This window comes from Malus sylvestris, chromosome 7 (assembly GCF_916048215.2).
Source record: "Malus sylvestris chromosome 7, drMalSylv7.2, whole genome shotgun sequence".
NCBI lineage: Eukaryota > Viridiplantae > Streptophyta > Magnoliopsida > Rosales > Rosaceae > Malus > Malus sylvestris.
Window position 1 is genome coordinate 17,919,551 of NC_062266.1, and position 72,089 is coordinate 17,991,639.

Sequence of the window (72,089 nt, forward strand, 5' to 3'; positions counted from 1 at the left end):
ATCTCATGAAATGAAAATGATTAAGACCGCGTTCGAGTATGGATTCGTTTTGTGCCATATTCTTCCTCTTCCAGGGAAGTAAATTCTACAAATCAAGTGATCCGTCGCACTTTAGGCCAAGGATAGATTGATTGGCTAATCACTAGTGTATTAGGTCATCCAACAAGAGGAGCCAACTTCCTTCAAGGCCTGCATACCCTTTAGGATGTTAAATCAACGACCGTTAGGCACGTCTATCCTTGCAGTTGGTATATGATCTTGTCACTTTAGCTCGGTCAAAGAAATTCGTCTAGAGCATCATTCTAAAAGTTAGACTACATTGCACTTGTTTATCATACTTGTGCAAGAAGAGACAAAGTGGGTATCTTCCATGCTAATTTGCGTCGTTCTTCAGGAATGTTGACGTTCTTATCTCCTCATAACGGTGGGAACATTGTCTCATTCAAGTGACAATCCACAAATAAGCGGTAAAGCTTGTTCGAAGGAGAATCATAATCGACAAAGATTCACATCCTTCTTGAATGACCCATATTGGTAAATTGCAGTGGCGTAACTTGGCACATAAAATGACACAAAAAACACGTAAACATGAAACATCAGGTTCGTGCCTAGTAACCAATTGTAACACCAAGGTCTGGCGACGAGTGTGAAAAGAGAAGTCGATGGCATCTCTGTTCTTATTCGGCCTACGACCATCGCATTTGGACATTAAACTGGCATGGTGAGAAACCATGAGCTTCATCAACAACTGAGATTCGATCACCCAAACTTCCACTAGCATGATTGATGCGGGAAGAAGATTTAGAGAAAACAATTTGAAGCCATTAATATGCTTTGGAATAACAAAGGTTTTGTATTTTAATTACTGAGGAATTTGTTAAGTTATTTTGGGAGTTGTAAGGGTGTCATGGAAACTAAAGTTTATTAATTTGTAAATGCTTATAAATATTGTACTAGAAAGCCTTGAATGGTAGACTTGAATGAATTAAAATATATTTTGCTTTGTGCATTTGAAATGAGTGATTTCTCCTTCCCCAATCAAGCATTTGGCTTGGTCATGTGAGTGAATCCACAATTAGCAACATGAGCGAGCTCCATTGCTCATGGTTGAGTGCTTCCCAGGTTATCATCCCCCGTCTCCCTGAGAACCCTTGGCTTGTCCTGCATCAAGTGGTATACTTAGAAAATAGCTATTCCTGCATTAACGATGTCCACGCCGTTGGTGGTAGTGGTTTTGCCGGTGGGGCTAAGAAGGACTCAAACTCATCCTTGGTGGTCGATCTAAAACTGAACGATCTTCCTCGCAGTGCTGGAGGGTTCGATCTCAACCTTCCTCCATGAGAACTCGCTTGATTTTAGTTATTGAAAAACGTGCAGCAGCAACCTGAGTTAATAAGAAATCTTCAATTTCAATTTTCTTTTTATAATTTTCTAATATTTAAGATAGAAAAAGAAAAAATGTTGAGAACAACCAATTAAAGAGGTTCAATGTGAATACGTAGCTGATTGGATCATCATTCTTTTTTGCAGCAGTGAAACTCCACCATGTTTCAATCTCTTGTTGTGAATTATGAATTTCAGTTGTAATGTCTCGTTTGAGCAGTATGTATTTTTCCACCAAATTGAACCAAACTAATCATTTTTTAATTTCCATCTTTTATATTTTAGTTTAGTTATTGTAATTATTTCTCTTCAGCTATCGCAAGTGGTGTTAGGGAGTTGGACAATTTTTGAGGAAGAAAGAGAAGGACTAAAGGAGTGGGCGAATGGAGAAGAATGTGAGGTGGCCCATTTTATAATAAAAATTTATTTTATTTTTTATTTTTATTCATATACCACAAGTTCAACAACTACATTATTACAAAAGTGGGACAACTGTTGTCCCGTCATCACTTAACGGTTGTTAGGACCCAAAGATGTCACATGTAAACCCAACCAAGCCTTAAGGCCCATACGAAGCTCATGCCAAACCCAAATACATGTGAAGGTACGAGATCGAGAAAGAAATATATTCATAACCATGCCACACTACAATAATTAAACCAAATATTTATATAAATCACGCCATGCCCATGCCTATTCATCATGCTAGCTACTATTCACGCTGAAATAAGCCCAAATCATATGCTCGGGGCTTACCAAGTGAATTGTGATGTGAATGTTTACGAAAGTTTATTGGGCCTATGTGGAGTCTAGATTATGGAAGATTTTAAGCTACTGAGGGCCCAAAGATCCAAGCCCATAATATTTGTAGTCCAAGTATCGAGAGATAATAGACTTAGTTTACCCATTTCCCTAGCAAACTAACCAATCCAATTAGAAATGAACAAAATCCTAGCTCTAAGCTCATGTGAAAGCTCAACAAAACAAGTATCTAATGAAGAGAGAGGTTGACTTTCCCTTCCCAGCTCACGCAGAAGTTCAATGCGCGAAGCCATAGGGCGTGCTACCAGAAGTAGCGTATGTGGAAGGCTAACCTGGGAAGGCAACGCCTTGGGAAAAAGGCATATGATGCAAGTTTCATAGGGTGGCAGCACTTAGCCATCTTGCACAAAAAAATAGGGGTAGCAGAATAATTAGGGAGAAAGGGGAGAAAGAACCAAACCATAATTAGAGATTCCTTAGGAAGGAATCATTCAACTACAAATACAGGTTAAGAGCTTTAGAGAGGGGATCCATGAGAACAAAGAGCCTTAAAAATCCAAAAGGCATCCCTTTGCAACCTTAGTATTATCCATAACTCCCTTTGAGTATTCCAGCCATCAAAACCTTGTTACCACCCTAGGAAACCCAGATGATCCAACCTAGAACACCACACAACCATGCAAACTCTATCTTTCATGCTAAATTGATGAATTACTAGCTTCCACACCACGCTTCTCTTGATCAAGTCATTATTTGCCTAATCATACTATCTTCGAGTCATTGATCTAACTAGAATATTTCTTAAGACATACTAATTCTTTCAAGATATTTCAGAGCTTGGTATGAAACTGAATCAAGGAAGACAATAGAACATTCTCAAAGTCCAAGTCCACCTTAACCTAAAAGTCCCCCAACTACGGTTAACTTAATAGATCTTTTAAAGGATGTATGAAATGCACTACAAAAAATATGGGCATTGCACACAATAAATTATCTATGCCCCTTAAGGCCAAAGAGCACCAACATATGTGCCCATAGACCAATGGCAACAGTGCAGTAACTATATTTGTATATATACCCTCTATGGGCATTACCTTTGATTAGAGGGCATGATATGGCTATTGGTGCTTAAAGGGTTAAGCATAGATAAGGGTTTTTTTGTGCCCTGTTCTGACACCTATGTCAGATGACACTTCAAATTCATGTTAGCACAATTTTTGTAATTGTACCCTATGAGTTAAATACAAAAAATTAAAAAATTAAAAAAAAAAATAAATCATCCCAATTAGGGGTGGGCAAACGGGTAGAGGAACCACGGGTCGGGGCGGGTAATGTAGGTTTGGGGCGGGTACGGGCCGGGTCCTTTTTTTTTTGGAACAAACGGGGCGGGCCGGGCCGGGTCTTTGTTATTTACGGGGCGGGCCGGTTCCTAAACCTTAGAAAAACGGGGCCCCGGACCGACCCGTTTCTAATTATAATCAACGGTTGAGATTGAATGATAACCTATCCTGCAATCTGAACCGTTAATTTCTAACCTAGGGTTTCAGAATTAGTTTCAGACTTTCAGTCTCACTCTCTCACAGTCTCACTCCCACCTCTCCACCATCCCTCGACTCCCTCGACTCGACTCCCTACTCCAACGACATCCCAGAGAACGTCCATCACCACCGCCGCGACCAACACAACGGCACCACCACCACCCATCCAGCCATCCTCCGACCTCGACGACATCTGTTACTTCGCCAGCTACCGTAAGTCTACTTCTCCAAATTTTATTTTTGTTGATGCAGAGGATTTGATGAATGCATGAATAATTGGATTTGATTAAAGCCTAAATCTTTAGGTGGGAGTAATTTGATGAATGCATGAACATTTGGGTGAAGGAATTGTGGATCTGTTTGGATAATTTCTATGTTGGCTTTTCCTTGGAACTAAGGCAAGATCTATGATGATTTCTCAAGTCCGATGAAACTCTTGTTGTTTCTCATTCTCTCTATTTTCGATTTTATTTGTCGTCCTCGAAACATTTGGGTGAAGGACTTGAGAAGCTTGAAATAATCAATGCGTTTTAGTGTTGAGTACCATTTGTGTGTTTCGTAAGACTGGAGGTCATTAGATTATCTTCAATGTCAGTAATATGATATTTGAAAACGTAATAGATTGTCAGTACTATGATATTTGAAAACGTAATAGATCTGATCACTCTTCGCAAGAGAGGGATTTCCTCGGCTTCTTTGTGATGGTTGTATATATGTAAATTATGCTTATTCTAGTTTTCAGATTTGACTATGTGTGTGTGTTGTGTGTGTATGACGCTTGTTGTTTTCTTGTGCACAACACTTGTATCAGGATGGCTTTTGTGTATTACATATGCAGATTCTGTTTTGTGGTCCTTAAATGAGGTTGTGCTTTTCACCTTTCAGTCAATGAGGAAGCAGGTCGGACCAGATTTTAGAACCTCAATAGGCTAAGCTTAATTTGTATATGAATATTGCAGAGGGAGAAGGAAGGATAAGTTGTGGGTTTGGTATGCATTGGTCGGTTTATATAGAGGTCCTGATGTGGTTGGAATTGAACAGGTGTATTACTTAATCATGCAGTAGCTAATTTTGTATATTGAAGTTGAAACTTTTCAACTTGCTCCATTTCCTTTTTTGTTTTGTGGAAATAGAAAGCAAGTTGCTTTCCTTGTCTGCAAACAAGTAGCTCACGATTACCTGCCTACTTCAATACCATTATCGAATAATTCCAGATATTTCTGAGTTTTTTTTTATTTGTTTCATTGAATTTTGGGTACGATTGTTGGAAAATATTTTTTTGAAGAGAGTGTTGGAAAATAATTAAATTAGGACACTGTTTTTTTTTCCTAAGTTAGGAAGTTGGTTTGTTTTTTCGTTGGGGCTTTTCTGCAATCTATGCAGTTTAAAAACTGCAATCTGTAAACTGCAATCTGTCTGTGCAATATGTGCAATCTATGCAGCAAACATTTTTAAACAGAAAAAAAAGGACCCGTGTACCCGAACCGAACCGGCCCGTTTCAACCGGGCCGGGTAAGGTCCGGTTCCTATTTTCAGAATTGTAATGCCCGGCCCGGCCCGCCCCGTCTCCTTTAATTTAGGGTCCGGTCCGGTCCCTTCAAAAATGGGCTTGGCCCGGCCCGTGCCCAGCCCTAATCGCAACACCTTACAACCTAAAACAAACATTTGAAAACACCAGATTGGAATAGGAAAATATTGTTCAGTTTCTCTTCTTGACAGATCAAACTCAACCAAGTAATCAACATTATAAATTAAAGAAAAAAATAAGGCATCGATTTCAAACGTATATTCTTCCCTTCAGCCATTCATCATTCGATGGAGGCATTTGTGCTCCACGCATCATCCCCAGCAGTACCACGCACAGCTCCACATGCGCGATTACGACCGCGGCCTGCAGCTACACCAGGGGTTTTAGAATCCGTTTTGGGTCCAAAACAAAATCATTTTCAGCAATTCAAAAGCCCAAAAAAGCTATGAAGGTAAGGATTTAAAATATACCTTCATCAGGGACATTGGGCGGCCGGTGATAGCCTAAAATCAGCCTGAAACTTGCGGGCTTCACCGGAAATATGGGGAATTTCTCCCGAGTTGAAACTACATCCAACCTTAAACAAATCAGGCATGCAGTGCACGAAAACGTCTATAAACAACCTAAAGAACCTAACTAAGGTGTTTTCGAGACTCACCTATACTAGATTCGACGGAACATCTCGCTGAGAAGTCAGGCTGCAATGGAGCTCGTCACTTCACCGCGTCGATTTTGGTTTCCAGAAAGCAAAAAGTAATGGGAGTCTGTGGTGACGAGAGGAAGAAAGCTGGTGGTTGCCTTGTTAGAGAACGACAGTTCCCTCACGTGTGTCAAGGAAGAAGTCGAGAGGGAAAGAGAGGAGAGAGAATGGCAGTGTGGTGTTTGGGTGGTGGCAAGGTTGGCCGGAGTGGCGAATGAGGTAGAGATGGTGTTGCGGTTTTCTGTGCAGTGAACACAAAGATGGTGAAGGATATGACAGAGAATAGAGTGGAGAAGAAGAGAGAGTTAGTGATAGAAGGATTGAGTGCACGGGGAAGAGTGGAGACTTACGTGGGGGTCCCACGGGACACCAAAAACCCATTAAACCCATTAAAATATTAGTAAAATAACCACCTAATACTCTGGTGCAATGATGATTGTTGATTTTTTATTTATTTTTTAATTTCTTGGCTTAGTTTTAAATAATTAAGAGTGTACATGAGTCAGGAATAGGGAAAGTAAATGTAAGGGACACAAAAACATATTTTTTTTATTTAAACATATTCAATTAGAGGGCACAAATGTCTTTATTGTGTGTGTGTGTGCAAATTAATAAATAAATAAAAAATTCTCTCTCTAACATTTAAAATGACATTTCAAATTTTTGTAGGCACAATTTCATGACACAAACTAATGTGTTTATTTGTTAGAGGGCACATTTGAGATATTTTGGTGCTCAATGGAACTTAAAAAGCACAAATATGTCTTTGTGCTCAATGAAAATGCAGAGGGCACATATTAATTGTGTTCTTAGCCTATTTTTCTTTTAGCGATGGAAATGATATATAAGTAAACGTATGAGATTAAAATGTTTTAAAGATGTTGTATGAGGTTGCAATTGCTATTAAACATAAGGGGTAAAATGTAATTTACCTAAAAATAAAAGTAATTTACGAATTTATGCAGAAAAAAAATTACGAATTTATGTGAAAAAGAAGAAAAAAGCTTTAGTCATGCAAAATATGTGCAGAAAATCGTAGAGAAATTATCTACGAATTCTTTGTTTGTTAGCCACGAGATAGAAAAGCGCAAAATTCCTTGTTTGTTTGCCACGAGATAGAAAAGCACAAAATTCCGGTCCTCAAGATATACATGCATTGAACATTTGAGGAGAGTTAATGCAAAGAGAAAAAGTATAAATAACACGCGGAGATATGAGAGGTTTGACTTGATTTTCCCATAGGAGGTAGTTGGTGTCGATTAGTTTTGACAGAAACAAGAGTGGCAATATTTGGAGTAGGGGAAAGAGAAGAAAAGGAAGAAGCAGTCATGAGACAAAACAGAAGGAAAACCAAGATCGAAACTAGGCAGGAAAAATCTGAAATCATGTAGAAAAGAGAATTTCATTAACAAGCAAATGCACATGAGTACAATTTTTATACAAGAATATTCCTCATAACTGTCCTATACTAATTACAGCATAAATGACAAATGAATTTGTTGACCCTAAAAACTACCAAGCCTACGTGGCGCGCAGGCCGAGTAATCTATAAGCTAACTACGTCCTTCGGTGAATGCGGGGCGTGCCAACTCGTCGGCCGAGGAGTAAATTTGTTGATGTTGGGTGCGCGTCTGACTTCTGCGTCTTGCGATTGCGGCCGAGAAAGGAACACGTCTCGGCCTCTTGGGCTCTCGAACCTGAAGACAAGGTTACTATTCTTATGAAGTTCAATATCAAATTCGGCTTTCAATGTGCCGAATGCAATAACTTGTAACACCTCACTTCGCCGAGAAGGCTGATGAGATGACCTCGACCAATAAGGATTCAGAAATCCTTCTTGACCGAGACTTGGATAGGTAATCAACCGTCCTTGCCGCAGTGCTGTTAATGCCAACGGAAGATGCTGCGAGATCGGCTGATTCTACGGTGATAAAGCTATCTATGCCGACTTAAGATATCACCGGTTGCTTTCACAGTGCTGTTGATGCCAACGGAAGATGTGTCAGCGAAAAGAGAAAATAAAAGTCTCAGTTGTTGAGAGAGTTTGCGCAGGGCAGTTGTGTGTTGAATTGGAGAGAGCTTGAATGATGCACAGCCTCTTCTATTTATAGCAACGGACCCCCCAAGGTCGAGTTAAAACCCTATTCGGACTAGGACTTCTTCTCCTGATCAAACACTGACTCGACCAATCCTACTTTCATTATGACTGTGAACCTAGTCCTTTATTGAACCGGATTCGCTTTCGGGTTATTAATCCTGCCGAGACTCCTTATTGCACCAAAACTCGACTTGTCCTACGTCATGACCTAGCCGACCTAGGTTTGGAGGCCCACGTACTGAACGATCCATAGCACCCTTGTCGCAAGGTCTTCCAGGCCGAGAATGATTCTATACTCGGCCCAAACTATTATTTTGGGCCTAAACAGAATTACATAACTGAAAGTGATTACAAAGGATTTATACAAAATAAAGTACAAATAAATTGCATAACGGAAGTGGTTACTTCATTCAATGGATGAGTAAGATGGTAACTCTCTAACATATATATACTCTAATATAATTTTAATAATTGAATGGAGAATAAAATTTCACTTGTCTAAATGAGTGTGCTAATAGGCAATTATTGTTGAAATTTGAGTGAAAGGTTCATTCAAACAATACATTGTTTTATTAAGGGTGATTTTGGATGCGGTCCCTATTTATCAACGTTCTTTAATTGAAACCTTGTTGGTTTTTTATTTTTGATTGAAGTCTTTGAAAGTAATGCAATAATGCATTTCTATGTAAGTTATTATAATTTTTAAATTAAAATTTGATATTTGTAGTTATTTATATTAGTGAGATTTTAAATAAAATCCATAATTTGTTGAAAATATAAAAAGAAATTATATTAAATAAAACCCATGATTTGTCATTACTTATATTAATGACATTTTACATATAAAAAATTCGTAATTTTTATATGATGCATTTTCACATACAAAAAGTTGGTATATTTTATACAAAAAAAGGTGATACGTTTTATATAATGGGTACATTTCATATAAAAAAACAATGGGTACATTTTACAAAAAGAGATGGTACTTACAAAAAAAAAATAAAAAATCGGTACATTTTACATATAACAAAGTGGTACATTTTTAAAGACAAATGCGTACATTATTAATACATTATGGGTACAAATAAGAGGTCAAAAAAATATGAGTACAAATAAAAGTTTGAAAAATATGGACACAAAAAGAAATTAATATATGGGTACAAACTAGGGGTGGGCACGGGCTGGGCTGGGCCCAAATTGAAGGGACCGAACTAGACTCGCTTAAAAAGGAAATAGGACTGGTTGGATCTGGTATTGCAAATCTAATCATTGGAACCGGACCTAACCAGGCCCGTTTAAAACGGGTCGGTTCGGGACGGGTCCATTGGTCCTTTTTTTTTCCCGGTGTTGATTGCCTCGCCTCTCGGACTTGCTCATCCTCCAGATCTTCGACTCGATCTCCAACTGTCTGACATCAAGACCCTCATCCGCTGATCGTTTCCAACTGATTCAACTCGCTCGTCCCCCACACAAACTCAAATCGCTCCAAGACCTCATCGCCATCCTCAACATCCTCAAATTGTTCCAGGACATCGTCTTGGCCAAGCCTGACCTGATCCAGATTCTTCGCTCATTCCACCGCGTCTGAAACCTCTTGATTGAGCTCCCGTCAGAGCTGCACAGATCAAAGACAAAGGCGTTCAGAGAGAGTGAGATTTAATCGATAAACCCTGAAATTTTAAATAGTGTTTTAGAGAAATTACTTGAAATTATTGGTAGCTCAAGAGCGGGATTGGAGGAAAGAGAGAAGGGCGTGAATGGCGGCTTGTGGCGCAGTTGGTGATGCTTTGTGGACGACGGCTTGTGGCACATATGGTTTACAGCGGGTGAGTTGGGTATATGCCTAGTTATGCTTTGTGAAGTTTGAAGGCAGGTGAGATGGGAGAAAGATAGAGAGAGAGAAAGACTACGGGAACGAGAGATCAGAAGGATGAGATCGAGATGGAGGAGATCGAGAGATAGGAGATTGAGAGGGATGAGATCGAGAGATCGAGGGAGGAGACAATATAGGGTAAGGGTTGAATTAGTCTAAGAATAAGAGAGAGATGGTAATAGACAAAAGAGGGTAATCACAGTAGGCAATGAACGATTCGGGCCAGGGGCCCGTTTTCTCCAATCTTTAGAACCGGCCCGCCCCATTTTGTATTTGTAATTTTTGGACCCTCCCCACACCCGCCCTAAACTGCAAAGATCCGCCCCGACCCGCGGGTCTAGGACCCGTTTGCCCACCCCTAGTACAAACTAAAACTGAATAAAAAATTGGCACAATTAAAAAAAAGGGTTGCAAATTAAAATGGGTACAAATTAAAAATAAAAATATATGATACAAAATTTAGCCATAAATATAAATATATCAAATGTAACATTTCTAACACTAAATGAATAATTTAGAAATAAAATTTAATTATCTTGATATGTAAAATATTTTATTATTGAAATGATTAATGATGTTTATTAAAACCTAGGGACCTTGATTAAATTTTGAAAAGGAATAAGGTTTCAATTAATGGAGTTGAAAAAAGAGGGATGAGAACCTAATTTCTCCTTTTATTAAGGGGGTGTAGTCAATTTAGGATTTGAGAGGATTTTAATAGATTTTGATAAGTGATGGATTTCATAGGGTTATGTGACTTTTACAAAATCCATATGGATTTTGAAAGATATGAGAAGATTCATATAACAGATTTATAAGGATTTTGATAGATTTTGCAATGCTGAATCTTAACCTTCAAATAAATCAAATGGTGATAAATGTACATAGGTAGTAAATATAATCAAATAAAGCTACATTTGATTCATGTTGGAGAGCTGCATCCTTGCTCTACCAAACAATAGCACCTTCAACTGACCAAATTTTGAAAACAAACACAATTTCATTCGATTTTTGACAAAAACAAAATTAGGTATGAAATAAAATGACCACAAGTCTTCGAAAGATAGCTGTTTTTGTATAGATAAACAAAGTTGAGCATGAGATCAAGATAACTAGATTTTTTTTAGCCTCTAAAGCCATTAAATAAAGGGTTCCATAAAGCTTGAAAATTATCCCTCAAGAGAGGACATTAGTTCATACATTTGCATGTATTCTTTTAAATGTCTCTTCTTTTCTTTAAGAGCTAGGTTTTTGCACCAAGAAATCGCAATACCTGGTCCTTGAGCTTCTTGAGACCGTTTTGATACCATATAAGAAGTGATGCAACCCAGCATCATATTTATCCATAAATGAAAAAATTGCAGAGATGAAGCAAAAAGATCAAGCAAACAAAGTGGGTGGTAGGCAGTGAGAGGAAGAGAGAGTCAGACATTCAAAGAGGTCATTGGATTTGAAATCCAAAGATGTGAAGAAGGAATCTATTTGATCTTGGTTATATATACTTATTACTCACAAATCCTACAAAATCCACAATTTAATGAAATCCTACAAAATCTTTAAGTTTTGAATACACCTAGATTTTGATGGATTTTAAAAATCATTTAAAATCATTTAGTTGACTACACTAGGATTTGCATGGATTCTAAAAATCTTTTACAATCTTTTAGGAGGGCGTAGTCAAGTTAGGATTTTAAAGGATTTTAATAGATTTTGATAAGTTATAGATTTCATAGAATTGTGTGACTTTTACAGAAGATTTGAGAAGATTTATATAATAGATGTATGTGGATTTTGATAGATTTTGTAACGCTGAACCTTGACCATCAAATAAATCAATTAAACAAAATTTCAAAAATGATACAACCCAACAACGAAAATTGCAGAAATGAAGGAACCCAGCAACAAAATGATGAAACCCAGCATCATATTTGTACACAAATGAAGGAACCCAGCAACCTATAAATGAAGGAACCCACAAATCAATACCCATTTTTTATGTGTTCTCACGGAAGACGATGGTTCTTTCCCTTATTCACCTTCGTCTCCTCCCTCTGTAACTGTTGTCAAATTTGTTGTATGTTTCAAGCCTTTTCTTTTGTTGTATCAGCAAAAATACATCTTTTGCTTATGATGTTTAAATACCCATTTCCCTTGTATTGTTCTGAACCATCCAAGTGAAGTTTCAGGGTTTTTGCTAATTAGCAAAAATGATACAACAACAACAACAACAACAACAACAAAGCCTTTTCCCACTAAGTGGGGTCGGCTATATGAATCCTAGAACGCCATTGCGCTCGGTTTTGTGTCATGTCCTTCGTTAGATCCAAGTACTCTAAGTCTTTTCTTAGAGTCTTTTCCAAAGTTTTCCTAGGTCTTCCTCTACCCCTTCGGCCCTGAACCTCTGTCCCGTGGTCATATCTTCGAACCGAAGCGTCAGTAGGCCTTCTTTGCACATGTCCAAACCACCGTAACCGATTTTCTCTCCTCTTTCCTTCAATTTCGGCTACTCCTACTTTACCTCGGCTATCCTCATTCCTAATCTTATCCTTTCTCGTGTGCCCACACATCCAACGAAGCATCTTCATCTCTACTACACCTACGTGTTGATGCTTCACCGCCCAACATTCTATGCCATACAGCATTGCCGGCCTTATTGCCGTCCTATAAAATTTTCCCTTGAGCTTCAGTGGCCTACGACGGTCACACAACACGCCGGATGCACTCTTCCACTTCATCCATCCAGCTTGTATTCTATGGGTGAGATCTCCATCAAATTCTCCGTTCTTTTGCAAGATAGATCCTAGGTAGCGAAAACGGTCGCTCTTTGGTATTTCCTGATCTCCGATCCTCACCCCTAACTCATTTTGGCCTCCGTTTGCACTGAACTTGCACTCCATATATTCTGGCTTTGATCGGCTTAGGCGAGGACCTTTAGATTCCAACACTTCTCTCCAAAGGTTAAGCTTCGCGTTTACCCCTTCCTGCGTTTCAACTATCAACACTATATCGTTTGCGAAGAGCATACACCAAAGAATATCATCTTAAATATTAAGTTTGTGATCTTCGCTAGATTGCTCCGGTCATTAGTGTGGATAAGTATGTAAATGGATAGAGACAGGAAGCAAACACAAGATGTACGTGGTTCACCCAGATTGGCTACGTCCACGGAGTAAAGGAGTTCTCATTAATTGTGAAGGGTTTACACAATATATAGGTTCAAGCTCTCCTTTAGTGAGTACAAGTGAATGATTTAGTACAAATGACATTAGGAAATATTGTGGAAGAATGATCTCGTAATCACGAAACTTTTAAGTACTGAAGTGTGGTATCGTCTTCACTTGCTTTATCTGTCTCATAGATAGATGTGGCATCTTCTTTGGAAGTACTCTTCCTCCCTCCAGGGGTGGTATATTTAACTGGTGGAGATGCACAAGGTAATGTATCAATTTCACTTGACGCTTACTTGTAGTTTCAGGATTGGTTAAGCGCGATACAAACCATGTAGTAGGAGTCCCCTAAGTCGCCGAGCTAGGGGATCTGCTGAAAGAGGTGATAGACAAGGTAAGCAATCAGAGCTCCAAGCAATCAGTCCCAGATCAGAAGTTTGATTTCGAGTTCCGGCTGATTGTTATCCTTCTCCTTATCTTGCAGGTAGCATGAAGGATAAAGAGAAGAAAAGGAGAAAAGGTGATATGAGATACTTTTGCTTTTGAAGAAGTAACTTTCCACAGGCTTATTCTTGAACTGGGCTGGAGGGTTTTCTTGTTTCTGCCAGAGTATAAGGCCGACTGAAGAATTTGAGGGTCAAAACAAGTCCATCAAATCTAGAGTACGTTCGACCCTGCTGATATGGGATACTTTTGCTGTTGACAAAGTAGTGGATGTATCGACACGTGTTCTGTTGCGCTTGTCTCCACATGCTTCTTTGTATCCTTCTCACTTGCCCTATTTGTTCCTCAGGCAGATGTGGTATCTTCTCGGGAAGCATAAGATGTTGAAGATGAGTACTCGAGAGCAATGAGGTTCTAGGCAGTCAGTTCCGGACTGGAAGCTTGATTCCAAGTGCTGACTGATTGCTCTCTTTCTTCTTGTCTTGCAGGTAAGAACAAGGCCAAAGGAAAAGACAGGGAAAAAGCATGATATGGGATACTCTTGCTTTTAACCCTGATGATATGAGATATTCTTGCTCTAGTGTAGCTTGTTTGCAGAGGTATTCTCGGGGGGAAAGAAAGCTGAGTATTTCGAGAGGCTTCATTGGGAGTGCCCTCTCAGATATGAGGAAGGGTTGAGCATTTTTGCAGGTCTGCCTGTCCGTTGAGGATGGAGGTCGACATATATAGGAGTCTCCCTAACAAGGAGTAATACTATTCTTTTACCCTGCTTGGTCATAGCACGGTAGTGGGAGCTGCCAGCTTCACGTGTTTTAACTCTGTCAAAGCACTTTGAAAAAGTGGTCTATGGTATCTGGAAAGCTGATGTTACGTGTGAAGATTACAGACAAGCTTTATCCAAGGAGATCGGCTCTCGAAGTTGAGAAAGCGGTGTGAGGATTACAGACAAGCTTTATCTAAGGGGCTCTCGAAGTTGAGAAAGCGGTGCCTCTTCGGTTTTTGAACAAGCAATCCTGTCGAGGATCTGTCTCTCGAGATTTGGAGAACGGTGCCTCTTCGATTTTTGAGAAAGCAATCCTGCTAGGAATCTGGCTCTCGAGATTCGGAGAACGGTGTCTCGTCGCTTTTTGAGAAAGTAATCATGTTGGGAGTCTGGCTTTCGAGATTCGGAGGACGGTGCCTCTTCGATCTTGAAGCAAGCAATCTTGTTGGGAGTGTTTTCTCGAATGTGAATAAAGGTTAGGCCTATTTGCTAGTCTACCTTGCCACGGAGCACAGAGGTTGACCCACAGGGACTTTTCAATTATCCAGCAATGGTCTTGTTCCTTTACCCTTGTGGGAAATAATATGGTAGCTAAGACCTTCAAAATTTATGTGTCTAAACTTTGTTAGTGCTGTTTCTTTGCTATTCTTTTACCCTTCTTGGTCATAGCGATGTAATGGGAACTGCAAGCTTCACGTGTCTAAACTTTGTCAGAGATTTTTGGCAAAGTTATCTGTGGTACCCGTGAGCTGATGTTGCGTGTGGAAAGTGAATGATTGAACAGTAACATTCACGTGCTTTCTACTTCACTAGAAATCTTCGACAGAATGCCCGTAATTTCCGCAAAGTTGAGTGTGCATGTGACAGGTGCTGACAAGGCTGAAAAAGCAGGTGCTTCTTCGATTTCTGAGATCGGCCCTCGTGGTCTCTGAGCAGCCCAGCTTTTGAGAAAGCAAGCGCCTCTTCTATTTTTGCGATTGACCTTCGTGGTCTTTGAGCAGCCCAGCTTTTAAGAAAGCAAACGCCTCTTCGATTCCTGAGATCGGCAGATGTGGTCTCTGAGTAGCCCAGCTTTTGAGAAAGCAAACGCCTTTTCGATTTCTGAGCAGGCGCCTCTTCAATTTCTGAAGCTCCATCGAGTGCGGATTTTTATAGAGGCTGGTATTAAGTTCCACAGCACACTTGAATCTCCACCAGTAGAAGCTCCATTCTTGCATTTCTAAGATCTTGATTTGTCCGACCTCTTTTCTCTTCCACACCTTTGAAAATGTATGGCCCCTCCGACTGTCGTTTTGTCTTGAACCTTGTTGAAGAGGCAGCCACGCCTTCTCCAGACAACATATGGCGCCCATCCTTCTTATCCCCTACTGGTCCTCTTACCGTTAGGGATTCCGTAATGAAGAATGATATGACCGCTGCGGTGGTGGCCAGGAACCTTCTCACTCCCAAAGATAACAGACTACTTTCCAAACGGTCTGATGAGTTGGCTGTTAAGGATTCTCTGGCTCTCAGTGTTCAGTGTGCAGGTTCTGTGTCTAATATGGCCCAACGCCTATTTACTCGAACCCGCCAAGTTGAATCATTGGCTGCTGAAGTGATGAGTCTCAAACAGGAGATTAGAGGGCTCAAGCATGAGAATAAACAGTTGCACCGGCTCGCTCATGACTATGCTACAAACATGAAGAGGAAGCTTGACCAGATGAAGGAATCTGATGGTCAGATTTTACATGATCATCAGAGGTTTGTAGGTTTGTTCCAAAGGCATTTATTGCCTTCGTCTTCTGGGGCTGTACCGCGTAATGAAGCTCCAAATGATCAACCTCCGATGCCTCTTCCTTCCAGGGTGCTGTCCAGTACTGAGGCTCCGAATGATCCCCCTCCGATGCCTTCTCTTTCTGGGGCTCTGCCGACTGTTGAGACTTCTCCTAAGCAACCTTTGTGAAGGCTCCCTCTTGTTTGTTTATTTTGACACGTGTATATGTACATATTTGTAACTTCTTAGAGATATCAATAAATAAGCTTTGTTTCATTTCAACGTATTGTGTTAAATACACCAAAGCCTTCTTCACTAAGTTCTTTGAATTTTTCTTTTGTTGAAGCTTGTATGTTGAAGCTTTGTGAGTGGAGCATGTAGGTTGAGGTAGTGTTCCCTTAATTTCCCGAGTGGGGAAAACTTCTCGATTGGAGACTTGAAAAATCCAAGTCACTGAGTCGGGTCAGCTATATGAATCTTAGAACGCCATTGTGCTCGATCCTGTGTCATGTCCTCCGTTAGATCCAACTACTCTAAGTCTTTTCTTAGAGTCTCTTCCAAAGTTTTCCTAGGTCTTCCTCTACCCATTCGGCCCTGAACCTCTGTCCCGTAGTCGCATCTTCTAACCGGAACGTCAGTAGGCCTTCTTTGCACATGTCCAAACCACCGTAACCGATTTTCTCTCAGTTTTCCTTCAATTTCGGCTACTCCTACTTTACCTCGGATATCCTTATTCCTAATCTTATCATTTCTCGTGTGCCCACACATCCAACGAAGCATCCTCATCTCCGCTACACCCATTTTGTGTACGTGTTGATGCTTCACCGCCCAACATTCTGTGCCATACAGCATCGCTGGCCTTATTGCCGTTCTATAAAATTTTTCCTTAAGCTTCAGTGGCATACGATGATCACACAGCAAAAATGATACAACCCAGCAAAAATCCAAGTCCCCGTAAATGACGCAACTCAGCAATGAAAATGATGCTAGTCACTTTATTGAGATATATATGTCAGACATTCAAAGAGCTATCTGGATTTGAAATCCTATAGAGTGATGTATGATTCTATTTGGTATTGATTATATATATTTCTTGTTCTCAAATCCCACAAAATCCACAACTTAATGAAATCCTACAAAATCTTTAATTTTTCAATACACCTAGATTTGGATAGATTTTAAAAATTACTACTAAAATCTTGATTGACTACACCTAGATTTGCATGAATTCTAAAAATCCTTTAAAATCCATTAGTTGACTACATTACGATTTTAAACTCTTTCAAAATCCTCTCAAATCCGAGTTTGACTACACCCTTCTTAGTTGAGACACTAGGATTTTAAAGTCTTTCAAAATCCCTTCAAATCCAAATTTGACTACACTTTAGTGACATGCCTTTTGCAAAGTTACATCTCTTCATGAAACAAGGCTTTGGGTTCTATATAAGTTCATAGCCATTGCTTGTCCGAAACATAGTTTTTTCCCCTAAACTTTACTGTCTCTCTTATTATTAAATATCTTTCAAATCGTGTCTTGAAGGTACGAAATATATATGGTTCGCCAGAGTCCGAAGATTGTGGTGCTTTGACTGCAGATTATAGATTGTTATCTTGTGAGAGGACGCCTACCAAACCACAAGCATAAGAGCAGGCGCGAAATTCTCTCTTTAGGACATTGCATTTATGCAAGCATTAATCTCCAAGTTTGTCAGTCTTTCTTACTTTCTTTCTAGTTGTTTATTTTAATTTTGTACATATTTATGTTGTGATTTTCTTTATGATTATTATCATTGGAATTCTTTATATAATTTTCATATTTTCTAACATTGCACCAACAATACTTAGTCTACAATCTATAAGTTCTTTTAACATAGTTAGAAGTGTTTTCGGTTGTTACTAAATGCTTTTAGCAAATAATTCTAAAAATACTCGAGCATTGGATAACTTGGGAATGGAGGGTGTTTTTCTTTTTTTGGTACCAGTGATATTGATATATCACAAAAACGAAAAGATAATCTAATGTAATAATACATTATTAACCGCTTGTGTTACAATTTTTTTTGCGGAATTGAAGGATATATATTGTTGAGAAATTGGATAATGAGCTTTGCTCTCCTAAATATTAAAAGACAATAAAACAGTTAAAAATTAATTAAATAGTGTGTGATGATGGGCTTTACTTTTGTATGTCAAAGAGCTTTGGAACAATTAGGATGAGCTACTAAGAACAACTTCACCCCACTAACGCTAAACTCACCCAGGCTATTGAGCTAAGACAATTACTGCCATAGTGAAAAGTAACTGCACGAGTGCATCTTCACCCTTAAAATGAATTGCTCGAGCAATTGATAATAAAAAATTAATAAAAAGATAAATTTATGTTTAATTTCAAATAAGGTTTTTGACCGATCCCGCCACTTGTCATGAGTTATATAGTTTCTAATTTTCTTTATAATGTTTAATATTTATTTCTAACCTAATTAAATGAACCATTTGATTACATTTTTTTGGTAATCCAACAACTCATATTGTGCCACATGGGCAACAACATATAGTAAGATATATATATATATATTTAAATTTTTTTTCCAAATTTTTAAATTTTTTTGTTGAACAAATTTGGATCATAGGCTAGAAATCTTGTTGAAATTGGACAGTTGAGAGGTGAGTGTGCCTGCAGAGCAAGCCCCAACGTAGTAGGGTTGGTCGACCACTTGTGCTCATGCGCATGTGAATCCCACGCAGCATCGCAAAAAATAAAAATAAAAATATAGTAACATGGGTGACATCACCATGACGTCACACTTCCTCAGGCACTGGGTTGAGCAATTTCGCCTCGAGTGAGCAGTTGAACATCAGCGCAGCAGGGTTAGTTAACCACTTACGCTCACACGCATGTGAATCCTATGTGCCGGCGCAAAAAAGTATAGTAACGTGGGTGAAGTCACCATGACATCACACTCCCTCAGGTGCTGGGTTGAGTGATTTTGGCCTGAGTGAGAAGTCGGGCCTCTTTTTTTTTACTATAGCCCAACTTGTTTGGGCGGGGTTGGAGCACCTTTTGCTGGTTTTGGTGGATTTAATCACCAATCCCCCTTGCAATTAAGAGGGGTGGACTTGCTCTAATAGTAGAGCAACATTGTAAGCTTTGAAAGTTTGAAGTTGTACACAATTAATATGTGCCTAATTAGAATACATGATAATTCTATCTTGCACATTGTTTTTTTTTTTTACGAGTGAACGATTGATATTGACCATTTTTGTGTTCTAATGCGCATGAGAGCATCACTCTTAGAGTTGAATAGCATCAGATGAGCTCTGGTGGAGTTTTAAATGAAGACGAGATGCTTCAAGAGATACTGAATTATGAATAGCAATCATGAGAAATCTCTAACATCTAATTGCGACTTTGCCCAAATTGGACCATCTCCAAAGAAAATGTCAAATTATAGGAGTCAAATTCAATTGATGGCTAATGTGATAATTTGAGGTCTTATATTCAATTTTGTATTTCTCCAACCGAATTGTTAAATATTATTTTATTATTTAAATAGAGCTTTAAATGGTTGTAATTATTAAAAAAAAGTTGAAACAAAAAATTTTATTGGTTGAAATGTAGTGGAATAAGGGACCCACCATTAAAATAAATTAAAAAGAAATTTAAGGAATAAGGGACCCACCATTAAAATAAATTAAAAAGAAATTTAACATTGATGTCAAATTTGACTCCAAATCACAGTCTTCAAATCCAGTCAGCAAATAACACTTCGGTTGGAAAGACTTTTGATGTCAAATATGCACAATAGCCGTTCACCTAAGATTTTAACATCTTATTTGAAGATGCTCTTAGGTAGTCGATTAAGTCGAGCATTTCTACACATTTAACGATGTGTGCAATAAGTGTCGATTCAATTCCGAATCAAAGGAAACTTGTTTCATATATTCTTTGAATAAAAATACTTTTGATGAAACAAAAAAAAAAGGTTATTTTCTTATTAATTCAAAAGTATTTGCTTGGTGTTACAATAATAAATAAACAAATACGTTACGTAACAAACAAAAACGTTCTCCTGTATGATTCTCGAGGCCTTAACCAGTGACAGATGCATTGAGGGGCAAGGGGGGTCAGCGGACCCCCCCGAACTTCGGTGAACGTCTATGGATACCTTGGGTGCTAACCCTCCGAACTTCGGTGAATGTCTATGAATACCTTGGGTGCTGCCCTTTTGAAGATTAGAATTGACTTCATACATACCCTCCAACTTACTTCAAGCCTACCAAGACTTAGTGAATGTCCATGGATACCTTGGGTGCTACCCTTTGCATACATTAACAGGTGTGCAATATGTCTTTCCAAATGACTTTAGGCCACCTTGGGTGCTACCCTTTGCATACATTAACAGGTGTGCAATATGTCTTTCCAAATGACTTTAGGCCTATCAAGACTCGATGAAATGACGATATGCATGTTATTTCTGGTAAAAAATATTTGCGCGTTTTCAATCTTCTTACTTCTTCTTCTTCTTCTTCTTCACAAAAAAAAAAGTAATAACAAACAAATATATTAACACTATGATTGTACGAAGAAATTTAAGATTACTAAGAAATTTTAAAATTAACAGAAATTGAAATGACGAGATTTTATTTTCTAGAATTTGTGAATTTTCTTATTTAGTTAACCTAAAAGAACAATAGAATTGAATACAAAATTTATTATTTTTAATCTCTCAATCATAGAAATTGGAAAATGACATCTATTTACATGAAATTAAAACTTGGAAATTGAAGGTCCCAAATTCCAAGTTTTTTTTTTTAATCCAAACAACGAAATTAATGCATGTTAATATATAAATTCTAACTTTTATTTAAAATTAAAATTTATTTTTCTCATAGTGAAAGTAACTTTTATTTTCGATATTCATAAAAAGTTCTCACTTCCATTCTCTCACTTCATCAATTTCTGTTCTGTAATTACACTCCATCTCTCTCGGCGCTTATCATCAACTCTCCCTCCTCTCCCCCCCCCCCCCTGTGCCCCAATCTTTCTTCTCTTCTAGGGTTTCGGGCATTTCAGAGACACCTTTGCTCGTCAAGAAAAGGTCAGAATTCGATGCTTTTTTCTTCTTACTCTCATCCTCTCTGTGCGCATTTATATTTTCTGAAAAGATAAAATTGTTCCAATTTTCTAATTTTTCTCTGTTTTACTTTTACTCACTTTTCACCGGCAGCTCCCTTCAATTTCTTCGTGTTGTTTCAATTTTTCCAACATATGATGAATTTGCAATTATGAATTCTGGTTTCAGGATTTAACCTTTTTTTTTTCTTTCTAAATTCCAGTAATTGATGGGAAAATTGATGCCATGCATGACAGGAATGTGATCAATTCCATTGTTTTTGTATGGACATTTCTTAATTTTGCTTAATTATAGTTTCTGCTGTTAGATTGTTGTTTCAATAGGCTTATAGCTTATGTTGTTTCGATATACATGGCAGAATTTGCATTACTTCTACTTTTTTTTTCTTTTCAATTATCATTATGTACTGTATTGATGGTCTCTTACTTTCTGAAATCAGGTCTTGAGGCTCAGAAAGGCACCCGGGTTTGGTGCATTAATCTCGTAGTTGCTTGCTATGAGTCCTTGTATGGATTTCTTGAACTGGCTTGAACCTGACATGTCCTTAAATATCCTAACTTGTTTGGACGATCCATCTGATCTTGTTCGTGTTAGTTCTGTCTCACGCTCTTGGCGTCATTTTGGTGCGTTGAGGGCTTGAAGCTGTTTAATATATTTCGTTGCTTTTTTAAGTATACTAATGCGTAACTCCAATTGTGATTATATGTGCTACACATATGTGTAGCTTAGTAATTAAGCCTAGGAAAGACATAAAGTTGATTTTTTTATTTTATTTTTATTTTATTTTTCTTTTTCACATGAGTTCTTATAGTTGAGTAAGTTGTTTGTAGGTGGCAAGTTTTATATACTTATTGTCTGTGCTCTCGATCAATATTGTATATATGGATTGATTCCTTTATTAATATGTTATCTTCTGGTTGTTATATGATTGCATCAATTTGTTAGGTTGAGAATTTCTGAAACCGTTATAATTATGTCTCACTGATGTTTGAGATGAATATTTTGAAGGGAAATCAATGTGGGTTTTTTAGAAGATTTATATCCCTTTTGTTAGAAGTTTTCCAGTATTACCAAACGAGGCTGAAGAGTTTGTAACATTTAATTATATGCAGTGATAGAAAATGATCTTTGTAAAAAGCTGTGCTTGAGAATGTTTCCTCAGTTATCTAGAGTTGCTGGTGTGGTTGAGTTAAACAGCCCTGACGCAGAAGAGATTGCAGAAATTGGATCTAGCAAGTCAAAGGAATTGGAAACCTTGGAAAGGGAGCATAGGGTCTATGCTTTTTTAGCTCGTGGTTTTATATCTTTCAATGTGAGGAGTTCTATTTCTAAGGCAATCAGTGCTTCCAGCACCGACAATTATCCGGAAGAAAGCATCCGCAATACTCTAGAACCAAGAGTCATGGTGGGACAGAGAGCTTCGTATTGGTCAAGTAAAGGCCAAAGTGACCCTGCAGTGCCTGAGATTCTGATATACAAGTTGGTGTCTGATTTAGTTGTAATTAATGAAGTCAGCATACATCCTTTCCAAGGTAAGTGTTTGAATTTCCAAATTGTGGATTTTGCCATTTTTTACTCTCTAAATTTCTCTGATTGGCGTCTCTTTATCTTTTCCCATTTACAGCTTTTTTCCAGGTAGGTTTACCCATATATTCAGCCAAGGCTGTGCGATTTCATATGGGTTGTGCCAAATCCCTTGTGGTTGTAGAGTGTGATTCAAAGGATGAATCATGTCATGAGAACAAGTTCGTATGGACCTACACTTCAGAAGTGTTCCCAATGACTCAGGTGTGTACCACCTGATCTGTACTTCTGTACTTCTTAACTGTCTTTCTGCATTTGCATCTTATTTGTTGTGAAATGGTTCCTTTGATACTAAATGTTCCCTCCATTTGGGAGGAAGAAGTGACACACTCCTTATGTTTCCATTACTTAATAAAGAAACTTTGGAGCAGAGACCTTTTGGGCCGTTCAATTCATACTACAAACTGAAAATTCTGGATCTTCTAGACATTTTTACAGTATAAAAACTGGAAATCCTGGATTTGAAGTCTTAGATTATGACTAGATACTTGACTTAAATAAGCTAATAGATAACTTACAAACAGGAGAACCGCCTGCAGACATTTAAGCTTCCAGAACCAGTTCTTTGCATAGGTGGAATTTTGCAGATTGAGCTTCTGGGTAGAGTACAGAGACAAGAAATGGATGGCTTGTTCTATATATGGTTAGTTCTGTGCTTATTTTCTTGAGTGTTATTACCATCCCCGAAATGCTCACCCCACTGACTTTTGTTGATTTGTTAATGACTAAGTTGATGAAATTATTTAAAAGGACAAATTTAAAAAGAGAACCGAGTAGTACTATAGAAATGTTACTAGAATTTTTTTGACCGAAAACATGTTGCAATTGTTTTAATACAAACTTATGTTGTGACTCCTTTCCTATAATTGGTTCAATACTTTTATTTGACTGTGAGGCACATTAAGTCTGTGATAATGCTGATTGAGTAATATGTTACAAAGATGAGAGATTGTGGGATGGGAAACATGGGTGGTGGTAACAGCATCACTCTTGTTCTGTCAGTTGGATATTTGGCTTTAAAATTTTATTGTAGTAAGCCTGCAAAATGGTAAGTTCACATGGTTCAAATTTTTATTATAATAGTAGAACAAACGCCACTACATTAAGAAATTGCTTATAGATTCGTAAAAAGGTGATATGAAGTGGCAGGATAAGTTGAATAACTTTTGTTGGAATGGTGAAAATGAATTGGATTTAGTCATTTTGATATGAAGGATGGGAAACTGAAATAATTCTACATGTGAACTCTTTTCTGCATCTTTTGTCTCGAGAACAACAATTACTTTCGTTTTCTTTATTTTAGCTTCAGCTGATCAGTGAAGCTTGTTGGTTCTGCTATGTGCATGTCTTTGTGCCTCAGTTTGTTGATACCTTATGGCATATTATCTGAGGAAACATGTTTGCTTTATCTGTGCATTTCTCCAAGTATTTTTCATTTTTCTGTGTATTCTCTTTTTAGTGTTGAAGAAATGTACCATTTGTTTGTTATCATGTTATGTATGATATTTCTGTTAATAAGAAAGAGAATAATCCCCCCAGGTGCTAGTATCGTGATGGATAGGCTCGGAGCCTCACACCCTCTTTTAATTTTTAGTTTTTAATTTTAGTGGTCATTCTTATGTTCCTATCTGTTGAATGTACTGGAAATAGACAACCATAGATGCGACTATGGGACAGAGGTTCAGGGCCGAAGGGGTAGAGGAAGACCTAGGAAAACTTTGGAAGAGACCCTAAGAAAAGACTTAGAGTACTTGGATCTAACGGATGACATGACACAGGACAGAACACAATGGCGTTCTAAGATTCATATAGCCGATCCCACTCAGTGACTTGGATTTTCCAAGTCTCCAACCGAGAAGTTTTCCTCACTCGGGAAATTAAGAGAACACTACCTCAACCTACATGCTCCACTCACAAAGCTTCAACATACAAGCTTCAACAAAAGAAAATTCAAAGAACTTAGCGAAGAAGGCTTTGGTGTATTTAACACAATATGTTGAAATGAAGGAAAGCTTATTTATTGATATCCCCGATAAGTTACAAATATGTATATATACTTGAGTCAAAATAAACAAACAAGAGGGAGCCTTCACAAAGGTTGCTTAGGAGAAGTCTCAGCAGTCGGTAGAGCCCCAGAAAGAGAAGGCACCGGAGGGGAATCATTTGGAGCCTCAGTACTGGACAGAACCCTAGAAGGAGGAGGCATCAGAGGTTGATCATTTGGAGCTTCATTACGCGGTACAGCCCCAGAAGACGAAGGCAATAAATGCCTTTGGAACAAACCCACAAATCTCTGATGATCAAGTAAAACCTGACCATCAGATTCCTTCATCTGGTCAAGCTTCCTCTTCATGTTTGTAGCATAGTCATGTGCAAGCCGGTGCAACTGTTTATTCTCATGCTTGAGCCCTCTAATCTCCTGTTTGAGACTCATCACTTCAGCTGCCAATGATTCAACTTGGCGGGTTCGAGCAAATAGGCGTTGGGCCATATTAGACACAGAACATGCACACTGAACACTGAGAGCCAGAGAATCCTTAACAACCAACTCATCAGACCGTTTGGAAAGTAGTCTGTTATCTTTGGCAGTGAGAAGGTTCCTGGCCACTACCGCAGCGGTCATATCATTCTTCATCACGGAATCCCCAACGGTAAGAGGACCAGTAGGGGAGACGAAGGATGGGCGCCATATGTTGTCTGGAGAAGGCGGGGCTGCCTCTTCAACAAGGTTCAAGTCAAAACGACGGTCAGAGGGGCCAGACATTTTCAAAGGTGTTGAAGAGAGAAGGTGTTGAAGAGAGAAGAGGTCGGACAAATCAAGATCTTAGAAGTGCAAGAATGGAGCTTCTACTGGTGGATATTCAAGGGTGCTTTGGAACTTAATGTCAGCCCCTATAAAAATCTGCACTCGACGAAGCTTTAGAAATCGAAGAGGCGCCTGCTCAGAAATCGAAGAGGCGCCTGCTCAGAAATCGAAGAGGCGTTTGCTTTCTCAAAAGCTGGGCTGCTCAGAGACCACGAAGGTCGATCTCAGAAATCGAAAAGGCGTTTGCTTTCTCAAAAGCTGGGCTGCTCAAAGACCACGAAGGCCGATCTCAGAAATCGAAGAGGCTTGCTTTCTCAAAAGCTGGGCTGCTCAGAGACCACGAGGGCCGATCTCAAAAATCGAAGAGGCACCTACTTTTCCAGCCTTGTCAGCACCTGTCACATGCACACTCAGCTTTGCGGAAATTATGGGCATTCTGTCGAAGATTTCTGGCGAAGTAGAAAGCACATGAATCGCTCTGACCAAGAAGGGTAAAAGGATAGCAAAGAAACAACACTAACAAAGTTTAGACACATAAATTTTGAAGGTCTAGCTACCATATTATTACCCACACGGGTAAAGGAACAGTACCACTGCTGGATAATTGGAAAGTCCCGGTGTGTCAACCTCTGTGCTTCGTGGCAAGGTAGACTAGCAAACATGCCCAACCTTTACTCACATTCGAGAAAACACTCCCAACAAGATTGCTTGCTCCAAAATCGAAGAGGCACCGCCCTCCGAATCTCGAGAGCCAGACTCCCAACATGATTACTTTCTCAAAAATAGAAGAGAGGGTAAAGGAACAGTACCACTGCTGGATAATTGGAAAGTCCCTGTGTGTCAACCTTTGTGCTTCGTGGCAAGGTAGACTAGCAAACATGCCCAACCTTTACTCACATTCGAGAAAACACTCCCAACAAGATTGCTTGCTCCAAAATCGAAGAGGCACCGCCCTCCGAATCTCGAGAGCCAAACTCCCAACATGATTACTTTCTCAAAAATCGAAGAGAAGGTAAAGGAACAGTACCACTGCTGGATAATTGGAAAGTCCCTGTGTGTCAACCTCTGTGCTTCGTGGCAAGGTAGACTAGCAAACATGCCCAACCTTTACTCACATTCGAGAAAACACTCCCAACAAGATTGCTTGCTCCAAAATCGAAGAGGCACCGCCCTCCGAATCTCGAGAGCCAGACTCCCAACATGATTACTTTCTCAAAAATCGAAGAGACACCGCTCTCCGAATCTCGAGAGCCAGACCCCCAGCAGAATTGCTTTCTCAAAATCGAAGAGGCATCGTTCTCCGAATCTCGAGAGCCAGACCCCCGACAGGATTGCTTGTTCGAAAACCGAAGAGGCACCACTTTCCCAACTTCAAGAGCTGGATCTTCTTGGATAAAGCTTGTCGGTAATCTTCACACGCAACATTAGCTTTTCAGATACCACATACCACTTTTTCAAAGTACTCTGACAGAGTTAAAACATGTGAAGCTCGCAGCTCCCACTACCGTGCTATGACCAAGCAGGGTAAAGGAATAGCATTATTACTTGATGTTAGGGAGACTCCTATATATGTCGACCTCCATCCCCAACAGACAGGCAGACCTGCAAAAATGCTCAACCCTTCCTCTTATCTGAGAGGGCACTCCCAATGAAGCCTTTCGAAATATTCAGCTTTCTTCCCCCCCGATAATACCTCTGTAAACAAGCTATACTAGAGCAAGAATATCTCATATCATCAGGGTTAAAAGCAAGAGTATCCCATATCATGCTTTTTCCCTGTCTTTTCCTTTGGCCTTGTTCTTACCTGCAAGACAAGGAGAAAGAGAGCAATCAGTCAGCACTTGGAATCAAGCTTCCAGCTAGGAACTGACTGCCTGGAACCGCTTACCTGATTACTTACCTGGCATTGCTCTCGAGTACTCATCTTCAACATCTTATGCTTCCAGGGAAGATACCGCATCTGCCTGAGGAACAGATAGGGCAAGTGAGAAGGATACAAGGAAGCATGTGGAGACAAGCGTAACAGCACACGTGCCGATACATCCACTACTCTGTCAAAAGCAAAAGTATCCCATATCAGCAGGGTCGAACGTACTCTAGATTTGATGGACTTGTTTTGACCCTCAAATTCTTCAGTCGGCCTTATACTCTGGAGGAAACCAGAAAACCCTCTAGCCCAGTTCAAGAATAAGCATGTGGAAAGTTACTTCTTCAAAAGCAAAAGTATCCCATATCATCTCTTCTCATTTTTCTTCTCTTTATCCTTCATGCTGCCTGCAAGATAGGGAGAATGTGAACAATCAGCCGGAGCTCTGATTGCTTACCTTGTCTGTCACCTCTTTCAGCAGATCCCCTAGCTCGGCGACTTGGGGGACTCCTACTACATGGTTTGTATCGCGCTTGACCAAGCCTGAAACTACAAGTAAGCTTCAAGTGAAATTGATACATTACCTTGTGCATCTCCACCAGTTATAGATACCACCCCTGGATGGAGGAAGAGTACTTCCAGAGAAGATGCCACATCTACCTATGAGACAGATAAGGGAAGTCAAGACGATACCACACTCCGGTACTTAGAAGTTTCATGGTTACGAGATCATTCTCCCACAATATTTCCTAATGTCATTTGTACTAAATCATTCACTTCTACTCACTAAAGGAGAGCTTGAACCTATGTACTTGTGTAAACCCTTCACAATTAATGAGAACTCCTCTATTCCGTAGACGTAGCCAATCTGGGTCAACCACGTACATCTTGTGTTTGCTTTCCTATCTCTATCCATTTATATACTTATCCACACAAATGACCGGAGCAATCTAGCGAAGATCACAAAAAGTGACCGTTTTCGCTACCTAGGATCTATCTTGCAAGAGAACGGAGAATTAGATGGAGATCTCAACCATAGAATACAAGCTGGATGGATGAAGTGTAAGAGTGCATCCGGCGTGTTGTGTGACCGTCGTAGGCCACTGAAGCTCAAGGGAAAATTTTATAGGACGGCAATAAGGCCAGCGATGTTGTATGGCACAGAATGTTGGGCGGTGAAGCATCAACACGTACACAAAATGGGTGTTGTGGAGATGAGGATGCTTCGTGGGATGTATGGGCACACGAGGAAGGATAAGATTGGGAATGAGGATATCCGAGGTAAAGTAGGAGTAGCCAAAATTGAAGGAAATATGAGAGAAAATCGGTTCCGGTGGTTTGAACATGTGCAAAGAAGGCCTACTGACGCTCCGGTTCGAAAATGTGACTACGGGATAGAGGTTCAGGGCCGAAGGGGTAGAGGAAGACCTAGGAAAACTTTGGAAGAGACCCTAAGAAAAGACTTGAGTACTTGGATCTAACAGAGGACATGACACAAAACTGAGCGCAATGGCGTTCTAGGATTCATATAGCCGACCCCACTTAGTGGGAAAAGACTTTGTTGTTGTTGTTGTTGTTGTTGTTGACATATGGGTTTCAGGATTGCAACATGACAATCGAAAACTTGTGTAGGTAGAAATATTACCTCAGGAAAGGGAATTCCTTGATGAGATAAATGATCAATCAGGAGTTTTTAATTTTTTGTTTAGACTTGCTGGTTCGATCACCCATTTTGTTATGGCAGAGTGTTGTTTTGCATGTTTTCTAATTTTGTGCACTTTATTGCATGTTGCAGTGTGTCTCATGTTGAAGTCAAAGGGAAGCCATTATCACCTGCATTTGGCGTTGAAATTCATGAACCATCTGGGGAGTTTGTGTTGAAGAACGATGTGCAGGCCAAGTTGCACAACCAACAGAACTTGCCCGAGAACGAGTCCATTATTATCTCCACAGTTAATTTGGAGGATATGAGAGGCATGCAGCCATTTGTGAATTGGAATGTAGTAGGTATTGAGGAGGAATACCAAGGGGAGGAAGAGGACGGATCTGATGAAGAATATTTCCTCTAATTACATGTATCAAGGTGCGGGTTTTTTCTTTGATCGTTTCTAAATCATAGCTTCTGTCCTTCCTCTTTGAATTGGAAATCCGCGCATCTGGGGTTAATTTTCTCGAGTGTATTAGCCCTCGTAAAGTGAGAGTGATAATGTGATAAACAGTTGCTGTAGAGATATAATTGAGGTGTTAAAAACAGTAATCCTACTAAATGCCAGGTATAGCTGCTGCTTGTATATTTGAGGTGTTCGAACATTTGAGGTCTGTTTCATGATGTTTTTGGTGTTTTTTTCATTGTTTGAGAATTGAAAATATATGTGGGAAATATATTTCTCCACTTGGGGCATCTCTACTGAATGAGGAAGGGGAGTATTTAGAAATAATATAGCTCTGTTTAGAATTATTGTCTTGAAAAAATTATTTTTAAATGAACAGTGTCATGTCATACTCATACCATCTCCAACCAAATGGGCTAAACTTCGCTCCCTCAATAATTTATAAATTTTAAGTTTATACTTTGAATTTATTGGTTATTTTAATTAAACTGCTTTTGGATGTTTTCAAATCTAGCGATTGAATTTGAATCAATCATTGCAACTGAAGTATTGGGCCCCAAAAAAATAGCTAAGAGGGGGGGGCTACATTTAACCAAATAATGATCCGGTGGACGCCATAGAACAATCATCAGTTAGAGATGAATTTTGGACAAATCATGCTATTTTTTTACTTCTGGACCTTTAGCTTTTTCCATTGGAGATGACCTAGGGAATGGATTCATATCAACTAGCCCTCCCTACTTGATCTAATTCTTGATATTTAGGTATTTGATTATGAATTTTAAAGGGGTAGTTAACACGACTCCTTACATGTTAGCGAACAGAGGGAAGATTTAAAAGTGAATTGATTTGTATATTTACATTTTAGTAAATGTAGGAACTCGAGATTCAAAATTATTTTAATTTTACATGCCCTTCATTTTTTCGTTAATCTTCTATTCTTACTCTTTTGTTGCAAGTAAATAAAAATTGTTCTTGCTTTTGTTACGTTGGAGAGAATTGAACTTTGGACCTATTTTGGACGTAATTCCATAATTGGGTCTATATTTTGAACGTTTCTTAATATCGACCAGAATAGAGTAGGTGTTTGTTGGACGTATCGGATTAGAGACGAGTTCCACTCCCTAAAAAGGGAAAATGGAATCCAACTTTTATTCTAAACTTGGAATACAAGTTTTTGAAAATTTTCAAACTTTTGCATAAATGCAATGCAATTCAATGTTTTTTCCTTCCATTTGGTGCAAGTTGCGAAAAAAATAAGATCAGAAATATAGAGTTCCCAGATTATTTTCAATTCAATTTCCATTCAATTTTATTAAAAAACGTTCAGAATTATAAATTTTCGGATTTGGCACAAAATTTTCGTATTGGAAAATAGATTTTCCTTACACCCTAGATGAAACGCTAACGAAGTCGGATCAACATCTAAACATAGAAAATATAGTATTCCTCTTCACTTGTAAGCACGGCCGGTCTAGAGATTTTTGGAGGTCCAGGGCGACGGCAACAAATGTGCCCTCACTTTATATAAGAAAATTATTTATTTTCACACGTAAGACATCTATAAAATTATACTTAGAAAAGTACTTCAAACTTAATAATTTATAAACATAGAAAAACTAATTTATTTTGTATCGTGAAAAGGAAACAAAAAAACTTTGGGTTTACAAGTAGATAGATATGAATTTTGTTTTCTATCTTAACTTTTAAAGTGTTTTTGTATAAATCATGAGGTGTTTTTTCTTATTTACTAGTCTTGTTAATATGGGACTAAAAAAATAATGATGTTTTTGAGTCTTTAATTAATATGTATAAGTAATAAATGGGTACTAAATTAAACTTTTTGATGACATGTCATATTATTTACAACTTTGGTTTAAAAATTTGGTTAATGCATGACTTTTTGTTGAAGATTAGACTTGAATTGGAACAAATTAATGTTTAAAAATAACAATCTACATAGCTACTAGCTACTAATTAAAAATAAATTAACAACCAAACAAAAATTCGTATAAATTGAAAATAATAAACATGCACTTAGCATTTCGAACTTAGGACCTCTCATTAATTTTAAACAACAAAAACCACTGATTTTAATTAAACTTCTTGATTATTTGGTCAAATTTTATATATTTATACTCTTATGATGAAAAGAAATTTGTAAAAATTGAAAAATAAATAAGCACACATAGTGTTTTAAACCCAAGACCACATCATTAATTTTAAACAACAAAACCACGAATTCTAGTTCAATTTCTTTATCATTGAACCAAATTTTATAAATTTATACTCTTATGAAAACATATATAAATATACCGACCTAATAATTTTGATGCCCCCAATTATTTTGGACCCCAGACAGTCGCCCTGCCAGCACTGGGCCTGGGCCGGCCCTGCTTATAAGTGAGATGTCTTAAGTTCAATTCTCGCCAAAGACGAATTTGAACCACATTATTAATAGTCCAATATGAGGCTTAGCCCACTCTCCATCCCTTTAGTGTTGATAATATCGTTAAAAAAATTAAAAAAAAAACCGAAAGTAATGTTGCAGATAACGTAAACCCTAACGAAAGTTATGCTGCTGAGCTGATACAATTATCAAATGACTAATTTCTATTGCACAGAGCATTATTGATGGTAACAAAGTAATGGTTAAAGTTTTAGTTTTCAAATTGCTCAAACGTTTCAACTAACAAATACTCATATAAAAAGTATAAACAATTATTAAGCGGACGCTGAAGCACATCAAGCAAACAGACTTCGATCTTTAGGCTGCCTTGGACTTTGCTGGTGCTGGAAGCAACTGCATCACAGGCGCAAAGGAGACTCAGTCGAAAACAATAGTAAAAACGCCTTTGGATCCGTTACAAATTCATACAGACAAATGTTCATGGATGAAGGTAGTATAAAAACCTGATAACATGAGATCAGAGAAGTCGTAAATCCCAAGGCTCCAGTAACACGAGAAGTAACTTTCTTAGGAGCCAACTGAAGCAACCCAACTGCTACCACTGTATCCAACGCTGCTTTAACCAGGGCCAGTGACCTCTCATTTGATTTTTTGAGTTTAGCACGGTATTGTTCATTCTGCAGTCACAAATCCACATGAAAATGTAAAGAAAGTTGTACTATCTCGAAGTTTTTTATGGTCAATGGATTTACAAGGTCTGTGGTCAACATACATGATACTTCTCACTGTTCTTCAGATCCTTCTCCAACTTCTTAAGTTGCCCAGAAATCCTTCCTATCTCCCCAATCTGACTTAGGAAGTAATAAGAATACATTGTTCATGCCATGTATATCTCGAAAAAGGTAAAGGGTAGGAAACAACGAACCTCAACCAAAGTGGTACATATTGAGGAGCCCATCCAACAGAAAAGCGAGATCCGGCCAATCAGATCAGCACGTTCTTTGTTCTATAACAAACATAATTTCTAAACTTTTACCCCACTGAATATCACAGAACCCAATAGATAACAATTGTACGGGAAATGTGATAATAATACGTACCTTATAAATACCTGTTCTACTGAGCCAGACAATTTGATCAAGAAACAGAAATGTTGACAGCAATGCATTTTTGGACTGTAAAGCATCAAAGTAGATTGTCATCATGAAGAAAAATCAGAACATAGATTTTAGTCAGAAGTAGATTATATCTATACCTTTCCCAGCAGAACAAGTGGAAGAGGAGTCCCTGGAGCGGTTGGACTAATAAGACCATGCAGATCATTGATAAACTGAACCAAAAATCATAAAACGTTCAAGAACAGAAAGGCTTGAAATTCAAGTTCTATGTCATATTTCGTTTGGACAACTAAAGGTCCTCCTAATAAGCATGAGAGTGGATACAAAAAACTTAGCAAAGGCCTCATTGCCGAAGCATCATCCTTGCTCCCTCTGGTTCTTCCAAAAATTTAAAACGAGCACGACAGCCACAAAGAAAGTTTGTACCAATATTAAAGGGTATATGTCACACAAATCCTAACCTTGAACAGACGAAAAACTTTTCGTGCCAAACTAGTCGATTTGTCCACATTTTGGGCTGTTCCAGGTTCTCCATTACTCAAGAATTTAGAACCATATTGTATTGCCCTGCATATCTTGTCCCTGGCCTCAGCCTTGTTCAGATACAGAATAGCAAGAGCAAGTTCGGCTCTGGTTGCATCTAGTGTACTCATCCCTTATGCCTAGACCTAAGGAAACAAGTACGAGTAAATTGTCATATGAAGCAATTTTGGGAAGCAATGATAGCATGAAAATCAACACGGGAAAATGATACATAAAGCATATGCATATATTAACATGTGAAATTTCGCAAGATATGTATTATAACCATCACTCAAGAAATAGACCAACTTTTGGTCGATCTACTTATGATTTCAGCTTGTATTAACGAGTCCCTGAGTTTTCACTTGAGTTCAATCTGGTCAAAACAACTGTACCATCTAAAAAATTCGATAAAATTTGTAGAAACTTTTCAATTCACCTACGAGAACTGTAATTTAATTATACAGATTCGACTATAAAGGAACCAAATAACCATTTTATCCTACACAATATTCAGCTTATCTGCCTGGCAGTCGAAAAGTAGGAGTTAAATGCTTTGCTATCTAGTCTACCCACCATGAACATACAACACAGTCCATACCCTCTTCAGCTGAACCCCACACGTGCGCGCGCACCCGCATACGAATACTTCAATTAGCATCTAACAACTGTAATTTTGCAGTGTCCAACTTCGTTAATCATTCAGAAGCAAACAATTTCCATGACAAAGAAAGCAGAACGACACACTGATCATATACAATATTTACCCTTTTTCTTGGCCATCTGAAATTAGTAACGATTCTGTAGTCTACCCAGCTGAAATCCAGCTCCCCCACCACACACACACAATTTAACAATAAATTTTCATTTTCCTTCACTTTCCGAGCAACCAAACATACAACCGCAGGTCGTGAGCAATCAATAACAACATCAAATCAACGAAATGGCCCAAATCAAGAAATACCCAAAATCCAGATCAAAATTTTATCAAACAAATGAAAACCCACCGGCCAAATCATCAAAACCAGAAAACCACTTCACACAAAAATAAACAGACTTCAACTTGAGATTTACGTCGGAGAGTGTGTGTACCTAAAGCTATGCCCTTTCTGGTTCCTAGAGTGCAGGATGACAATCAATCAAGTTCTAGAATTTGTGATATCCCAATCTATAAATCCGGAAAGTAAAGAGGGGAGAGAGAGAGTACCGAAGAGCGTGCCAAGGAAATGACCTCGAAAACAGCAAAAACTGGAAAGGGGAACCCTTGGTCTGTTGGTGTTTGATAGGCTGTGATAATGGCTTGTTTGGTCCTCTCCTTCCCCATACATACAAACAAAATTACTCTATTTGGGGAGGCGTGGTTCAATTGAACAAGAAACTTGGTTTTAATTACGAAATTGTCATTTTCTTGATTTAAATATGGTTTATGGTGTGGGTTTGGGTCTTATATGGGCTGTGGTGTGGATATGTGGGTTTGGCCGATTGACCATGTGCTGTTCTTCCGCTGAAGTAATGCGTTTCTTTAAAACCAAATAGGTCTGGCACAATTAGTTGTCGTCCATTTAAACGTATATGTTTCTTATCGATTTTATTAGGAACAATAATTAACTACTCAAAGATGAGTATGAACTCATACTCAAATCTCTTAGTTTTTTCAATCATAGAGTTTTGTGTTTATGATCAGAACCGTTCATATTATGAATCACACTGTAAAGATCTTCTCTGCAAAAAAAATAAATTAAAAGTAAGGTCGCTTAATCAATCTATTGTAGCAAATACATAGATAGTTTGTAATGCTTTACCAATACTGTTCATTTGTTTTTAAATAGTTTGATGAGGCGATATTAGTTTTAATTGATTTTTTGCAGAGACAGTCTTTATAGGGTGATTTATAATATAAATAGCTTTGATTATAAACACGAAATTTTAAAATTGACAACGAACATTTTTGAGAAATTTTGAGTAGAAGTTCCTACTCATCTTTGAGTAGCCAAATATTGTTCTTTTATTAGTGGGGCAAGTTCATTTTCATCAGATAGATAGTGGGTTGAATGCCATAATATTAAAGACTTAGTTGTATTTTTTTTACAACAAATGTATTTCTTTTTTAATATTGCTTTAATTTCATTTTGAATAAAAAATAAAGATGATTTCTTTTTCTTATTCTTTTTCTTGCACAAATATATGGTATTAAAATTTTTAGTATATTTATTTATTTACATGACAAAATTCTCGATCCACCGTCGTGCATGGATATCAATACTTGTAAGTACTATGTTCATTTCGTTCGTAAATATTCATATCCCAAAACACATGTCATAAATCATCATGCATTACATTTGCCTTGCACCCATCCCCTCTCTATTTTATTTCTATTTCTTGTGTTTTTTTTTCAAGGTACTCGATTTTTTACAATATTTTTTTATAGAAAAAAACCAATACCTAGATTAGATAGAATGTCTACGATCACAACTAATTTCAATACAGTAAAAAATTAAAACTTTTCTTGCTACAGGGGTCAAGGTTCTATACCAAATATGAAAGTTATTAAAATCGAACTCTGTACTAGTAATAACATCCGTAATAAAGTTAGCTTTTTTATAAACATGATTCCAAGTAATCGCCTCAAAAGTTGTTCCGAGCCATTAATATCGGACAAGGATTGTCTGCCATCCTACTTCCACTTTTGGTGCCCTTTTGTGCTCTTTTATTTTGTGTGATCACGGTTAAATTATGTTAATATTTTATATTATTTTTTATAGAGATAATAAGACAAAAATGAATAGTAATATAAAATGTTGACGTGGCTTAACCTTGACCACACAAACAAGAGAACACGAGAGGACACCGGAAGTGGAAGGGCAGACAATCCTTATCCTTAATATCCTCAACGATGTTCCACAAACGCCAAGGAATCGAACAACCTCCCTTTAATTATTTATATATCCAACGTTTTTTTTTTTATCCATGTGGTGAAGAACTCGTATGATTACCTTTGTGGTTACGTTTCTTATAAATATTAGTTTAGTATCAAACCTTTTATCCAAATTTTGTTGAGTTTATCTATGTGATTTAGATAATTGTACATATTTTAGGCATTGAATTTGTTGAATAACATGTAAGTGAGGAGCACATTGGTTTGATTTAGCAACAAAAAAAAAAAAGAAAAAGAAAAAGAAAGAGAGAAATTGTACATATTATGAATTTTTCCACCATATAAATAACATTGACATGTGGATCGCATCATAAGGATGATTTGTGCATTCAAGAAAATAAACAGTCCATAGATTAGAACAGATTATAAACTGGGAAGATATTAATTCAAAGCATTTGAAGACATCTAAAATATTGGAGTAACCTACATATTCAGGATTCAGCATTTATAGGTAACCCTACATGGGAATTGGGATGGTTGTTTAATGAGGATTATATTAACCCTCACCACCTTGAGAAGGATTTACATGGAACTTATTTACTGTCATGTGGCGTCTTGTATTCAATAATACATTATCAAGTGTGAGTTTGCTCCACATGAAAACGTGACACATCCCGATCTGGACTGTCCACCTGGACTCTAAATCGAGATGTGCTGGTCGACACCAGGAAGGTGGCAAAGCCATAAAATGTGGTGATATGAAAAATATGAGTAAATTTAAACATAAAAGTGACTAAATGCAAGAGTGCGCATATGAGCACATTGAACCTATTTCGCATGTGATGTCAGAGCATAAGTAAAGTACAATAAAACTAGAATAAAAATTATACCATCAGAAGTAGTCTCCAATACCAACTTTTGCTAGAAATCATCGTCAACACAAGAGCTCTGCCACTAAATCATGAAGGAGCGAAAAATAAGGGTGAGTGAGACTGAAAATAAAGTTTGTAAAAACCCTTTCGAAAACGTATAATCCCTCATCGTAAAACAAAAGTAGTTTCCAAATATATATACTACATATAGTATGAAAACACTTAGTGTAACAATAACATTTCAGAAATACGGTAAATTGCAATATTTCACATGTAAAACATATAACATCCTGTAATTGTCATATCTCGCATAAACGAACATACAATATTAGGTTTTCATCGACATATACTGACACACGAATTCATGCAAAGATATTCTGACATGAACATGACTGGATGTAATAATAATTTATGCTTTAATACCACAATAACGTGAAAACTGACGCTGTGCGCGTCATATACGAGTCCTAATTGCCTATAGCAATCTAGGACAAGACTGGCACCTACAATGGATCAAAAGTGAGCGTATTGGTGCGATGTGAGCATACACGTGAAGACTGACCATGGTGAGTACTAACACCAGTGTAGGATGCATGATGAGCAGTAATATAAGTATGACCATGCCATGGTAATTCGATAATTCTAGTCAATAAAATACTATTTATGATTGCAAATATAATTAAGGCATCCCATAATAGTATGCATACATGTGCATCCCGTATGATTTAAGATAATTTCATAAATTCCGTCATTCCGCTAATTCTTATAAACGTTAGTCTAATCTAGGCATAACATAGAAAATTCTTTATAAAATATATATACATATATATACACACGCAGAAACTAAATAAATATACAATATTTAAAAGTAAAGACCCACTCAAAATCATGTCGTCGGGTTGAACCCACCTCGCCAACATCAAAGATCCTTGTGACACATTTTACCTAGAAATGAAACCATTCACGTAAATATTTAACGTACTATCGTAAATTCGCGTATACGTATCGTATAAAGTACGGTTAATAAAGGGACTATTTTAAAATGATTGAATTTGGAAAAATGGAGGGCAGATTTGGATTCGGCACGTCGAGAAACCTAAGAAGAGACCTCGAGTTTCCTCCACGCACCGCCACAAGGTTGTTGCACAGGCCACCACGCGCCGCATTCGGGACCACATCCATACGCCTACAAGTACACGCCTACAAGTACATGCATACTCACCTTCATCGCAAAGTACATGTTTAGCCTAACTTCTTGCTCGATTCACCACCAAAATCAATGATTCAAAGACCAATTTGAAGCTAGAAATGTAGGGAACAAATCCATACCAAAATAAGGTCAAGTCATGGATGGTGTTGGCTGGAAAAATGGCCTGACGACCATTGTTTCTTTGCTGGAAAAACTGAGGAATCTCCCCCTCATTGATTCAGTGCTACCTCAACATTCAAAATACATCCACAAGGTCAAAATCGAATCATAGAAATAAAAATGAAAGGTTTAGAATGTCTTGAGGCTTACCTTAATCAGAAAGGTCAAGAACCCGCCGGAGTTCCATGAAGAAGACAGTGAATGATGGCATAAGCCACTGCGTAGTGCCAGGCCCTGGTTCAATGGTGTTATTTCTAGGTTAATGGTTCGTGACTGGTCTGGGTCTGTGATGGTGATGCTCGCTAGAGTGCCAAGGGTGATGGTGGTATGGTTTCTTTGCAAGGCTGAGAGAAAGAGAAAGTGTAAAGGGTGAAGAGAGGAGAGTTTTTGTGAAAGAGAGAGTGATGCAAAAAGAAAGAGACGGTCTGAGAGGGAGGCACGGAGAAGGGCCACGAGAGAAAGAGGAAAGAATGGGGCGTGGGCTCCACTTGGCACACAACCTAATCCACAAAAGAAGAAACAGAAAAATATATCCCGTAAATGTGTAATTACCAAAACGCCTTTCACACTAAAAAATTCGTAAAATCTTCGTCGTAACTTTGAATTCAGTTCTGCTTGTGCCCACACGTTGGTATCGTCCAGTACTATAATAAAATATATGTGTAGCCTAAATAATAATGAATTAGGCACGAGACCTAATTAATAAAACATTAACGTAGACGGGCCTACTTGCCCACTTGCTTAACGAACCCAACAAATAAGTCATCAATATTACAGTTTGCAATGCACAATACCGGCACCTCACTTTATCTCGATAAACAAGTAATGGATTTCCGAGAGTGCAAAATTACCATTTTGCTCCTCATTGGGAAACATGCATAAATCGTCCGATTTACGCCTTGTTCGTGCTAACTGTTCGTAAGAAAATGTACCACCTAGAAATATGTGTAGAAATAAGGTGTTAGGGACTTGAATGTCCACAAAGGTTTTCCACGCGTCAAGGGCATGCCACATGGTGGTGAACCCATTTCATGCAAGTTGCTTTCCCACCACCCACTCATTCAGTTACTGAAGAAAAAGAAAGATGCTACTAACATTCACACTTGAACCTTCTAATTCTATATTTTCAACCATCCTCTTTATCTCATTGCATGATAATCGAAACCGTCTACTGTCTATATCAGCCTTTAAAGATCTTCTATGCAAAAAATTAACTAAATCTGAAATCGTTTAGTCATATAATAGTAATCCAATAAATAAACAAACTGTTGTAGTCCTATTAGATTAGTAATGTGATTGTGTAAATCCTAGTGTATCTAGGGATACCTTTGAATATTCCCTTTAATAGTTAATATCCTATTAGAGTTGCAATCCTAAAAGGATAAGGAATTAACCTTCCCTACTACTATAAATAAAGGCACAATGGGGTAGAATATAACAAACCTTACAATTACACATCTCTCTCTTCTTTCTCTATACCCTCTCTCTCTTTCTGGCCTCCATAATTGTTTAAGTAAATTATGCGTACAACACGTTATCAGGACGCTTTTGACGCTGCACTAAAGGGAGTTTGATCTTCAATCAGGGGAGTATTACGTTCTAATCATTCTTTTTATGATTAATTTATTTTTTTATTAAATTGATCTCCATGCTATTGATTTAATTTAATTTTTCTATGTTAAACGTGATACAACGCATTGGAGATGAAATTTCGACTTTCTGAGAAGGGTCTTTTACAAATTCAAAGACTATTATTGTTTTCTGCCAATCAGATACACTTAAAATAAAGGAAGATATTTGAAACGACCATGAAGCATGAAAACATTCCCCATGATGCATGAACCCCCTACATTTATATTTACCTTATTTTATATATATATATATATTGTATATGTTCATATATTTGCCAATATATATATGTTCATGCATACACAGTTATAAAATCGCTATATGGAATTTGTGAGTCAAAGAAATGAAATAAAATAGAAGCAATTTTGGGTTTTTTTCCCAAACCCTAACCAAGAAAACAAAAGGGAACCAATCAGCCATTCTGGGCTTGCTATGTGTGAGAACAAAGCCCACTACCTAGGCCTCCATTCTCTGCTAAAAGGCTTGCAGCCTGATCCCTATTGCTGGGGTTCGAGCCCTGATTCCCTTTGGGTTTTGAAAACCCTAAACAAAAAAAACAAAAACGAAAAAAAAAAGAAAAAAATGCGCTGGAGTCACGACTTGAAGCCGCGCTCGCGCCAACCTCAAGCCGAGCCGAGCCGGCTTTGTCCCAAAACCTAGATGCACAGAATGCATACAACGTCGTTTTTGGCGTCATTTTCTTTATCACACCAGAAGCCAGCTTGCTTGCAGTCGAGCTTCGGTGACCTACAACGACTGGAAGTCGTCCTCAACCTCGAAACCTCGATGCTATTTTGGAGACTCTCTGTGAATCTCACTGGTTTTTGGAAACACAATCGATGTTGAGAAGGTTCTCCTTCGAAGAATCCATGTGTCTTTAACAAATGTCGACTTGTTTTCCAGTCTGAAAACACTGAGATTGGGGGGCCGTGCAAACCAGCAGCATAGGCTACCTTTTTTATTTTTTATTTTTTTATCACAGACCGAGCCTAATTGGGCTTCCTTCTTGATTCGGTCCGCAACCTAGATTAAGTTGGGGCTGCCTACAGAAGATTTTAGCCTAACTTTTTTTTTGGGCTGCCTCCTAATTGGCATGCAGCCAACATGACTTATGTGCCTGAATCTTTATATTATTTTGCTTCTAAGATCGACCCCAAATGGTCCCGATCGATTAAATTAATTAAAAGTGACCTGCAGTCCATTAATCTGATAATTAATCCAAAATTATTGACATGAAGATCACTTTTGGACATTAACGATTCAATATTTTATTTCTTTGAACCGTTAACATCCTTTCGTAGTCCCGAAGCACTCACACTTGAGTTCCTAAATCAACTCAAATCCATTACACTTAAATCAGCATATTACATCCTGTGTTCTTGCAGGAACCTCTCTTTTATGAACTAAACATTCATAAACTGAATTGAACCTATAGTAGTGCATTTGAAACCCGAAATTTCCATAAAACAATACACCCATGAAAACCTGACGTGTTTCATGAAAACCATGTCTTAGAACTCGAATGTTCTAACTTTAATGCATATGGATGTTTCATTCCCATAGCACCAATCACAATCTTGTTCCCTCCAATTTAGTGGATTGTCGAACCATCACAAGTTCAATTTTCATGATTTGGACATTTGTAATAGAAACCACTTTATGTGGGGTACAAGACATGAATCTCCACTTGACTATCAAGAAGCTGAGAAACCATTGTAGCCAACAATGGCATGGAATAGCTGAATAAGCCTCTGCCATGATCTTCATTCGAAGACTTATGCCCGAAGTATTACAAATGGAAGTACCTCCCAAACAAGGATTCCATGGCTCTTTGGCTCGCTCATACGGACTGTCTGATCATTCGAGATATTCCATGGCTCTTCACCTCCTAATTGAGTACGATTTTGAAGTTTATAAATTTGATAGAATTTTAACTAGAGAATACTTTTTCTCGTATTTCCATGTTTCTAACTCCCTCATGAGACAATAGTGTGGAAAACAGAAGTTTACCAAATTCTCGGATCTGGTTACTATCACAAGCGTGAGAGAAATGTATAGAACTAGCTTCGGCTGGAGTTTACCGAAGGGTATAGACCCAGTTTGGCTAGAGTCTACCGAATGACTCAACCCAGTTAGGTTAAAGGCTACTGAATGGTGATGCCCTGCTTGGGCAGAGATGCATCGAAGGGCATGCTCTTCTTCGACAGAGATGCACAGAATGGTACTACTCTGCTTCAGTAGAGATTTACCGAATAGACCCCTCTCGCTTCTGCTGAAGCCTACTGAACCCAATTCGGGGTCTGTCTTTCTCACCATCCAATTTCGAGTTTGTTTTTACAACATATGGTAAAATGAAGGCCTGCCAAGGTGCGACATCATGCCCGAAGCATGATCCTTGGCATCTAAGACCTAAAACTTCAAGAATAAGGGATAATATTTCCAAACCTCAACCCTACAGAATCTACTTCCATCTCGATGGCATAGATCATTGGTTATGCACATGTTCGTGCCCCTACCAATGCCATTGAGGAGTGCCATTCTCGTAGTCAATCTATGAGATTAATTTTGCTCCACCAAACATGTTGGAAAAGCAAAATTTTGACATGAGTGGCCCTGTTGGCTGAATCCCCTCAGTAAACCATTTACTTTATGAACATTTTTCCATGTTCTTGGATTCAAGTTTGGTGTTTGGTTTTCATTATGGATAATCTTATTGATATTGTCCTCGAATACAAATTAATTGAATCATGTTTCTAGTATACATGTGATCGAATTCAATTAAACACGTGATTAGGTATGAATGTGGGACAATTAGTTGTCTGGATGAATGCTGTTTGTACCATACTTAGGGCCTCTGTATTTAGATCTCGTATAAATACTCGGGGGACTCAAATGTAATTATGTAATAAATGAAGGGGCAAATATGTAAAAAGATGAGGAGCCCTTAGTCTATAAAAGAGCCTCATCACCCTTACAATTGAGGGTATGAGATTTAGAGCAAAGCTTTCTCACCCTCAAAGAAGCTCTGATCCTTACATACAGAAGCTCTCTCTCCCCCACAATCCTATCATAAACAGAGAAATACAATATCAGTGTGGATGTAGCCCAAACATTGGGGTGAACCACGATACATCTTGTGTTCTTTACTTTCTTGCAGATTCACGGTCCGATTTACGTTGTTCCAAGACCTCCGGCTTTGTGCATCAACATTTGGCGCCGTTTGTGGGAATCGACACAAAAAACTATGTCGGTTCTCTTTCATTTTTTCACCTCCACCGTGAATTTGCAAAATCTGTAAAAAAAAAAAAAAACTCCAAAGTTCATTACTTTTCTCTATATCCAGCAAACCCCATTTGAAAAATACTCAGAAGTTCCAAAATTCTATCACTTTTCCCTAAATTGTGCGAAACCCATTTCTCAAAATCTCATCATCCCTCCATAAATTGAGCAAAACCCACCACTCAAAATCCCAAGTATTTTCGCACCAAAAATGAAGGAGTATTGGACCTCTTTAGCTTCTTTGCTAGGCATTTTGGCCTTCTGCCAGAGCCTCATCCAAGCAGTGTTCCCACCGGAGCTCCGTTACGCCTTCACCAAGCTCTTCAACAAGATCTTCCACTGGTTCTCCTCCTACTACTACTTCGACATCACGGAGATCGATGGCGTCAACACCAATGAGCTCTATAACACCGTGCAGCTCTACCTCAACTCCACGGTCTCCATCACTGGCACCTGCCTCAGCCTCATGCGCACCCTCAACTCCAGTGCCATCACCTTTGGCCTCTCCAACAATGACTGCATGGTGGACAACTTCAACAGCGTTACCGTCATCTGGGAGCACGTTGTCACACAGTGGCAGAACCATACCTTCTCTTGGCAGGCCGTTGCCTGAGGAGCCGTCTGTGGGTTTGATGGCGGATGTTTAGGATTTCTTGGATAAGCTTTTGCTGTGCCGTTGCATCTGATTCACACTCATCTTTCTCACCAGTCGAGCTTCAGATTTTATGGGATAGACGAGTCACACTACAGTTCTGGAGGAGGATAACGACGGATCTGATGTCGACATGCTCAGCATATCCAACAACGATGATGACTCCACCGCCAAAGATCAGCAGCGCGCACGTTTCCAAGGAGGCAAGGTTGCTTCTGCTGCTACCGCCAGACGTGGTTCTCGAAGAGATGATGATGCTGCTTGGGACGGCATAGAGCTCGGTTGCTGGAAGCATGTCGACAAGGCTGAACTTGCTACGAGTGTGACTCAGAGAGCGATCTTGATCATCAGAAACACACTCATTAAGACTTGACGAAGATAAGCTTTTCCTCAATAATAAGTCTATTATTATTCCTCTTGTCTGCCATCTGCTAAATGAGAAAAGAAAAAGTGACAGCAATAAAAGAAGATGATAGTTGTGATGCTCATCAGAGACTACGAAGGCTGCCAAACTATTAATTCAAATAGTGGTGCCAAAAAAATGGATTATTTTCTCAGCACCAAGTCACCAACAATTTAAGGCTATTAAATAAAGCACAAAGTGTAGTGTGGGAGAATATTATGGAGCCTTGGCGGTGGACTCGTGGACCATGCAGCAGAAAAAGGGAAACAAAAGCAAAAGCAGAAAGCAAAAGAAGATAAAAAGAAGCAGACATAATTGTTGTGGTGATGGCATGCAGAAAAGGGAATTATGGGCGTGATCCATTGAACTGTCAGAATTTTTTTTTTGAATGATGTGATTTATTTTTCTTATCTTTCGGAGACACCTATATAAACCCCATCAGAGGGTAATAAAAAAAATTAAAAAAAATAAAAAACGGCAAGCCCACAATAATGGGCTGGAATGTTATGTGAAGGGCGAAGGCCCATATGCCTAAAAGAGCCAAGCCCTATGGCTTCAAGTTTATTCGGTACCCTGCCATTATTATCACTAACCAGGTGATCAAAAGTATACCCAGTACTCCAAAATTATTCAGCAGTCTGCCGCTATTATCACCAACCAGGTGATCAAAAGTACGTCTAGTACTCTAAAAATTATTCGGAAGTCTGCCGCTATTATCACCAGCTAGGTGATCAAAAGTACGTCCAGTACTTCAAAATTATACATGAGCATCACTCATGTCAATCATACATAAACATTCATGACCATCATTCATGTCAACATTCATGAGCATCACTCATGTCAATCAGCTTCGAAAGCTTCATTTACATAGCTCTAGCTTCGAGAGCTCCAACTTCAAAAGCTTCATTTACAAAAGCTCCAGCTTCAAAGCTTCACTTGCAAAGCTTCACCTACAAAGCTTCAGTGCAGGATATACAAATACCACCTCTGAACAACCGCCGCTTCTGCCCATACATGGATTCAATTTGAAATTTCCAACCAACAGCCTCTATTGACTGAAGACTTGGGGGACTACACTATGTACCATATATTGGGCTTCCGCAACTGGGCCTTATGAAAAATACTTGGGGGACTCTGACCCATTATTTATGTATTGAGGAGTGAACCCTTATTCTATAAAAGGGACTCCCTCACTTTCATTAGAGAGCACCCATTGTTCATGTACTGAGGAGTGAGCCCTTATTTTATAAAAGGGACTCTCTCACATTCATTAGAGAGCATCGCCGCCTACTGAGCAACTGCCTCACTGCGAGCATCATTCTTAGCCCATCACTTATGTATTGAGAAGCGAGCCCTTATTTTATAAAAGGGACTCCCTCATCATCATTAGAGAGCATCGCCGCCTACTGAGCAATCGCCTCGCCGCGAGCATTTCATTTATGTATTGAGGAGCAAACTCTTATTTTATAAAAGGGACTCCCTCACCATCATTAGAGAGCATCGCCGCCTACTGAGCAACCGCCTCGTCGCGAGCATCACTCTTAGCCCATCATTTATGTATTGAGGAGCGAGCCCTTATTCTATGAAAGGGACTCCCTCACCTTCAACGCCACAAGCTGAGCCAACTAAGGCAACATAAGCCACAAACTGAGCAACCTCGCAACATGTGCTACTTCTAATTGAGCATCATTTCACTTTGAGCACTGCCTCATATCAAGTATCAATTCAAGACGGCATCTAGTTACTTCGGCCCACACATGGACTGAATTTCAAGTCTCCAGCCAAAAGACTCTCTTAACTGAAGACTTGGGGGACTATTGTTTGTACCATACTTAGGGCCTTTGTATTTAGATCTCGTATAAATACTCGGGGGACTCAAATTTAATTATGTAATAAAGGGGCAAATATGTAAAAAGGGGAAGAGCCCTTAGTTTATAAAAGGGCCTCCTCACCCTCACAATTGAGGGTATGAGATTTAGAGAAAAGCTCTATCACCCTCAAAGAAGCTTTGATCCTCACATACTTCTCTCTCCCTCACAATCCTCTCACAAACAGAGAAATACAATATCAGTGTGGACGTAGCCCAAATATTGGGGTGAACCACGATACATTTTGTGTTCTTTACTTTCTTGCAGATTCACGGTTGGATTTACGTTGTTCCAAGACCTTCGGTTTTGTGCATCAACAAATGCAATATTACACACACTAACTTTACGCTTAAATCACAACTCTAACAACGACGTCAGGTTTATCTAACCTGATTAAAAGCATTGGCACACTCCTCATTGTATGAATGGTACAACATTACCATTTAAGAGACTTTATATTCTCACTGTTCTGGATTTTTAAGGATATTCGAGATGACAATGATCATAAATGAAACCACTGAAGAAAATATAGTGAAATATCTTTGCACCACCTCCAAAAATGAGCCTGAAGCTTTGATTTGAGGCCAATAGGTTGTCTCCCAACTGGGAACACACCATATGTGGCCAGCCTGGAGCTTGGTGATTAAGTAGTTTATTTGCTTTCGCACTACCATTTGGGACACTTAGGTTGAACAATGATGCTACAACGCATCTCCTTACCTAAAGTAAGGTTCTTGTGCCTACAAGAACACTTTGCCAAGCCTGCTCATTAGGGAAATTTATTTTCTATGTCATCCCTCGCAAAGATACGAAATCACCCTTTTTCACAGTGGATTCAAGGGAATATATGTGGACTAATTCAACCAAAATGCAGACCATATAAATACTTATGGTTTTGGTTGATGAATTGACAAACTGGTCACATGTTTGTCCACACAAATTGCTACTAAACCCCCTGGTCGATTAAGGGTTCACCACCCTACTTATCCCTTAAAGTCCAGAAGACTGGATAATGTCGAAGAGTTTATATCGACGGTTTTCGATAAAGTATTGCATGTCTCTTGGGTTTATAATTAGACATCGAATTCCCATGTTCACCCCAAAACAGCCTCGCATAGCGATCATAAAGTGCAATTTAATTGATTGCCTGAACCTTGTGAACGCACCAAGTTTTCGATTTCTGCCGAGGGCTATGCAATCTTGTACGTAGCTATGTTGGTCCACCTTGAGGCTCATTGCCACCAAACCATTTTGATGTTATAGTTGGTTATTAGGTACGAACCTGACGTTTTTCATATTTACACATTTGGGTGTGCATTCTATTTTCCAAGTTACGCCGCCATAACGTTCCAACTTGGGTCCTAAAAAAAGGATGTAAATCTTTGTCAATTACGATTCTCCTTCACTTTAGCTCTCTTAGAGCCCTTGCATGCGATCTCTTTATCATTCATTTGAGGGTTATCACTTTAGTGAGACAATTTTCCCGTCGTTAGGGGGAGATAAGAACATCAACATTCTTGTAGAACGACGTGAATTTGCGTGGACATTGCCCACTATATCTCATCTCGATCCCCGTATTGCATAAATGTGATAAGCAAGTGCGATGAATTCTAGCTTTCAAAATGTTGCTCCAGATGCATTCCTCTGATTCAGCTAAACTGACGAGATCATATACCAGTTGCAAACATGCCTGCAAGGATAAACATACTTAACTGACGTCGAGTCAACATCTCGGAAGGGTGTGCACTATTAGACGATTTGGATGCCCATGTTGGACTATTCGGTATATTAGAGGATAGCTAATCAATCTGTCTTGACCTGGAGCCCGACAGATCACTCGGTTTATAAGATTCACTTCCTTAGAAGAGGAAGATGACGACACAACAATGAATCCATACTTGATCGCTATCTTAGATAATTTCCATCTCATGAGATTAATCCGGATTACTCCCGAGACTTGAAGTTCTTGGTCCAGTATACAAGTTTAGATGAGAATATGGAATTGGAATGAGATTACCATCGATGATGTTTTCACTTATATGGTAGCTACCGACATAAATGAAAAATGATGAGATCGAACCGTGTTCCATTGATTAAGTGACAACGTAGAACTGATTGGATAACTGAAATTACAATTTAGGTCAAATTCCTTACCAAAGTTTGTTTTAGACCTATCGTTCCTACACTGCCCAAGGTAACCCCGTTATGTTACAAGCGGGAAAGGAAGTGTTATGTGATGAATGATATAGTGTGATATGATGTACGCCTTTCGGTGCAAGGTTTCTCTCAAACGTCCTGTGATTGATAGCAGCATTATGAAATGTTGTTAATGTTTTCTCCATGGGGAAATAGATATGGATATATTTACATGTAAGTTCCCGAAGAATTACATGGATTAGTTCAAATAGTTTCAAACCACGGAACACCCTCTTAACTTGTTTGAGGCGTTCACTTACAGATTGAAACAATCCGACGGATGTGGTGTACTTGATCAGTCAGATATGAATGAATGCCCTTGTGTGTTAAACTATGAAGTCTTATTCAGAATTGCTAGAGTTACAGCTTATGTAGTTAACACGAATCTCACTAAGACTGTAGAAAAGCTTAAGAAAACTACCTCGCACCTAAAGACGGAATTTGAGATGAAGGATCTTAGGAAAACTTGTTTATGCCTTGACCTGAAGTTCAAGTGTTGTTCTGACGGTACTTTGGTCTACCAGTCGAACTACACCCCGAATGTGTTACCTTGGAGTATACCTATGATCGTCCATACGTTATATGCAAATGAGACCCTTGAAGAGGTTATGGAATCCAAAATTCCATATCTAAGTTCAACTTTGCGCTTCGTTGGACTTAGCTCATTGTATTAGACAGGATATCTCCTTCGTTGTTGATCTATTGGTAAAGATGCAGCACCGCCCCTACATGCAACCACTGAATTGGTATTACAGACTTACCCTGAAGGTACTACAAATTTAGGCATATCCCAATGCATTTCGAGTGGATCCAACCCCCATGACCCTGGGAATGATGCTTGCCTTATTTGTTATGCTGACACAGTTTAACCCACACAAGGCAAAATGTCTGAATGGTTATGTCTTTACTGTTACGGATATCGCAATATCTTGGAGGTCCATGATATCACCTTAGTTGTGAAATCTTCGAATCATTCCAAGACTCACCTCACTTCACTACGCCACAAGTGAGACATGGTTAGAAGTTCTTGTTGAGCATATTCGAAGTACTTTCTGTTTTCATCCATCGTTGAGTCCCAACAACGATCCATAAAGACTATGCCACATGTATCCACCCGACCAAGACATGATACATCAACAAAGTCAACGCCAAGGCATATTGTGTCACTGCCGAAGTTAACCTTCCAGAAGCTTGTTCGAAGAATTGGTATGCCTAACTATTCATATGCAATGCTTGTAGTTCTCATTTGGAAGTTCTGTCAAACTCAGTGGGAGTATCCAGAAGTATACTCATTTGATCTTAATGTACTCTTTTTCCCTACGATTGGGAGCATTTTTCCTACTAGATTTTTGCTACCTAACTAGGTTTTAACGAGGCACCCATCCTGGGCCGATCATATCCTTGTGAGCTCTTCTACTTGCGTACAAAAGACGTATAGTTTTGACTTAATGCAACTTCTCACTTTTATCCTTAGTCTATGAGTTTTTATCCCACCTTGGGTTTTACCATAGTGAGGTTTTGTGAGTTTTACCTTTTTATGCATTCTTCCGTTGATTTGAGACTTGCATTCACTCATTGTGCCGACGACTTCATCAACTGTACTTACTTCATTATTGAAGACCTGATGCGCCATTTGCTTGAGTATGTACACACTCAAAGGGGAGTGTTGCAGTCCTATTAGATTAGGAATGTGATTGTGTAAATCTTAGTGTATCTAGGGATATATTTGAATATTCCCTTTAGTAGTTAATATCCTATTAGAATTGTAATCCTTAAAGGATAAGGAATTAACCTTCCCTATTACTATAAATAAAGGCCTCTTCTCTCTCTATGCTGCACCCTCTCTCTTTCTGGCCTCTATAATTGTTTAAGTAAATTATGCCTACAACACGAACCATGTTTCTTTTTTAAACACCAAGTATATATTGACATATTAATTTAACAATGAAATTTTGACTTACCATCTATGTTGTAGTTAATTTATGGTCTTTGATAAAAAAAAAAAGAATAAAAGAAAAAAAGAAGAAGTTAATTTCGGGTCTACTATACCATTTTTATTTGTCACTACTTAATTGGATATGAGGTCTTTCGTTCGACTAGTGCAGCTGGAAATGATGATATATATTTATGCTGGAAATGATGATATATGTTTATGATAAATTTTTTGATACAATTGATATTGACGAATTCGACCAAAAAAGAGAAAGCAAATTAGGGAAGAAGATTCAAACTTGAAATCTTGAATGCATAAACTCAATGCTCTTGAGGAGTTGCAAACTCTTTGCATATATTTAGGGAACTTTAACGAAAAGCATCCGGTACTGTTCATTTTAACGAAAAACCACATTTTTACACTAAAAAGTCAATCCTGATACTATTCACTTTACCCTTTATTTTGTCCTTATCATTAAAACTCAAAATTTTCAAGCTATTTTCATTAGTTTTTCTATATATATATTTATGATAAGTAGGATGTCTAATTGTGACGTGAGATGACTTTATCTCTAGCTTTGGATGAGGCCTAATTGTAACAAGCACAAATGAAAGTTATTTTTTTACCAAAAAAAAAAAAAAATGAAAGTTATTCATAAAAAAAAATAAAAAAAAAAAGGTAGAAGAAGTATAAGATGAGGTTTCTGATTGCTAGATTGGTTTTTGTTTTTATCTTGGCAATTGTTTTTATCAAAAATTGATTTGTTGTTTGGTTAAATATGCAAATGACTTATCCAGTTTCTTGTTATCGTGGTGATGGATTGAGATGGAGCTTTGGACGCTTGTGGCATTACATGTGAACATGGAATGTTTGGATGCAAGCATATTTAAAACTAAACTCTATATTTTGCAGCAGTTCACCACCCCAGTTTCTTAACTCTTTTATGAAAGAGAAAAAATTAACAAATTCCCTAACTTATGGGTCTTGTTTCACTTTATTTTTTGTATTTTCAATTTGGTTTTAACTTCTAAGAGTATCTTCAAAGGAGATGTTAAATATTAGGTAAAAATATGTATGTGCATATCTGGCATAAAAATCCTTCCAACGTTATTTGCTGATTAGATTCGAAGCCTTTGTGTTTAGTAGTCAAATTTAACATCAATGCCAAAATTATTTTTTTATTAATTTAATGATGGGTCTCTTATTTTATTAACATTTAAACCAATAAAATTTTGTTTCAACAATTTTTTTAATAAATACAACTATTTAAAGCTGTACATTAATAAAAAAATTTAATATTTGACAATTAGGACCATAAAATTTGACATAAGACTTCAGCTTGTCACATCAGTCATCAATTGTAATTTGACTCTAATAATTTAACATTTTCATTGGAAATGATCTAAGTTGTTTCCAAAAGGTAAAGTGGAGCAATGTCTAAAATTTAGGACACATCATTTAGGAGTGAGGAAAACAAGGACACCAAAAGCTCAAATTTTAACCCCAAGATTACCTAAGTTTGAACGTGAATATAATATGGACTAAGAACCTTCTCTTTGAGATGCATTTCATAAACAGTTTCTTCTCTCAACTGAATTCGAAAATGTCGTATAAAATAACATAAAACAAGGGGACATCCCTCTTGATAGTTTATAAACTCTAATATAAATAAATAAACAATATCAAGTGGCTCGAATTATTTTTCGAAATACAATCACATGCTAAGTTATGCTAGCATGATGCAAATAATGATGGGTTGGGGCCACTTTTAGTAATCAAACTGATGTTTATAACAATGTCGTCCATGATGTCATGCTTGTTTTTCTCATCTTTTTGGTGTGCAACGACAACTAAAACTAGACACAAATTTTAGAGTTTATATTTTTCTTCCAATAAGTCTGTTTGGTGTGCTGGATGGAATTGGCCCTTAGGGATAGAATTAGATCCATCATATTTTCCCTTATTTCAGATTTATAGTAAATCTGGTATGTGATGCAATTTCCCTCACCAAACATTGACTGGGTTATAAGTCAAATTTAATTGGAAATAACTCATCCCATCTTGTCCACCAAAAAAGGCATCCGTGGATGCTTTCTCTGGAAGCATTCTAAACTACTAGAATTGGGTTCTTTTTGCCTAAAAGATCCCGGAAATATTTGGAAGAAATTGAGTTTAAAGTTCAAGTATCAAGTATCAAGTATCAAGTGAAGAGTATGAAATATATGTTTGTACAAATATAAGTAACAACAATATATAATTAGTCGAGCGTTTAAAAACGTTTTCAATAGCATTTGACAGAAAGAGTACGAAATGTTTCATAGGTATTTTCTATAGTGTTAAGAGTGTGAACTTCCATTCTAAAAATAATTGACAATATAAGGAAGATACTTGTGAACCTTTGTACAAGAAATTGTTTGTTCGGTGAATATTTCATCCTCTCAACACCTAACACTCGTCTTCGAACCATATACCTAAAACATACTTCTCAGTAAAAGTGCTTCTTGGAATTTGGAAGAGCAATATTATAACTGAACAAGTCAGCGAGGCACCCCAAATGCAAATGCAATCCTAATGCTTCTTTGGAATCAATTTGGATTGGTGGAGATGGAAAAATGAATGAAAACTATCAGAAACATAGCAGCATTTGCCCAACTGTGAGGATAGACTGACATAAATGCTGAGGTAAATGTATGACATAATAAGAACTTGTACAACTTGCACCATTTAATTCGATCAATCGATAGGTTGCGAGAGACCAAATTTGCCCGGAAACCCAATCTGCCCTATCACCGATCATCTACAACCATGTCTCTTGATCAGAGAAAAAGAGATTTACAACCGATGACATCCGAAAATTGCTCGTGGAGCGACGAGGAGGGAAGCTTTGATGCAAGGGCTAAAACTTTTATGGGATCCCAGAAACTGCACCAGATAGCAGAGAAGGAAAAACATACTGAATTACAGAGATTTTATATTTTAATAAACTTATAAATAATAGGACATACATAACATAGATTACACCAGGCTTGCCAAGTTCAAATGACAAACTACGTTTCATTTAGACCATGAAACAGCAAGCTTCACAGAACTTACAAAAAAGCACACTTGCATTTCTTCCTCTATTTTCTGGTGAAGAAACTTCTTAACTTCCCTCTTTCCAGCCGTTCGAGTAGCTTCTTCGCTCCGGGGATGTCCATCTCTGTAAGCTTCTTGAGGTACCCGATTGCTCCATACGAGACCATCAGCTTCTTGCATTTCTTACTTGAACACAGTAATCCGAGGCAACAAACTGCGTTTTTTTTCGCCGTGTTTTGAGGACTAGGGTCAAGTAGTTGGACTAGATTTGGAACACTTTTGTCATCCGTTTTCACTTCTTTGCAATTGTGGGAAAGGGTCATCAGGCTCGAAACTGCCTGTGCTGCAACCTCTCTCGCGCTGTTTGATTTAGCCTCGAGCATCTTGACAAGGAGAGGAAGGCACCCCGCTTCACCAATCAGTTTTTTCATCTCTGTAGAGCTGCAAACCTTGCAAATTGCAGATGCAGCAGCTTGCTGTGCGCCTAGTGAACCGGTTTTAAGCACATGAACAATGCATGGAAGGAAACCAAGAGAAACCAAAACTTCCATAGAAACCGAGCCAACCAAATTCCTCAATGCCCCAACTGCAGACTCTTGTGGCAATGATCCAGCGAGATAAGCCAATAGGCTCCGAATTCCACCTTCCGATATTACAGACCTTCTGAGATTGTCATTGCTTGCAGTGAGATTCTGCAAGCACTCTGCTGCATATTCTTTTGCACCCAATAAAATACCACAATCAAGCAGATTGATCATAACTTTTACAATGCCTTCCTCAGCTAGAGCTTGTTGAACCTCCGGGACAGCAGATATGTTCTTCAAAGTGCTAGCTGAAGCAGCCTGAGAAACAGAATCACCAGTTTGGCAGATCTCAACCAGTGGACGAACCCCGCCATGCCCAACAATTGCGCGTGCTGCTTCAGCGGACATGGACAACCTCTGAAGCGAAATTGTAGCCTTCTCTTTACCAACTGCACTACCAGACTCAACAAGCCTGATTAGAGGTGGCAAAACCCCTTCAGAAACAAGCCAATTTTCACAACTTCCGGATTCTGCAAGTGAGCAAATTACAGTTACAGTCTTTTCTCGGATACGAGGAGATGTTGCAGTGAGCAGCTGGACTAAAGCAGCAATGTTGCTGCGACTCATAACTGACAGCACATTCTTCTCATCCTCTTTCATGACCTCAACAAGACTGTCAAGAGCACTATGTTTCGCGTCTAAGTGACCAATCTGAAGCCGTGCAAGCAGCTCCCTTATGTTACCATTAGAAGCAGCCTCAGGCCCATTTGAAGAACCGGTCATAGCTAAAGGCAAAGTAGCCTCACCAAGCACCCCGGTCTTGATCAAAAGCCCGCAATCCCGCAAATTTAAATCCAGTTTCCCAGACAGTGCATCCAGATTGCTCTGCATCCGAAGTTTTCCTTCATGTTTCTCCCCCACACAAAACTCCGCCAATTCAATAACTTCCTTAACCGTCTTGGATACCGACTGCAATTGCTCCTTACAAAGAGCATTCTTGGAGAAGCACGGATGACCAGACAAGTCCGATAAACGCGAAGGGATTTGCTCCAACTTTGAAATGATCGTCTTCCATCGACCCGGAAACCCCTTAACCTCTCTTGCCTTGTTCAGTGCCAATGGAACAAGCACCCTAGCATGTGACAACCATTCTTCCACTGATCGTGTGTCAATCGGAACCTCATTGCCACCTTCTTCTACCATGATTCAATAAGGGTAATGATAAAACTGGATACCAGAGCTCACGCAACTGAAGTTTGGAAGAAAACAAAGGCTTCTAAGAATGCTAACAAATAAGAAAATGCAAAGTAAAGATATATGTGCATATAAAACTAAAAGGCAGTGGAGCAGTTGCAATCATAAAAAAGGTCGTACCCAGTGCACAAGGCTCCCGCTTTACGCAGGGTCTGGGAGAGGTGAATGTCGGCTAGCCTTACCCCCATTTTATGGGAGCAGTTGCAATCATAAACGTATAAATTATGCAATTAAGGAAGAAATTAAACAATATCATTAGATGTAAATAAAAACAAATAGGGCAACATCTATAGCTTCAAGAATCTTGTATGGTCACAGCAAGCTTGCTTTGCTGAAAACAATATCTGACCAACCATATGGGAAATTACCTAAAAGATGCCCAAGGAAAGATACTGTTGGCAAGTCATCATTAAATGCCCCAAACAAAAATTCAATCCTAAAAAATGTATATTTTTAATGACGATTATAAACTTGGAAGCAATCATATCAACTCACACGCACCGGATTCTATCAGAACTCCAAAATTAATTGAGAGAAAAAACAATTGGTTAAAAACTTTATAATATGAAATAAAAGTTTGCTTTTAAAAGGCTAAGCAGAAAGCAGTGCCGTCCAATTAAAGTTGGTACATGTTTCTGCTGTAAGTGAAATCAAATCAGTCTTCACTTCTACTAAATGTTATGAGGGAAATATATGTGACCAGTGAGGAGTACATTGGTGCGTGAATCTTAAAGCTTGACTCAACCATGATCATGATGAATAAATAACTTGATCTCGACCCTAATTTCGAATCCATCTTTCTGGCGTTTAGATTAGATTAAAGTAAAATACCGCTCGTAAATAAATTATATTTTCACACTGCTTTTTTACCTCTCACACAGCTATGTTAATTTTTGTCCATTGATTTTCCTGAATTCATTTGATCCGAATCCGAAAATTAAGAGAAGTGCGAGAGGCAAAAATGAGTGTGTAGGAACCATCCTATAATTAGTCTTGATCGATATCCAAGGGTCAAGATTTCATGGAAAGAGACTGGGAAAGTAGGGATTCTTAACTTGGTTGCCATTTTTACTCATAAAAGAAGCTAAGTGGTTTGAGAGAGAGAGGCTTTACTTTGAAGGGAAGGTACAAGTCTCTATCCCAAGTTGTACAAATAGAGTGTGTCTAAAACTTCAGCTAGATGGATGGACCAAACCCCACAAAATAGTTTCAAGGAAATTTCAAAGAAACAATAATGAAACAAATACCTCAAGCTGATTTGACTTTGCTTAAAATCCAGAGGCTTCCACCATTGACAGCCACAATGATGAGAGAAATGCCCTCCTCTCCCTCTCCCTCTCCCTCTCTCTAACTATCAGTCCCTTCTGTTCCTGCAACCACAAAAGGAATGCAATGACCCCAGAACCATAAGTAATTGGTAAATATGATAAAATCCAGAAAAATGAAAAGACAACAAGGCCAAGGACCAACCTCAGAAAGCAACCCACTATAGCTTGCACAATCTGTTTCCCTGTGATCAACTTCAGCAGAACCCAGATCAAATTGACCGTCAAACCTCTCTCTCTCTCTCTCTCTCTCTCTCTCTCTCTCTCTCTCTCTCTAAATAACAAAACCCAACTCAGCAATGGTGCCAAAATCAGCAATCAAACAGCAGCTGGATCTCTCTCTCTCTCTCTCTCTCTCTCTCTCACTCACTTTCAAGTGGCAGTTTCAGAAACTACCCAGAAATCCCAGAAAAAAAATCTGCTTGCAGTTACAGTAACAGGAAGAAATGGTCGAAACCCAATTTAAAAAAACAGAAGCAGACAGTGGAGAACAGAAAGAGAATCTTCAACCTCGAAGCAGCTAGCTCGATTTCAAACTCGACCCACTTCAAATTTTTGAACTTTTTTTTTGTTTTTCTAACACAACCAGACAGCAGCTGAATATTTATACATACAAAATCAAATTCCACATTCAAATATCTTCTCTCTCTCTCTCTCTCTCTCTAATGGAAGCGAATTAAATGACAAAATGTCACTCTCTCTCTCTCTCTCTCTCTCTCTAAGATGGAAGAAAATAAAATTTAAAAAGAAAATTATCTTTTACTGTGTATTCTATGTGGAGAGAGAAAATGCGTGCTTGTGTTTGGAATATGATCTAAAATATCAATAATATCTCGATATTTTTATTGAAATTTTCGTGTTTTTTGACTATTGATATTTCTGATATTACATTGCTAAGTCACTCATGTATCTTACCATGCAATGTATAAAGTGTAAAATATTGTACTAATTCATTATATATAAATGATTATGGTGTGTTTAAACTTCTTTAATTAATTACTACATATTTTCTACACTCACAATGTTTGCCAGCTCTCTATATAATCAACTTAAATCAGTTATATCTATCATGTAATGTATTTCCTTCCAATTTTTTGTGATAAACTAATAGATAATTAACTAACTAATCGATAATATCCCGATATTTCTATCGAAATTTCCGTATTTTTGGACAATCGATATTTCCGATATCATCGATATTTTATAGGCCTTAAATGTCGAGCAAGATTGAGTGATCGATGGCTATGATTGCGAGTAAGGCAGAAAATCCGACCGTTGGCCATTGGGTAAATTTTGAATGTTCTTCTTTTTATTATTCGAATTGTTTTACGTTTCCGATGTGATGATGTGGATTTGCTTCCACGTGTGAGGTGAGGGTTTTGACCCTTGAATTATAACCCCTCAATTATTATTATTTTTTTATAAATTAACTCTCTAAATTTTTGAAGTTGGCCTATACATCCCTCGCCGTTAAAAAACTGGACCTAATTTCTTTAACTCTGACAACGAGGGGTAAATGGGTCAATTTCAAGAAGTTTAAGTCCTCAGTTATACCCAAAAAATAAAAGAGTTGAGAGGGTGAAACAATTCCCTGTAACTTTATTTCTATTTGATTCTATCTATATCATATTAGATTACATTATGTGCTGCGATAGTATTTCAATTAACATTATAGTTCAGAGATTCAAACGATACTTTACTCCTTATGACATTTCAAGTTGGCTGTTTTTGCTATTCAAAGAGGTCACACGTGTGAGAGTGATTGTTTGGTCTGGAAATGACATGGTGTGCAATTACAAATAGCAATAATGTGGTTCAACTTCGTATTTGGCGAGAACCGAACTTAAGATCTTTCACTTACAAGTGAAGATGAATACTACTAAACCGGAGTACTAAGGCCCATTTTGATATTTTTTTTTTTTCACCATAAACTGCTTCATTTTAAAGTTAAGCAGTAAAAAAGTGTTTGGTAAAAATAAAATGTACTGCTTATTTTAAAAGCAATGACCTTTAGAAAGCAGCCTATAGGTTCCCTTCAAAAGTTGCTTTAATAAAAAATGGAGTTGAGCCATTAGAATATTTTTAAATTCTGTAATAAGCTCATTAATTTTAAACAATGACATTATTTATCCTCCTAGACATTGCTTTTATATTGCTTTTCATACTCACAACACTTTTGAAAATATAGTCTATCAAACGCTCAACTGTTTTATTTTGCAACTAATTATTCTTAAAGCACAAGAGAAGCAATTTATTAAAAAAGCATAGCAATCCCAAACTGGCCCTAAGTAGCACTTCTCTTACACCATTTGATTCTCTTATGTTTTATTCAATTTCAAGAACATAAATAAATAAAAATGTGTATGAAAGAAATTTGTGTTATTTATGAAAGACATTTCCAATTTTAAATATATGGATGATTGATGTGGTAGGCAACTAAAAAAACTTGACTACATGGCTAAATGGGCTCCACCCTCTAATTTGAACAAAACCTAACATGCATCAATTTTCTTGCTTGAGTTCTTTTTAAAATTCCAAAATAGTGAATTTTAAGAAATGAAATTTAACTGTTGTATGCAATTGCTGAGAACTTGCCACCGCTACTTGATCTACAACATTACCACCGTCTTCACCACCTTCAACCCTACTATTAGCTTCATTACCGTCACCTCTACTAGCATCACCTTGTCACAAGGCCTAGCAAATTTTTACACGATCCATTAACCTGACACGAAATTAACAGATTTCGAGTTGATGCGTTAAAAAATCGGATCGTTATCGGGTAACTTGATAAGCACATGTTAAGATAACAGGTCAGTACATGTATACACATAGGTAAACCATTATGATACACCCTGACCTGGAATGTCCATTTGAACTCCGAATCGAGCTGTGCTGTTTGGTCAATATTGCACTCATCACATGCGTGATGTAAGCATTCTCGGTTCTTGAACCTAATTGTCGAATATGCCACCTCGTTGAATACGAAAAACGTGTTAGCTTTTCTAAGTTTTGGACAATTTAGACGACTTTTCGACATTCTAGATGATCATTTTGGACTTTAAGTGAAGAAATTCGCTGCCAAGGAAAGATTTAGATTGGAGACAAGCTGATGGGGCTAACATATCGATAATTGTGCACCACCGGAAATTTTACTCATTAATCCCACTAATATTATCTCGTTATCATTACCACCCCTTTCGAGTTAGGAAACCAAAAATAGTTTTTATTCCTTGGTAGTACCTGTTAGTATACCATCTATCAGAATCCCTATGAAGTTTTACTTTTCGTCAAAATCTCTGGAAATGTTTCGAACGACAATGTGGTGCTAAAGTGGTAGCACTTAACAGAAGAACATCTAGAGAACGATCATTTGGTCCCCAACAATACTAATCTTTCAAACATAGTAATAATTCCGGATCTTTAGGAGGAAGATCGATATCTGTTAAGGTCCATTCTGAAATAGATTATTAGCAATTTCCATTCATGAGCTTAGAACATTCCAACCAATACTAGTTCCAAATTTTATTTCGGTGTTGTACTCGTTGTTGCGATGGGTATAGGCATAGGAGTACGAATTATTATACCTTCAATTAGCAGTAATCAATCTCCCATAGAATCAACGAAACCAAGTCATAAGACCAATTCCTTACTAATCAACCGAAACTACCTATCAGAGCGGGCTTTAACCTGTAATTAGCTTATGGTGGCGCTACTAATTGATGATATTGTTCGATATCCAGGAGCTGTCAACCAGTATTCAGGCGGTATGATTTTTGATAACAGACACATGCTAATATATGGAAGTAATACCTTCATGTGAGAACGATAGTTCATAGTTTCATGGTAACGAACAATGTTAAAATATCACAAATGTGTTAATTAGCGACGCGTCTGATAGACTGATTAACAATGAGTTCTTGAGCTAAAGAAATTAAATCGTGGAAAGTTAGGAGCAAGCCTTATAGAAGGACAATAAACTCACAGTTGTGTTAACCATTTTACCCATCTAGGTAATCAAGACCTCTTTAACCAGTCACCTTTACGATCATTTCCATAGACAAACATTAAAACCAAAGCGTTAATTAATTTTCTGATGGAAGAGCGAAATGAAATACTTTAACTGCAACCCAAAATAAAAAGAAGGTGGCTAAGTTCTTCACAAGATATATTACAAATATGTACATCCAAAAAAGAAGCATAATCTTTGCTTCACTAAGAACAAGTTTGAGGTGCTCAAAAGAAAGTCCCAAAAGATAAAGTACAAGATAGGATGTAGGGGTAACCTAACACTCCAAATCTCTGATAACTGAACTGCTACCCCACCTACGTACCCCTTGAAAGCTACTCGAACTTGTTACCTGAAAGATCAGTGCCTACATCATCGGAATGGTGCACCGGGCAAACAACAACTCGGATAAGCTACGAAACTTGTGTGAGCGACAATAATACGAGTATATGATACTAATAATAAAACCAGTGATCAATCATAATTTATAAACCTTGAACATAAATCATTCATAAGAAATCAATACCAAACCTTGCAAACTCCGAAGGAGTCACACATACATCCAACGACTTTTCTAAATCAAAACTCAAAGTTCTTGAAGCCAAAATTCACGGATACACTCAAAACTAGAGCTAGAGAGATGTCGTTCGGCCGAAGCCTGCACAAGTAACCAAATAGGAAGTGGCCCCCCAAAGCAGATCAACCAAGCAGAGCCACCACTGAGAAAGTAACCAAGTAGGTAGTAACCCCCCAATGCGGATTAACCAAGCAGAATCACTCCTACAACTATTGGGAAGTGATCACCTAATGCGGATTAACCAAGCATGATCACCCCTAAATGTGTATGGCCATACCTAGGATATAAAGATCGCCCAACGCGGATTAACCAAGCAAGACCATCCATGTACCATTGTTACGTGGTGCAGACTTAGTGTCACCTAACTCCATGACACTAGGGTAATGGTCCTTTACAATCTCTCATGTTTATCAAACCATCAAATATATATTTCAAAACACAATCCATCAACAGTTCAAATATCCAAGTCACATAATGTTTCATAAGTAGATTGATGGCAACTTTATAACAACAATGATTTAGCATAAGACCTATTTTAAGAATCCATGGTGTAACTACAAAGTATATTAGCACAGAAGATTTCAAAGTAATAACCATATCACATAGATTAAAATTACTCACATGAGGTCCACACTAACGCACTCTAGCATGGAATTCAAGCATCAAGCTCTATCACCACCTAAAACAAAGCACAAGTCCACATTTAGGCTTCTCTCGATAAATTCACATACCCAAAACTCTCATAAGTCTCCCACAACGACATTTAATGAGAATCAAACCGTCGATCAAAGGTATGGTCCATGATCTTACATCACTTGCTCTGTAAGATCCAACCACTAGATTTTCACTAGTAAGTCCCTAAGGTCCTTAACAATATTTACAATAGCATACTAAAATTTGGTGTCAATTCAATGGTAAGATTATCAATTGCTAGAATATTCAAGTGGCGGACCTTATCGAAAATATACTTAACCAACAACATTTCATAAATCAAATGTCACACATCGGAAAATTCAACTTTTTCCAAAAATTCTCAAATTTTACAAGAATGAAGATCTCAACAAGTAGAGTAAACTTTAAACCTGTGGTTGAGTCTAATTTGGTCGGGAATGCCCTCAAATTGGCTCGCACCCGTCGAAACCCTAAGGTGGGTGTTCTTCAATTCGGCTTCCTTGGTGTTCCTACGCCCCAACCACCAGTTGGGTCTTGTTCCTGGGTCCAAGGAAAGTTGATTAAGGGTGATGGTGAATGGTACTCACTGGAACGACGAATTGCCGTCGAAAACCCCCGGGTTCTCTAGTGGAGTTCTACCCGAATTAGACCTTAAAAATCCTTGATTTTTGGTGGAGATGGAAGGAAGAAGATAGTTAAGCAAGTTGCAGGTGAAGGAGATAAGAAAATCAGCTGAGAAATAGAGGAATTGGCCTGAAATTGGCCGGTTTGAAAATGAGTAGGTGGAGCGCACAGGTTCACAAAATAGGGGGGGAAATGTCCCTTCTCTCCTCCCTAATTGGTCCTTCCTAACCCTTTAAAATCTGATTGGTCCCTTTTTTTTATTTTTATTTTTTTATTTTAACTAACTTAACCTTTAACCTACAATTTATAGTTCACAACTTCAAACGTCCGTAACTATACCGTTATAATTCGGACTCACGAACGGCTTTCGCCTATGTGTTCGTGGGTTCGAGATCTATTTACTAAACTTAAAATTAATGGAATTAAAATTAACTAATAAAGATAACGTAATCGCGAAATACGAATTTAAAATATGAGATACCTAATAAATGGTGAAATTCCGAGGATGGGATTTCACACATGCACACTCTTCCATTTAGGGACTTTTAGGTTTAACTTTATTCACATTTTCCACCTCACTACACTTTATGTCTTCGTCACCTTCCGGGTGTCGGCCAGTATAACTCGATTCGGAATCCAGATGGACATTCTGGGTCGGGGTGTGTCACGTTACCTAATAAGAAAAAACGAATTTAATAATTTTAAACTACTAAAAAAACATACTATAAAATATATTTATGTGGCAATGTGGTATGTGTAAATTCTATACATTATAGTTTTCTTAAGGAGAATTTTGATCTAGATGTTTGGTTTTAGAATTTCTTAGACCAAATATCTAAGGCTTTTAGAGATTTGATCAAACTACTTTTCTACAATTTTAATTAATTTCGAATTACATAAATTGTTAATTATTATAATTAATTTACTAATTAAATCTCATGTAACAAATTCTTAAAATCTTGCAAAGGAAGATATTGTTAATTTATGTCCCATTAATTCAATATATTTCAAAAAAAAAAATCTATAATAGAAAAAGGTTGAGTTATGGATGCAAAAAAGACGACGATTTTTTTTAACAAAAGAAAAACCAAACGGTGATATTAAATCTCATGTACTCTAAATGATATCACATACATGATATATATATACACACACATACTAAAAAATTGTGACAGCCCGTCCCTAAAAATTATGGTTTTTATAATTTTAATGCGTGAAATTACGAAATGCCCTACGGGCAAAGCGGGATTTTTTTGAGGACGTATGTGATTATCGTATATTTTGTCATGTTTCTTGACATATTCGGATAGAGCTCGATCTTACGGACGCGTAGGCACTAGTAGAAGTGATTTTGGAGTTATGGTTAAAGTTTTATTGAGTTACGAACCCGTAAGTATTTGAAATGAAATACTATTTTAATTATGTTACACTATTTTTTTATTATTACTAATTGAATTATAGGCTATTGGTGTGTGTGGGCGGGGGGGGGGGGGGAAGTAGGAAAAATAGAAAAGAAAGAAAACGGGGGAGAATAAGAGGGAACATGAGAGAAAAGGAGAGAGTGGTCGAATGGGGAGAAGAGAGAGGAATGAGGAGATCCAATCAGAAACAAGGGAAGGGAGAGAAGGGAGAGAGGTGTGACCACATCGGATCTCGTCGACCCGTACACCCAGCCCGTTCGACCCGGTTGGATTCTGGTGGTTCCTAGCCAATTTTCACCCAAATACCACCTGTAATCAACCTCATACTCCTTCTGCTTCATCATTCATTCAAGATTGGATGGAAACTAGACCAAACTATAGCGTTTTGTGGTGGGATACCCAGAAGCTTCTGTGGTGGAAATCCGCCATTTTTAATGAATTACAGTCGATCTCCACCACCATTAGACTTCCCTTGAGGCCTAGAACAATGCCCAATCATTGGTTGGAGCGTCAGGGTCAAATTAGGGACAAATCAAGAACACCCATTTCTAGGGTTCCCGGCGGGTTCGAGGAAAATTGGAGCCTTTCCAAGCCAAATTGGACTTGATCGTAGGTATAAAGTTTTCTCTACTCTTTGAGATCTTCATTTCTATAATTTTTGAGAATTTTTAGAAATAGTTGAGTTTTTTGGCGAGCCAGGGAGGTCGACCGCCACCCGCGGCGGCTGGTGCGGTGGCGCATGGCTAGGGGGCCGTCGATGTTATTCATAGGCTAATTATATGCCTTGAGTTCAGTTTTGGTAATTGTATGACGTATGTTGATTGTTAGAATCTAAATTCTCTACGTTACGTTAATAGGTCGTTGTATGAATCGACAATCCGACCATTGGATCATTGGATCGTCACCAAACTTTAATACGTTATAGTATGTAATATTTGAGGACTATAGGAACTTATGGATCGGGAATCCGATATACGGATCTTCCCGAATTGGATTTGTAAGTTCATAAAATAAAAGGTTAACCGCCACTTGGTTTTGACAATTGGCGGAGGTCCGACTGTTGGATCGTAATGGGACTTTAGGATGTTGTTCTAGAAGTATAATGTGGATCTTTGGAAAAGTAACCGATCCGAAATCCGTGATGCATATCTTCCGAATTGAAATACGTAGGGATGTGTTTTATGTAAATTATGTATTTTATCGGTATGAACTCTGAGATGTGATTTGATAATTGGTCATAGGCGACGATGGTTCGTGATGTCTCGATATGCGTGCTAGGGATTCGTAGCGTGAACCTCAGGTAAGTGGGTATTTTCCTTTATATATATATATATATATATGATTGATAATTCTACAAACGGTTATAAACTGATTATTGCATATAATTACTGTGAATGCTTTGAAGTACTAATGTGAACTACGAATGGCTTGATCCCTATTTAGGGTACGTAGGCAATCTAACGAGACGTTAGATGCAGCATACAGTAAATGAGACTAAATAATTGAGACAATGGCCTTGTTTAGGGAATTGAGTAATGTGAGGGACATTGGTGGAAAATGTGAGATTTAACCTTATGATTTGGTGGTTAAATGTTAGTCATAAATCAATGTGTAAATAATCAAGCATTTGAAGTAAGGAAACGTAAGTAATGATAGTTAATTAAACTAGTGTCTACTTGGGCTTATCACCGATAATCACTCTAAAAAATAAATAGTTCGGAAGTAGGGCGTTACAGCTTATGCATTTTTATGCCATATTATATATATATATATATGTATGTATATAATTGAAAGTGCTATAACATGGTTGAGTATCAGATTGCATCATGGTTTATCTATATGTATATTACCTGCACCTAATTATTATGAACATTTTGAAGTGCAAAGGTGAATGTAGGACACCCATGTAAGTTCAGGTGAGTTTATGGTATTAGTTGAAATGATGGAGTTATGGTATGACTACATGTATGTTTTAGGCAACTTCAACCTTGTCGTATAGGTTGCAATGATAGACAACTCCGACACTGCCGTACAGGTTGCCCATGAGTTGTATATGTTACAATAGATGCAGTTAGAGCTCATAAACCTGCACCCCGGTGTTAGTGCTCCCGCCCGTGGCCAGGGCACAGTCCTTCACGTGATGTTCACTTCCCGCACCTTACGCTCACCTTGGATCCAAGGTTGGTGCACAGTCCTGTCGTACAGACCACTATAGGTGGTTCTGACACGTAGATGACCTGCGTTTATTCGCACAGTCTTCACTTGAGCGTACTTATTTACACCCAGTCCTGTTGTACAGACCACTATAGGTGGTTCCGACTCGTGTGCAGGGCTATGTGATGAGATATGGATAGTCGTACATGTCACTATAGGTGACTCCGACTTATGAGCTAGCATTGATTGATGAGATATGGATAAGTCGTACATGTCACTATAGGTGACTCCGACTTATGAGCTAGCATATGTGATGAGATATGGATAGTCGTACAGATCACTATAGGTGACTCCGACTTATGAGCTAGCATCGATTGATGAGATATGGATAAGTCGTACATGTCACTATAGGTGACTCCGACTTATGAGCAAGCATATGTGATGAGATATGGATAGTCATACAGATCACTATAGGTGACTCGGACTTATGAGCTAGCATAAGTGATGAGATACGGATAAGTCATACAGATCATTATTGGTGACTCTGACTTATGAGTTAACATTGATTGATGAATTGTGGTTGTAGTCGTACAGGTCACCATAGGTGACTCCGACTAGCGTGCTAGTATGGGTTTTTAAGCACATGATTATTTATATTGCTAATGAGATGCTGTGTCGTGATATACTTTTGGATTTACTGTTAGTATACTTTTGATTTCATACTTTTCCGTAGTATGATTTTCTGGAAATTAAACAGGTGTTATGGTGAGGGATTATATTGTTTAGAAGGTTTTTATTAAAGCCCTATTTTTTTTTCTGGCTCACTCACTCTTGTTTTTATCCCTCCAGGTCTAGTAGTAGAGCTTTTGTATCGACGAGGATTCGTAGCAAGTTTTGGTATTGAAGATTACCTTCGATGGTATGATTTTCAATCCACTTTACTATACTTATGCTCTGACATCACGTGTGAAATGAGTTCATTTCCGCTCACAGCATACTCTTGCATTTAGACACTTTTAGGTTTAAATTTATCCATTTTTTCCACATCATTACACTTTATGTGACACACCCCGTCCCGAAGGAGGGCATGCTGGCCGTCACGTGAGAGTGACGTAACCATTTACACAGTTCGGAAGCTTTAAAAATACAATTATTAAGATAAAACACCCGAGGGTGAGTCCTACTTTTGTGAATTCTGTCAGAACACCGTTGGATTCCTCGTGGCCACCAAAGCTCTGCTATCTAGAACCTGGAGGGGCGCAAAACAAAATTGAGTGGGTCAGTAAAACAAAGTTTTTCGAAAACATTTCATTTAAAATATTTCTAACCCCTCACCGTAAAACCTGTATACTTTCCCCAAAAAAAGGTATATAAAAATACTTTCCCTATATAAACATATATATATCATCAAAAGCTCAAATCACAATCCTTCAACGCTTTTCAGAAAAAATATGCCATGTCATGCCATATGCCAAAATATAATATGAATACATCAATATAAATCAGGTGAAATAATAAATCAATCGGAGACCCTATAGTGGTCCTGTACGGCTGATTCTACAGCTCAATATCTCATCCAGTCGGAGTCATCAACTGTGACCTGTACGGCCCTGCCAAAGTCACCAACTGTGACCTGTACGGCACTACACTGCACATAAGTCGGAACTACCTATAGTAGTCTGTACGACTAAGATGGTGAGCGTGTGATGCATGATGCAGGGTGAATAACATACCGGAACCCCTCTAATGGTCTGTACGACTGGCATGTTGGAACCACCTCTAGTGGTCTGTACGACTAGCATCTACTTGGATCCAAGGTGAGCGTGTGATGCATGATGCAGGGTGAATAACATAAGCACTAACACCGGGGGTGCAGGTTGTGAGCTCTCAACACAATTCACATCATCAATAAATCACATGAACAACATAAACCTCACCTGATACTCACCTGTGCGTTCACATCACCATTTCACATATATGCATCATATACCAAATCATATAATTCATAATATGCATGTATGGCATTTTAAAACGTACTTTCATTTAAACTCAATTTCTGGGAAAAATATCAATAGTATATAGGTAATACGAAAACAAAACTGCCCACTCACCTGGAGTTCGCCCAACAACTCCCTAGCACAGCACATCAAGGCGTCATGACAATCGGCGCCTAGAACAATAATCAAATCCAACCTCAGAAATCATATCGATAGAATATAACTTATATAAAATACGTCACTACGCAGTTCGATCCGGAAGATCTGCAACTCAGATTTCCAATCCATAACTTCCAGAGGTCCACAATAAATCTCTAGAACAACATCCTAAAATTTCCTTACCATCCAACGGTCGGACCTCCGTCAATTTCCAAAACCAAGTGACGGTTAACATTCTATTTTATGAACTTACAACTCCAATTCCGGAAGATCCGTAAATCGGATTCCCAATCCGTAAGTTCCTATAATCCTCAAATATTACGTATTACAACGTATCAAAGTTTGGTGACGATCCAACGGTTGGATCGTAAATTCACATTTTCACCTAACCACGAATCGAAACGAACTTAGGTTCAATTACTCAATTTACGTCTATCAATTATCAAAACTGAACCTAGAACCTTAAACACATGCTAAGATTGACATTGGGGGGCCATTGGCCATGCGCCGCCGCGGGTGGCGGTTGGCTGCCCAGGCTCGCCGGAAAATCCAACTATTTCAAAAAATTCTCAAAAAATACAGAATTGAATATCTCAATGAGTAGAGTAAACTTTATACCTGAGGCCAAGGCCAATTTGGCCTGGAAGAGCTCCAATTTCACCAAAACCATGAAGAACCCTAGAATTGGGTGTTTTCAATTCGACCTTCAAATCAATTCCGCCGTCCCAACCAATGGTTGGGCTTTGTCCAGGTCTTAGGGGAAAGCTAATGGTGTTAGTAATTGAAAGAAAACATTTCAAGATTTGAACAATTTGAACAAAAAGTCGCGGCACCCACGGGTGCGGTTTTCACCAAATCACCATCAAATTTCATGATTTTTGGGTTGAAACATGAAGAGGGAAGGCATAGGTGTTGATTGGGAGTGGTACCTTGATCCAATTCGTGAGAAATCCGGTGAAAATCGTCGGAAAAATGGAGGTGGGTGCGCGGGTAAACGGGTTGGGGGAAAACCCGTTTCCTTCATTCTCTGCTCCGCTTCTCGCCGTCTCTCCTTTCCTCCTTTCTTCTCCCTCTGATTGGTCCTCCACTTTCTCTTCTTTCTGGTTGGCCTAACTCCTCTCTCTCTCCTGTTCCGATTGGGCAGCTTTGCCCAATCCTCCATCTTCTTCTTCCTCCTTTCACGTACACACACACACAAAACCTTCTTTCATCTTTTTATTTTTATTTTCTTTCTCTTACATCCAAGCCATCCATTTCATTCTTCATTAAATCTGGGCCGTCCATTTTCATAAAAGAAATTCTGGATTTTACTAAAATTATAATTCCTTAAAATCCCAAATTTCAAACGTTAATAACTTTTTCGATATAACTCCAAATCACGAACCGTCAGCACCCACACGTCCGTAGCGACGAGTACTACGAGGATATATTAAGAAAACAAATCTTAGATGGAACGACACATCGATTAACCTTGAATAATGTGCGTGCCTCAAAGGGCATTTTTGTAAAATCTTTTATTAAACTTTAAAAACTCTTAAAATCAGGGACGGGCTGTCACATTATGGCTCCGTCACCTTCCAGATGTCGGCCAGCACTGCTTGAATCGGAGTCCTAGTTGACATTCCGGGTCAGGGCGTGTCAAAAATAGCATACAATATTTTGGTACATTATTGGTACGTTTTGTAATCCAAATTTGTGCATAAATTAGTATTTTGATATGTTATTTATTTTTTGTTTAGATATATACCAAGTTACTGATACGTTTAAATTTAATGGCAGGTTATGTGTAGCCCTAAAACCTATCGGTACGTTTGAAGCCAATATGGATACATTTCAACTCGGCATGGGTACATTTTAATTTAGTAAGGGTACATTTCAATTTGGCATGAATACGTTTTAATTTAGCATAGGTACATTTGAATTTGAGAATAAATTATGTTGGTACGGTGAAGGATTATTTTGTGAAAACATGTTCATTTAAGCAACATCAATAAGCATGCAATTAACAATTAAAGGCGGAATCATGCTTGCATGCACTTAAAAACAAAACATTAACCATGAAATTCAAAGCCTAGTAGATTGGTGAACCAAAACTCAACTCAAAACAAAGTGAGTTGAAATTGTACCTTTGTAGATTCCTCTTTGCATAAGCAAAGGCTAATCACCCAAAGAGAGGGCCTTCATTCCTTGCATCTAAAATCTATGGATTTGGATGGATGAATAGGTTTCTCCAAGTTCCCAAAATTGAGAACCTCTAAGTCTCTTCACCAAGGAGAGATTGGAGAAGAAATGAGTGACCTTGGAGTAGTGGGATTGCAAGATGCACCCCCCAAGGTGGCCGGCCTCTTTAGAGAGAAATGGAGAGACAAGTTCTCACCAATTTTCTCCAAAACAAACCCTTAATGAATTTTGGCTATAAAGTCATATTTATACCTTTATTCATTTGAGTGGCAAACTTGTAAATAAGTCCAAGTTCACTACCCTAAACAATATGGCCAGCCATTAGGATATTTTGGACTAATTGGGCCTTTGTGAATCATTATTCATTAAGTTGTCATACAACTTATGTTAATGGGCTTGACGTTCGAAGCCCATTGGGCCTTAAGGTCCAAAACTATCCCGAGGTCTTTAACGAACTTATTCGTTTGATTAATTAACATATTAATTAATCCTTGCCATAAATAAATGATTAAACCATTTAATCATTCTTACTCATCTCCATTGTTTCTTCAATCTCCTCCTTACACGGTGTGCGATCCATTAGGTTCCTTTTAGCGAGGCAGTGGGCGATTAAAACCATTTTACATCGACTGTGAATTGAAACTTACTTTCAATTCTCCCTTTAGTGATTACACACGTTTAGGGCTTCCACAAACCATGAGTGACACCTTGCAGCATATCATGGTTACCCAAGCTAATCAGAAGAGGTAGAGAAAACCTATTCAGTTTGGGATTACAAATGCAATACGGTCTTTCTCTAATCTAATACTCCTGACCACATTGTTTGGTTTGATAGTTTATTTATTCATGTCTACTATCCAATGTGATTCGTGTGCTTATATGATTTCCTTGAATGTGATTTAGAACGACTTTTCTAAATCTCATTCATACTCTGGCCAGAGATTCTAAATCATATCATAGAGTATTCTCCCTCAAACGGTTTGAAGGTTAGAGATCCCTTGTTGCGCATTCACTTGCCTCCATGACTAAGTGGCTTAACCCCAACGATGCCGTGGACACCCCGATGGGGTGACTTTGACATAATCAAAGATCAAGGACTTAACCACAAGACAACTGTGATGCCTCAGGTCAAAGGACTAATTTGCATTATCCCAAACATGAGTTCTCATGTGACATGAGTATGAGAACTCTTCGTTGATCGCGTTCAATGAACTCATTCTCTACTGAGCACCTACGTACTTGTCTTGATGTCACACACACCAATGACTCGAGACTAGTCACTCTCCCTGAGAGAAGACATAGCACGTACCGATCTTGACGGACTGTCAATGCCCAATTGGCAATACTATGATCAGGAACATTCAGGATGTGTCTACGAAAGAATGGTCTCATGAATCTAACTTCATTAGATTACATTCTCCCAATCACATATTCCTTGGACTTTATCGTTTAAGCATATAACATTTATTTGAGACGGCT

General features: G+C 38.2%; 3 protein-coding genes and 1 long non-coding RNA gene across 12 annotated transcripts; 2 read left to right on the forward strand and 2 right to left on the reverse strand.

The window, feature by feature from the left end:
* The first annotated feature begins 3,539 nt into the window (after positions 1-3,539).
* LOC126628915 (uncharacterized) lies at positions 3,540-4,900 on the forward strand. Of its 2 annotated transcripts, none has more exons than XR_007625626.1 (2): positions 3,540-3,896; positions 4,495-4,900. It is a non-coding gene; the product is annotated as an uncharacterized LOC126628915 (long non-coding RNA). The 2 variants fall into 2 exon arrangements; XR_007625625.1 differs by having other exon boundaries at positions 4,569-4,900.
* Positions 4,901-20,951: 16,051 nt separating this feature from the next.
* Positions 20,952-29,802, forward strand: LOC126628904 (F-box protein At4g00755-like). 2 transcript variants are annotated; one of them, XM_050298769.1, is made up of 7 exons: positions 20,958-21,108; positions 21,347-21,405; positions 21,584-21,767; positions 22,257-22,676; positions 22,769-22,932; positions 23,253-23,371; positions 29,197-29,802. In XM_050298769.1, exons 3-7 carry the CDS (start codon positions 21,641-21,643, stop codon positions 29,468-29,470), a joined length of 1,104 nt encoding a protein of 367 aa, XP_050154726.1. In that variant the 5' UTR covers positions 20,958-21,108; positions 21,347-21,405; positions 21,584-21,640; the 3' UTR covers positions 29,471-29,802. The 2 variants fall into 2 exon arrangements, with proteins under 2 accessions (XP_050154725.1, XP_050154726.1); XM_050298768.1 differs by lacking the exon at positions 21,347-21,405 and having other exon boundaries at positions 20,952-21,108.
* A 2,305-nt stretch (positions 29,803-32,107) lies between these two features.
* Positions 32,108-34,935, reverse strand: LOC126628908 (peroxisomal membrane protein 11D-like). 4 transcript variants are annotated; one of them, XM_050298779.1, is made up of 9 exons: positions 34,770-34,917; positions 34,164-34,230; positions 33,502-33,708; positions 33,178-33,252; positions 33,023-33,097; positions 32,848-32,928; positions 32,695-32,769; positions 32,426-32,599; positions 32,108-32,315 (listed from the first exon to the last, which is right to left on the reverse strand). In XM_050298779.1, the coding sequence occupies exons 3-9, from the start codon at positions 33,691-33,693 to the stop codon at positions 32,280-32,282; spliced, it is 708 nt and encodes a 235-aa protein (XP_050154736.1). In that variant the 5' UTR covers positions 33,694-33,708; positions 34,164-34,230; positions 34,770-34,917; the 3' UTR covers positions 32,108-32,279. The 4 variants fall into 4 exon arrangements, with proteins under 4 accessions (XP_050154736.1, XP_050154737.1, XP_050154734.1 ...); XM_050298780.1 differs by having other exon boundaries at positions 34,139-34,230; XM_050298777.1 differs by lacking the exon at positions 34,164-34,230 and having other exon boundaries at positions 34,770-34,935.
* An 18,654-nt stretch (positions 34,936-53,589) lies between these two features.
* Positions 53,590-57,500, reverse strand: LOC126628901 (protein CELLULOSE SYNTHASE INTERACTIVE 1-like). 4 transcript variants are annotated; one of them, XM_050298760.1, is made up of 3 exons: positions 56,962-57,500; positions 56,739-56,773; positions 53,590-55,486 (listed from the first exon to the last, which is right to left on the reverse strand). In XM_050298760.1, the coding sequence occupies exon 3, from the start codon at positions 55,438-55,440 to the stop codon at positions 53,758-53,760; it is 1,683 nt and encodes a 560-aa protein (XP_050154717.1). In that variant the 5' UTR covers positions 55,441-55,486; positions 56,739-56,773; positions 56,962-57,500; the 3' UTR covers positions 53,590-53,757. The 4 variants fall into 4 exon arrangements, with proteins under 4 accessions (XP_050154717.1, XP_050154716.1, XP_050154718.1 ...); XM_050298759.1 differs by having other exon boundaries at positions 56,739-56,861; XM_050298761.1 differs by lacking the exon at positions 56,739-56,773.
* Between the last annotated feature and the right edge of the window lie 14,589 nt (positions 57,501-72,089).

Bases quoted from the DNA above. Each gene is read 5' to 3' on its own strand.
- LOC126628908 (XM_050298777.1), bottom strand. From the start codon at position 33,693: ATGAGTACACTAGATGCAACCAGAGCCGAACTTGCTCTTGCTATTCTG. The intron at 32,929-33,022 runs GTACGTATTATT...TGTTTGTTATAG, and splicing joins GTAGAACAGGTATTTATAAG to AACAAAGAACGTGCTGATCT. The intron at 32,316-32,425 runs GTTTTTATACTA...CCTGTGATGCAG, and splicing joins CTCTGATCTCATGTTATCAG to TTGCTTCCAGCACCAGCAAA.
- LOC126628904 (XM_050298768.1), top strand. From the start codon at position 21,641: ATGAGTCCTTGTATGGATTTCTTGAACTGGCTTGAACCTGACATGTCC. The intron at 22,677-22,768 runs GTAAGTGTTTGA...TCCCATTTACAG, and splicing joins CAGCATACATCCTTTCCAAG to CTTTTTTCCAGGTAGGTTTA. The intron at 22,933-23,252 runs GTGTGTACCACC...ACTTACAAACAG, and splicing joins AAGTGTTCCCAATGACTCAG to GAGAACCGCCTGCAGACATT.
- LOC126628901 (XM_050298761.1), bottom strand. From the start codon at position 55,440: ATGGTAGAAGAAGGTGGCAATGAGGTTCCGATTGACACACGATCAGTG.